At 37.6% G+C, this 62,741-nt stretch overlaps 1 protein-coding gene across 1 annotated transcript; it reads left to right on the top strand.

The window, feature by feature from the left end:
* Positions 1-3,854: 3,854 nt before the first annotated feature.
* Positions 3,855-56,086, top strand: LOC140145829 (telomerase protein component 1-like). Its single transcript, XM_072167510.1, has 25 exons — positions 3,855-4,049; positions 8,201-8,520; positions 9,471-9,539; positions 16,003-16,109; positions 18,090-18,223; positions 18,682-18,812; positions 19,954-20,049; positions 21,590-21,682; positions 26,154-26,347; positions 27,325-27,436; positions 28,790-28,897; positions 29,550-29,723; positions 34,406-34,593; positions 34,851-35,015; positions 35,649-35,825; positions 36,478-36,589; positions 37,553-37,681; positions 41,619-41,749; positions 42,407-42,539; positions 45,283-45,399; positions 48,832-48,975; positions 52,226-52,306; positions 53,409-53,567; positions 55,437-55,612; positions 55,997-56,086. Exons 2-24 carry the CDS (start codon positions 8,299-8,301, stop codon positions 55,602-55,604), a joined length of 3,144 nt encoding a protein of 1,047 aa, XP_072023611.1. The 5' UTR covers positions 3,855-4,049; positions 8,201-8,298; the 3' UTR covers positions 55,605-55,612; positions 55,997-56,086.
* Positions 56,087-62,741: the final 6,655 nt, after the last annotated feature.

The raw sequence follows: 62,741 nt of genomic DNA, 5'->3' as shown, positions 1-62,741 counted from the left end.
CATCATGGTCATGTAACATGTAACATGTAACAATGCCATGTAACAATGCCATCATGGTCATGGATAACATGACTGTCGCCCTCAATACGTCTGGGCACAAATTTAAATAACAATACGCTATTTACATATCAATGCGGCCTCATGCTAATTAAAGCTGCCCCATCCAGGAGTTCATCTATGGTAAATCCCTCCTGTGAATTAGGAGCACCAGATTTCAAAGTGTGTTCAAAAGTCAAAGTTGAGTGTAAAAGTCAATGTTGAGGATGATAAAAGTCATAAATGAGCAGAACTCCTCCTTAAATGGTCGTAAACTTGGTGATCTGAATGGTCACTTCACGTGTTATAATCATATTGGGAATCCAAGTGTGATTGATTACATACTTTGTCATGAATCTGTAATTGATAATGTTGATTATGTTATTGTTCATGAGCTGACACCCTACTCTATTCACTGTCTGTTATCATGTCACATTAAAGTAAATATGTGTTCTTATTCTCGCTCTGATACTTCTGATGCTCTTTTAAGAGAATTACCTCCCCAATTTGTCTGGACTTCTGAGTCATCTGATTTATGGCACGATGCTTTCAATCAACCTCAAGTTAAAACTGAGATTAATGACTTTTGTAATACAATCTCAGATTCAAATAACATTGATACAGTATTAGATAACTTTGATACATTGTTAAATGATATTGGGAGGACAGTTGGCATTAAAAAGAAAAAGCCCAAGAGAGTTAAGACAAAGAGTTCCTCTAAAACTCATAAATGGTATGATAATGATTGTAAATCTGTTTATAATCAACTCACATCCCTTGCACGTTGTATTAGGAAGAACCCACTGAATAACATTTTAATTTGTGAGTATCGCTCTCTTAAAAAAAAGTATCGTAAACTTCTAAAACGTAAGAAAATTGAATTTCGTAACAGTATTTTCAGTATGTTAGATAATTTGGAATCTCATGACCCAAAAGCATTTTGGAAATTATATGATGATTTATGTAGTAATAGTAAGAAGAAAGGTGATAATTCTATTACTGCTGAGGAGTGGTTAAGTCATTTTAGTTTATTAATGAATCGAAATCTTCAGCATAATGATGTTGACTTTGAACATTTTATTGATCAATATTGGTCAACCTACGATGTTAATACTTTTTCTGAACTTGATATTCCAATTTCTAACAAAGAAGTTTTTGAAGCAATTTCTTCCTTAAAGAATAAGAAAGCACCTGGTTTAGATGGTATCAGAAATGAAATGTTAAAAAAGGGTGCCTTAAATTTGACACCCATCTTGGTTAAAATTTTTAATAACATTCTTCTATCTGGTAAGTTTCCTGATTCTTGGAGACAGAGCACGCTCACTGTTATTCATAAAAAAGGGGATAAAAATAATCCAAAAAATTATCGTGGTATTGCTGTATCTAGTAACTTGTGTAAGTTATTTTGTTTAATTTTGCATAATAGACTATCGTCATTTACTGATCGTAATAACATTATACCAGATGAGCAGATAGGGTTTCGTAAAAATGCTCGTACTCAAGATCACATTTTAGTTCTAAAAACTATTATTGATCGATATATTTCAAAGTTAGATAAATTGTTTGTTTGTTTTGTTGATTTCGCCTCTGCATTTGACACTATTTGGCGTAAGGCATTAATTTATAAATTAACTCAAGTTGGTATAGAGGTATAGGTGGGAAGTTTGTTCAGATTGTGCAGGATATGTATTCCTCTGTTTCTTTTTCGATAAAATGTAATAATAAAATAACAGATTCATTTAATACATCAGTCGGGGTAAAGCAAGGTTGTGTATTAAGCCCGATGTTTTTCAACATTTATCTTAGTGATCTTCCTTCAATCTTTAATAACGACTGCGATCCTGTCATGTTAAATAATTCAAATCTCAATTGTCTTATGTATGCTGATGATTTGGTTCTCATGTCAAAGAGTGCACTTGGTTTACAAAATGCTCTCAATAATTTGAATGAATATTGTACAAAATGGAAGTTAAAAGTTAACATAGATAAAACCAAAATTATGATCTTTAATAAAGGTGGTCGTGTTTTATCAAATTATTCTTTTACTTATGGTAATAAAATGATTCAACTTTGTGCCGAGTATAGCTATTTGGGCATTATCTTTACTCCGTCAGGTAAATTCACGAAGGCTATTAACCTTCTTTATGACAAGGCAAACAAAGCATTCTATAAAATTCGTGAAAATTTATATAATAGCTCTAGTAAGTGTAGTTTTAAGTTATTTCTTTCTCTTTTGAGACCAATTATTTGTTATGGTTGCGAAGTTTGGTCTCCATTTTTATTGAAGAGTTTAAAGAATGATAACTTTATTAATATATGTGATAAAGTTTGTGGTGAATCTCTTCATATTAAACTTTGTAAGATGATATTGGGAGTCCATCGTAAAGCTTCTAATCATGCAGTTAGAGGCGAGTTAGGAAGTTATCCCTTATTATTATTTATGCTTAGTTTATCTGTAAAGTACTGGTGGAAATTGAATAATGATTGTATGTTAGGAAACTCATCTCTTGTTATTAAGGCACTTCTTAATGATAGAAAGTTAAATAGTAATAACTACTTTACTTGGTCTAATGGTATAAAAAGTATTTGTACTTTGATTGGTAAAAGTGAGATATGGGAAAAACCTAATATTTTAAAAAAGACAACGGTTTTTGATATTGTCAATTCTGGCTTAAAAGTTGTTTATGATTCTAATTGGTTTTCATATATATCTAACTCTAGTTCCAAGCTTAGAACTTACTGTAAATATAAAACATCTTTTGAGCATGAAAATTATTTGCTCTTTTTTAATCGTGCTTCATGTTCAGCTTTTACCAAAATTCGTATCAGTGCCCATTGTCTCATGATTGAAAAGGGTAGATATTCAGTTCCTAAAACTCCTCCTGAAAATAGGATCTGTCAAGCATGTAATCTCTTGGAAGTTGAGGATGAATTTCACTTTCTTATGCGGTGTAAGCTTTATGATGAACTTCGGGAAGAACTTATCCAGAATGTATCTGAGACTCTTGTTATTGACAATATTTCTGATAATGAACTTTTCATAACTTTAATGAGTGCTAATGAATATGATATTGTTAAAGATGTTGTAAGTTTCATGTCTAAAGCTTATACTATTCGTAGTAATGATATGTAAATTCATAACACACATTTGTGGTCTCGGGGCCCACTCAGGTCAAACTATTTGTTTGAAAGTAAAACATCTTTAGGACCGACGAACGTTAGATTGTCTCAAACTGGATGTGTTGGAGACTATCCATATCAATGGTGTTGTACGCATGTGTATTGGGTCAATTTCTTGCTCTCGTACTGGCTCATATATATCGTGCATTTTTATATATAATTTTTCGTATTTCATGACTTGATAGACCTTTAAAAAAAAAAATTTAGTGTACACAGTTAATCTTGATATGTATTGTATATGTTTTTGTTCTGTGTAATTGACTACACCTTTATATTTGGTATTTGTCAATAAAATCTGAATCTGAATCCTCCTGTGAAAAAATTTGAAGAATAGAAGGCTGACGTTGCGCCAAGTGTATAATTAGGCCTATTTAATGATAAAATGAACTACCACTAAATGTTCTTGTCAGTGCTGCAGTGCAAAACTTATATAGTTACATTGTAAATTGGAACCGACACCAATTTTTTTCAGGAATACTTGTTTATACGGTTTCAGAGATTGCCGGGTTTTTACTCAACCGTACCCCCTCATTAGTGCATCTGTTGCCATGCAGGGTATCTTAATACTTTGCTGATACCCAAAATGTTTCACACGATGACTCATGCGTTATGGAGCAATTACAACAACGTGAACATCGTTAATTGATTGCAGGGCAATCAGCGTTCAACAGGTGCATTAGTGCGCCGCTCGTACAAATACACTTCAGGCCTGTACAAATACGATGTACAGTGTAAAGTACATGTGTGTTGTTGGCATAATTTATGTTGCTATTGGAAACGAATGACAACGATTTGTTAAATTATGGCGACTCTAAATATGCATTGATCAAGGGGTATGTATTATTTTAACCGTGATATTTTATCTTGTTAAAGTTCTGTGGTGTAAAAACTGGGTGAGTTGAATTGAACAAGTCGAAAATCAGAAAAAATAGGTAAGCTTACGACTTTGTGCCAATGCAATGTCATGAATGCCATCATGGTCATGTAATAAATAATAATAATATTTATTTCAATTGTCATAAATTATAAAAATGAAAAAACACTAAAAGCAATTTAAATGACAATCCTGGAAAGAAGAAACAGACTATAAAACAGTCCAATTCCAAACACAAATGTGTTCTTCTTCTCTCCTGAATGACCTGATTAATATTGCTCCCAAAGTATTAAAAAAGGCTATAGTTAATTTTTTATTACTTCCATGGTCGGAGCTGTGCATATCGCGTACACGAGCGTAAACACACAGCGTAAACACAACAAGATGGTTTACCCATTTGTCGTCGGCTCGTATAAAGGGGAGGAGACCTTGCCACTTCTACGCTACGCGATCGCCGATCACAGTGCGTACGTAGTTGTAGTAACTACAAATTTCGAACGTTTGTGGACTTGTTCTCAAGTTGTAGATACTCCCGAAGGGTGCCTCCAGCAGTGGCGTGCGCAAAGGGGGGGGGGGGCAGGGGGGCACATTCCCCCCACTTTTGTTGGTCATTCGGGGAAAATGCTAAAACCGCACCTTACACACCTAAATCAGACTCCATTTGGGGGAAATGAACAACCTGGCCACCCCCCACTTTAAATGTGCTGCGCACGCCACTGGCCTACAGAGTTTTATTTTGGCAAGTTTGCATTAGTATGTCTAGAAAAATACAAACTTTAGAAACCACTGATGTATGTCATATATTGCTCAACTTATTCTATGCATCAGCTTTTGTCCAAAGAAATATTTAAAAGATGATTTTTGAGTGATTTTTATGAGCAGCGAAAAAGACCACTCCATGACTATGTGCGTGTGAATATGGTGATGAATGCATGCTAACTCAGCGGGGACACAGACACGTAGAGTTCCAATTATTGGAACTAGTGCGACGCCAACCACGGAAGAAAATTAACTGGAACTTAGAATGTGTGTAGCTTCAAGATTGGTCTGAAGCCTTTACATTCGAGGCTGGAGTCCAGCAAAGGCTAAAGCTATCAAAATTTACTTGGAAATCAATTAAGCATGACACCTGTCATGTAAAGCAATGGAGTTCGGAAGTAAACACTGCTGATCACAAAGGGTGATCGCATCAAAAATTTTGTTAAAATTGCACTTTAACTCAATTTTAGACCAGGCCGCGACAAATTTTATTTTTTAGCTTGCCCGATCGGGCAGGCAATATCCAAAAATGGTTGCCCGAAATTGCCCGAAATTAACCCATATTCCCAGCAACAATTGTCGACAAAGTCACATACCGTACTCATCAATCATGCAGTGCAGTGCATAGTACCATGGTACCGTAAGTGTGCCGAATTTGGCAGTTTCATTCTTACGGAAATCCAATACTTTTCTCAGTTAAGTTGATAAATAAATGAGTATTCATGAAATGCATAAAAAATGAACATTTCATTCAATTATTTCACTGTTTGTCTCTTACATGTGGAAAATAATGTGTATTTTATGTGAAATTTTGTCAGTAAAGTCACGGCGATTTACGTATTTCGCCAACCACTAGTACATCTCAATCATATGCAAATACATGGCCAGCTGATTTCATTGACGTCATGATATTTGCACGAAACAGGTTCTACAATTGGCCAAACTTCCAATTGATACGTCACGTAACGGCATGATGTTCATTAGCATATATACATGTATATGTCTGCAAGTCTGGTGTGGGATACGAGTGCCTAGCGAAATTTGAGTTCCATTTCAAGAAGTTTTCTACTTTGTTTTGATGTTTTTTTACTTCTGTGAACACGCCAAGTTGGACAGAAATACTCCCATTTTAAATCATCAAGCTTTAATTGGTTTAAATTTAGACTTGCCCGATCGGGCACAGCTCTTCAGAGTTTTAATTGCCCGACATAAAATGTGATTGCCCCGGGCTATCGGACAGGCGATTTGTCGCAGCCTGTTTTAGACGTTTCAAAATAGGTATGGTAACCTTTGTTTATCATCCAAATTTAAACATCAACAAATATGTGTTGCAAAACATAATAATAATAATAATAACACTTTTATTAAGCGCACTTCACAGTGCGCTTTACAATACAATTATGACAATGATGATCTACCAAAACATGATAGCTTTGGACTAGCCTCGAATGGATATGATCTATCGTGTACAAATTTGAAGCTAGAGTTCTCGAATAAGATTAAGCAAATTATGATGCAAAATACAGTATGGCCTTATAGTCTCACTCGAGAACTCCAGCTTCAAATTTGCAATTGATAGTTCATGAGTTATTCATTCGAGGCTAGAATCCTAAGCGAAAAATGTATCATTTTTCGGTTTCGCATTGACATTTTTTGAAACGCATGTTAAATATTTAAATTTCTATTTTAAATTTGGATGAATCATGATCATGTAGAGCAAGCGGCAATTTGAGCAACATATTTGATGCGATCCCCAATCTGATCAGCTGTGTTTACTTCTGAACTACCATTGCAAATACATACAGAACTATATCTGATGTGCTTCATCAATTATAGTTCTACTAGATTTCAATAGCTTTGGACTCTACCTTGAATGTGAAGCTATCAGTGAGCAAATTCGAAAGCTAGACTTCTTGTCTTGTATACAAGTGTAATAAATAAAAGTGTAATAAATAAAATAAATAAATATAAGCTCAGTCATGTCAGTTGTAATTTTGTGTCATGTTATTTGCATATTTTGAATATAATAAGCTTATTTTCCAGCTTATTTGCATATTTTGCCTGAAATTCCAATGAATGCAAAAACAAATATTTGTATCATGTTCTTTGTACATTATGAATCTGCAATAATTATGAGCTCTTGGGGGGTAAAATTTTCAAATGGCTTGCCAAAAATTGCTTACCCCCCTTTCGGGATGCCAAAAAATTGAACAAAACTTTGCCCCTCCCTTGCACATTCCAAATTTTTGGGTTCCCAATTTACAAACTTAAAATGGTCTAGATAAATATGATGTGAGCATAGCGTTTGTAGTGTTTTTCCTTTTTAGAGTGTGTTATTACTCTACTTGAAATGCACAACAATGTTTAATTGTGGGATTCTATGCAACAAATTCTGCTTAACCTATTCAATACATCAAAAATAATTTAAACAAAATTAAATCGAAATCATTCTTGTTAACAATCGCCCAAGCCTACTCGCATCCAGGATTCCCTAACCTAAAATAAACCAGAAAATCCCAGCCTTATAAATTGAAATATTGTAATTGACCCAACCCTGATGAAGACACCTAATTGACCCAACCCTGATTGACCTCAACCCTGATTGATCCCAACCCTAATTTACCCCAACCCTGATTGACCCCAACCATTATTGACCCAACCCTAATTGACCCAATCCTGATTGACCCCAAACCTAATTGACCATAACCCATCATGATTGACCCAACCCTGATTGACCCCAACCATTATTGACCCCAATCCTGATTGACCCCAACCCTGATTGACCCAACCTTAATTGACCCAACCCTGATTTACCCCAATCCTGATTAACTCCAACCCACCCTGACTGATCCCAGCCCACCCTGACTGACCCCAACCCTGACTGACCCCAACCCTGATTGATCCCAACCCTGATTGACCCCAACCCTGATTGACCCAACCCTAATTGACCCAACCCTGATTTACCCCAATCCTGATTAACTCCAACCCACCCTGACTGACCCCAACCCACCCTGACTGACCCCAACCCTGATTGACCCCAACCCTAATTGACCCCAACCCTAATTGACCCCAACCCTGATTGACCCCAACACTAATTGACCCCAACCCTGATTGACCCCAACCCTGATTGACCCCAACCCTGATTGACCCCAAACTTGATTAACCCCAACCCTGATTGACCCCAACCCTGATTAACCCCAACCCTGATTGACCCCAACCCTGATTGACCCAACCCAGATTGACCCCAAACCTAATTGACCCAAACCCACCCATATTGACCCCAAACTTGATGAAAATATGAGAATCAACAATTTATTAAAAATGTTCTATTATTTTGTGCTTGCTTAACAGAAAACAACACACATAGAACCAGCATATAGCAGGTCATTTTAACTTCAAGTGGACTATCAACCAAATTAATCAAAGTATTCAATCAATCAATAAAGACAATGGGTTGTGGAGGGTCTCGTTCCCTGGCTGTCCCCAGCGGTCCATCAGACTACAAGTACATGGTACAACAAACCTGGGATGAAGTGTCAAAGACTATTGATGGCAAAGGCAAAAACAATAAGAAATTGATCATCAAGAGATCAGGATGGAAGACCGTCAGGGTTTTTGTGTCATCAACTTTTAAAGACTTCCATGCAGAGAGGGAGATTCTTGTCAAGGAGGTAAGATTGAATGTAACATTTGTACTGTAAAAACTCGACAGCATATGTGCTTACTATCGAGTGGGCTTGATAACATGAAATTGTACCGAAGTCCGGCGCTTTACCAACTGAGCTACTGGGGTTGAGACACAAATTTGCAGGTTAACTTGTTCGTATATAACAATGTGTATCGATGATTTGCTCAAAACCCTTTACACTTTTGTGGATGGGGCACTTCATGTTTGCATGTTTTGAAAGCGCTATAGTAAGCACATATGTGACCATCCAGCACAACTGAGCCCTGAAGTCGCCAATCATCATTTTTGAGATATTCAACCAAAATATTCTGCTTGAAATTAGCTTTAAAATAAAACAGTCAATAAATCCTTTGTTTCCTATTGTTTATTGTTAAGTTCAATGGAGCATATCTCAATAGTGGCACTGGCGACATCCGGGCTCAGTTGTGGTGGATGGTCACATATATATGCTAACTATCAAGATTTTATGGTAGTAGAAATTTTCTTTTGAATGAACACAGCTGCCAACAGCATGACGGTTGTCTACATGCACTGTGTGATGAACGCCCACGTGTGCGTAACGCTGAAGTGAATCCACAATCATGCCAACTCATGTGTGATTGGTTAGTATTTACATTATTGTATCCAAGGAAGTGTGCTTGTGTTGTATTTTGAAATATATGCAACATACAATCATGATCTAATCGCGTACATCTGTTAGCAGCTGTGTTCATTCAAATGAGGTGGGGGACTTGCATCATAGAACCATTTAGGCCAAAAAATTGTTTACTTGTCCGCCTCGTCTGTCTGTCTGTTTGTCCCAAACGTTCTGACCAAAAAACTTTGTTTGATAACAAAATTGTTTAAATTTTCCCCATCCCCCCATATCAAAAAGAAATCTACGCCAATTAACTCAAACCACAATTTGACATGTTTTGTACGTTTTAATGGCAGGTGTTTCCTGATTTACGACAGTGGTGTGAAAACAGACGTCTGTATTTGGTGGACTGTGATCTCAGATGGGTAAGCAATAGGCTATTCCAGTTAAAATCCATACACCCCCTATGCAAGACATGATCTTAATCTCCCACACAGGGAGTGTAGATTTCAAATGGAGTCATCCATTCAGTGTCATCTGCTCCAAAATGGGTTATTCCAGTTGAAATCCGTACACCCCCTGTGGAAGACATGATATTAAATCTCCCACACAGAGGGTGTAGACTTCAAATGGATTCACCCATTCAGGTAATAGCAAGCCTCAAAATACTTTTTAATTTTTGGGGCTAGCCCCTGTAATTTAACTTTCGGGAGCTACTTTCATGATTTCGGGAGCTAAATAACCTAAATTCCCATTAACTTTGAGGGGGCACCTCACATGTAAATGTGGTATGGGTATGTGCGGCGGTCAAGGGTCCCCTTTTCAGGCTCTCCGGCAGTTCCTTAAGACCCGCATTTGGATCATGTTCCAGTTCTTTGAGCCTCAAATTCTGACAATTGTAGCTCATTAGCCGAAATTTGGAAAATTTTCGAAATTTGTAGCTCCAAAGCCTATAATTTGGCTCAATTTTAGTTCACAAGACCCATCAAAATGTTGAAATCAGTGGCGAACTCCTATGGGCTCTGGGGCGCCTCGGGCACTGGGCTAAGGGGGCACCCATCAGACCTGGATACCCTTTCGACATGATAATACTTTGTTATAGGAAAGAAGTGGAAACCTTTACCCACCATGCATAGAATTATACTCTTCATTTGGGTGCCCCCTTCAACACAAAATTTTTGCACGCTTCGCGCGCATTGCACATAAATTGTCGTTTGAAAGACCAAAACTCAACTTGATTATACCAAGTTTGTAAGCACATTTTTGCGCGTCCTCACCACTGGTATTGTGTATTCTTTCCTCTGGGCGCCACAACCCCTAGCTACGTCACTACAGCTAGTGACGAATCTTCAAAAGTAAAGACATTGGAGAAGATGAAAACATTTTTTTTATTAAAGGTGAACCTCATTGAAAATAAAGTTATATATCAATGGAAAGCTTATGATGTCAGGAAGCAGAAAAGAATATTTTTTATTTGCCTAACGTACCAGGCTAGACAAAATCTCCATGCAAAGATTGGATATTGGCACCCCTAAATTACAAAACGAAATCGTTCAAATTGGGCGCTTTCGTTGATGACGTCAGCACGAGAAAACTCAGTTCCTTCCGGGTTTGATTGTAAACACAATGTCCATGCATTAATGTGGCATGCATCGGGCCAATGTACGAATTAAGTCATTGTCAACTTACTTTACATGAAAAATATCTTCAATAAAATAAGTATAACATGAAGGAAACATCATGATCAAATCAAGAATGAAGTTCCTGAATAAAGTGTGTGATAAAAATGGAAAAAGTGCTGGCCGGGGTGATTTGGGATAGGCCAAGCCATCCACGATATGCATAGGGAATATTACAGTAAAGCACGAAGAGCTAAGATTCGGCCAAGAACCGAATGAAAACAGATTGCAAAAAATAACTGCTAGTGCTACCAGTTCAGATTGTCACACCAAGTTGAGATAAACTTATCACAATGAGAAAATGAAGGAATAGAATAAGGTACATGTACAGGATTTTTTAATTATAGCTTTACAACCGGTCATGTATGATAGGCGAACTCGTAGATACATCCCGGGAGATACATACGGGATGAACTCAGTGGCCGTCGCCGAGTGTTCAGTATCCGCGACTGTACTGTACTTGCAGACAAAATGACCGACTTGATATTCACATTCTGATATTTCCAACTTATTGCTACTTCATCAGCAAAATTTATTCCTGTAAATGTTCCAAATATCAAGGAACGATTGATCAAATCAGCTAATATACAGAGAAGTGCTCCCGGAAGACGAAGGCTAGCGCTGTTTGGGCATATCCGCCTCGCAAACATCAGCTCCTGCAATTTCTTCAGTATTTCGCTACTACCATCATCCATACAACAATTACATGGATGTTTTTAGGGCTACACCGATTGTGCTATCATCAAGAACTGTGACAGAAATGACAATATTATAATTTAGATTTCAGAATTCCATCAAATAACGGTCTACCAAGCCTAAATTGTATTTATAAAGTATTTGTTTCTTTCAATTGTCAATTCATGGAAAGAATATTTTCAATAATGAATGATATCCGACCGGGAATGATCACGGCGCTAGATATGAAAAACCTTTTTATGAGCTGGATTTAATGAAATCTTTTTTGATTACTGCAAGACAATATTTTTTGAAATCAGATATTTTAAAATGAATCAAGAACAGGGAATGTCACTTGATAAGCAAGTATTTAATTTGATGCTTATTATTATGCCATGACCTGTCACCGGTCTCAGCAAGCATTTGCGCATGGAATTGATCACAGCGCGAAATTCGAACTCAATAACCCAATTATACCCAGCCAGTTTCGACTGATTTTGTCCAAAATTTACGGGAAATTTATGTGTTGACAATAATTCTATTATTTGCAACTTGAATATTCCTCTAATTTCAAGCTTAATTGCGAAAATGCATACAAAAGCAGACTTGATCACACCTGCTGCAACACACACCGCACCGCAAGTGCTATACCGGAGGACGAACTTGGCGACTCGCTGTGTTTGCGCATATCCACCTTGGTCGGGTAAATGCTATTTCTTCAGCAGTAATTTACGCATCGTGTTCGGTATAAATCCATGAAACATTCTGTTTCACTTTTTCAGTACCGTACACTGATTGTACTATCATTAAAGAATCGTGACACAAGTGACAATATTTCAATTTTATTCAGATTTCAGAATTCCATCTACTAAGCCTCAATTGTACTTATTTTATAATAAAGTATGTTTCTTTCAATCGTATGATTGCGTGGAAAGAATGTATTTACCGCAATGCGCTAAATACATGTATGAAAACCTTTATGGGCTGGATTTGATGAAATCGGCGGGTTTTTTTATTAATTTTTTGATTACTGCAAGATGATATTTTTAAATATCAGATATTTTCAAATGAATCAAGAATAGAAATGTCACAAACAAGTATGTAATTTGTTTTTCGATCATGTTTATTCAGTCCATGACATGAGCGGTAGCAGCAAGATTGCGCATGGAATTGATCCCAGCGCGAAATTCAAACTCAATTACCCAATTATACCCAGCGAGTTATGACTGATTTTGTCAAAAATTTACGGAAAATTTATGTGCTGACAATAATTCTATTATTTCTAATATATATAGAAGGAACCAGCAACTTGAAGATTCCTCTAATTTCAAGCTTTATTGTGAAAATCAGACTTGCCGGGCAGCTTGCAAAGTACAGGAAGGAAGTCTTGTTTACATGTTTCCGAGTAGGATCACGTGATCACGAACCCTGAGCTCACGCCACGAGCATTCTCAAGGTCATAGACGATTGATTTGGGTGCTTTTGGGCGCCTTTAAAAAGACCAAAAATTCATTCATTTTTTAATTTTTCAGCTTTATTGGCCATCAAAAAAATCGGAAAAAATAATTGTTAGTATCCTGACATCATAAGCTTTCCATTGATATATAACTTTATTTTCAATGAGGTTCACCTTTAACATGAAGTTCATTGAAACATGAAATAAATTTGATCTGAGACACTATTTGTAAGTTAATATTCGGTAGGTCTATGGCTTTCAATACCAAAATTGATTAGCTCTACATCATGCACACATAGTCCGTCGAGTAGGACCTGTTTTTTCTTAGTTGGCAACTATATACTCAAGACTCTGATCGCTCAAGAAAGATTAACTGCGAAAGTCCACTAACTGCCCCACCCGGAAAAAAAATCGGGCGGCGCTGTACGGTCACTGGACTTTCGCGATTCGTCTTTCTTGCGCCATGTGAGATAGTGATCATAGTCTGAGCTGAGCATAGTCTGGTAACTAAGCAAATAGGTCCTACACCAGTGGCATAACGACCGGGGCAAAGAGGGCGCGTGCCCTGGGCGCCCCTACCCAATTACCCAATTCTGCGCCCCCTCCAACGAATGAAAGTCACATTTTTTACGCGCATTTCACCACAAAATCATTTAAAAGATCAATTAAAGACCGATATTCAACTTCATTATGACCAAAATTAATGCGTGATTGGCCATATTTGTGCACATTTTCAAGAATTAGTGAGGGGCGCCATTATATATGTATCCTTAGCCCTGGGCGCCACAACCCCTAGCTACGCCACTCTCCTACAGGTCGGAGTATGCACATCCTTGGTCAGGGGCACCCGATCTACTTTCGCCCGGGCACCCTGGCCCAAAGTTACGCCACTGGTTGAAATTTCAGTTCATCAAGCCCCAATTTTGCTCCAAATCAGTTCTTAGTTCTCAAAGTTCCCCTACCAAAATTTCAGTTGAGTAATTTTTAATTTAGGTATAGGTCAACATGATTTTTAAATTTTTCTCCTAAAGTAGCCCAATTATGCTAATAAATTGGGTTTGATAACCCTGAGCAATGAGTACAACCCATGCAGCACAAATGACACTATTTAGGCATAGTTTCTTGTTACAATGGCAACAGTATGTACACATTATCATGTGTGCAGAGAATTATGTACTATTATAATTTTTACTTCGATGATCATGTTGAATACTGGCACAAGTTCTTGTTTGGGAATTTGTAATGAATGTTAAATTTTTGACCACCAAAAATGTTGGGTTACTAATAGAAAGGTTGTAATTTATTGATTATTGGCTTGAATCACCTGCAACCTTATGCAATTTTAATTGATTTGTTGTGGTAAACAAATTATACAAATAAACTGACCTGGTATTAAAGGTGGCTACATGCAGGGTTGATAAACCCGCGATTTGGTAGCCCAATTAGGCGTAATTTTGAAAAAAATTCTACGACTTGTGACAATTTCCTGTCCCATAGACACCGATGGTTAAGAAAAAAATTGGGTGACTTTTCAACATTGGCTGTCGCGACTTCCGATAGTTTCCTGCCCCATAGAAACCAATGGTATAGAGAAAAGTCGCCCAATTTCGATTATTTGACCCGCGATTTGGGCTGAAATTTTTTGGCAACCCTGGCTGCATGAATGGTCCAATTATTGTAACACACAATGTTTTCCAAATGCAGTCCAATATCTTTAAGAGAAATCCTCGTTCTGGCCAAAAGCAGACCTTTAATTTACCCTCTCTACAATTTCTGAATTTTGGAGACTGTAGACATATTTTACAGAAAGTTCATGATTTGGGGTACATTTATCTAAAGTTTGAAATTTTTAGCCTAATTTTGCTATTTTTATAGACAAATCAGACCTTTTGCCAATTTATAGGGGGGGGGGTTGCATTACACAACCTCGTTACGGGCCTGGTCATACACCTTGAATTAATAAATAAGAATTACTAGTTAATAATAAGCAATAATAGAGAATAATGCTGAACATCAAGGGCACTGACCATGTCAGTAATGAAAGGATCTATAAAATCACCAACATGCACTGAGCCTCTATTACCAACTCTGTCAAGTCACAAGAACTGTGATTCCTGGGACATATCCTGAGGATGCAGGAAGATGAACTATGCTGAAGATAAGCTCTTTACACCCCATTGCATGATAAAAGAAGACCTAAAAGGCAAAGAACATCCTACTTGTCTTATGTGCAAAAAGTGTTAGGGGAGTTTGACAACTTTTTACTGCCAGATGCCATTACCTTCAAATTGTAGTATATAGAGAAACTTTGTAGTCACCTGCTTAAGGGTAGACGAGATATTGTTGGTCGAAGCAACCTAAAATTCGATTTTCGTTATCTAGATCAATATATTATTGAAAAATAACACCTTGATGTTTTGCAAAAGTTCATTCTACAAATCGTATACTTTGCAAACTTGCTTAATTTATTGTTGTTAATGAGTTATGTACGTTTTACAAAAGTGTTGTTGTTTCAGCCCTCTTTACAACGTAACTCAAGAACCGCAGCAGCACATATAAAAGTATATCTGTGATATTTTAATTCTTCTAAACACTCACTATGAATTGAGCAATGCAGTTTTTGCCAAAGCTCACAACCATTCGTAAGATGCTGTGAACTACCAAATCACAACAGTTTAAACTAATTAATAACCTTAATGAAATGAATGAATAAGCAAACATTTGATTATAATGTAATCTGAGTGCTGAAATATGCACTTTATAACATAAAGTACTAACTGATGACTGAAAAAAATGCATGTAACTTAATTACTTAATTAAAATTATGTTTTGCTCCAGTACCTACTCTACTCATTTGTAAAAGGAGCTTTTTCTATTAGCGTTTCATGGAAAATGAATTCTAGCAAATAAGCTGTAATGCATGTCCAAGTTTGTGAAAATACTATACCCACTGGCAATGAGCTCAAAAGGAATTTGTGTAAAAAAATATGATCCCCCACATTTATTTGGGATCGCCTTCCATAGTAAATGGCATTCCGTAATAATTGTATTCATATTGTGCTTGTTTATTTCATTCAGGGTGTTCCTAAGGACACAACATCAGAAGAGACATTGCGGATGTGTCTGGGGGAAATAGATCGCTGTTATCAGGATAATGTTATGCCATTCTTCCTCAATCTAACAAGGTATGTATAGCAATCTAACAAGGTAATATAGCTGATATACTTTTCAGTGAAATTGAGATTTTGTACTGATTTTTGTAGCTAGCAAGCCAGGCTTTATGCTGGCAAAACCCTTGTTTGCCTATCTGCAACAATAAACCCACAGTAACTTGATTTTCAAAAGTGAAATGACCAAACCTGGTATCTAATATAAATTTAACCCAAGTTTCTCAAATCTTTCAGATTACAATAAATTCATTTTTGTAATGTCAGATGGCAACCATTGTTGCAGGGTAGCAAAATTTGCAAATGAAATTCTCACACTTCGTCAATCTATTGTGTACACTAAGGGATAAATAAATTGTTATTATTTAGCTGTCTCCTCATGTACACGTCAACATCATGCTTGCTTCTACCATGTTGCGCATTTGCGGCTTCTTGCATTTATTTTGTTCTTCTGGTCTAGGCCTAAAAGCATGATGGGCGTTCGATGAGGCTTCAGCTAACATTTCCTTGTGTTTGTTTATTTTTTTAAATGTATATGCATGTTATTGTTTTAAAAAAACCTTGACTATATTTAAATGTATTATTATTTTCTATTTATATGTATTATTTATGTGCTATATTTTTATATTGTATATTATTGTTTTGTCACTCATAAGCCAGAATTGGCTGGTCTCTATGTGAGAGTGTGACGTTAATAAAGATTAAACTAACTAACTAACTAACTATAAAGGATAAGATAAGATATAGTACGAAGTTACGAGAATTTGTCATTACACATTTCAACCAATGTCGAAAGGAATGTTATTTTACATATTGTGCAAAAACCTTGTATCTCCAAACATCAAAATTTGAAACTCCATTTTTGTGTCTTTCTTTGTGTTTGGAGTTATTGTAGTCATGACTGTAGCAAAGCGCATACAAAACATCGTTTCTTGACAGGAAGGAAGTCTGCTATAGTGTTAACATTTTAAGACAGCAATGTTTTTTGCCCTCCTGAACATTTCACTTTTTTGAGATACGAGGTCTTGTCATAATACAGCGACAATATGTCTGGAAGAAATCAATGTAAGTTAATGTTAGCAAATATCAATTTTTTACTCATTGGTACCCCTGTGAATGTCAAGTCCACAACTTGGGTACTTAGCCCACATTTGATGCATTCCAGAGCAAGTTGTTTATGTGACATAATGCGCAACACAAGGTTCATTACCACAGCGCACAGTGTAATTTACCCATTACCAACTTCAAAGTAACGCGCCATATTGCCTTAGCTCCAAAGCTGCAGCACCCATATGTATCCAACAGTCAAATATGTTGAAAAATCCCTCATGAACTTTCATGTTCATTTGTTCAAATTATTGTTAAATTATTCAAATGCTTATATTTACCCCATAACGTATTTGAGATTAAACATTGACTTTGTTTTATATTTTACACCCTGCTACGATTGGCAGCAGTACTGGTGTTTATGCATGCAGGTTGTTATTAACAGAATCCATGCGTGCATAGCTGACCCCGTTCCTACACACCCCCACACAGCGGCCATGCGAAAGATGGATTTTTAATGTCACAAAAAACAAGAGATCCGCCAAATTTGCAACGGATCCGCCTCACAAGCTTCAGCGCATTCAATGCTACGATAATACACGATGTTAATTTGAGATAGACATTGCCATTCATACACACAAAAATTTAATATTTGCAATTAAAGACTGGTGTTTTTGAACGATTTTGAATTTTATCAATGAAAATGCAGCGATGACGTCATGGGGTTAACGATTTTCCAACTACTGATTGGTTGATTGAGTCACTGTCAGTGATCTTTGCATGCACGGTACGGTCCGTATGGAATGATGTAAAATACACCGTGCGGCACATTTGCCAGGACATTTGAGTAGGCCCAGCCATATCATTGCAGATGCAGTATTATATTTAGGAAATTTTACACAGGGCAAATTACCGTATTGTAATTTCTTAACTTTATTTCTTGTTTCATAGTGAGCGTTGTGGTTGGATCCCCACTCACCAAGATGTACCTCAGTCTTTAGCAAGGGAATACCGCTGGGTACAAGGTCTGTCTGTTACAGAGATGGAAATATTACATGGGGCTTACCGCATTGAAAATCCAAACTGTAAGTACCGGTACACATTATGTGGCACAATCTGATCCAAACAGTCCAAAGATGCAGCCAGGTGGAGGGGGTAGGGTAACTTTCAATTTGACAAGAATATTAAAAAAAAGATTGAAAATCTGAAATATTTGGACTTCTGGATGGAAATCATCAACCACAAAGTTTATTATGCGTAACATTTCAATGTTATATTATGATTCCTGAAGTGTATGATTTAAAGTTTATTGTACATGCACAGACATGTTCCTTCTCTATGTTCTTGAATGTATTGACTAAAATTTCTCACACAGAACATTTAACAACAATTTACAACCAAACACCATATGCTTTTGGACACATGGGCCTGGCGCTAACCTGCATTTTGGGGTGTAGGACCTCTGATAATAAACCCTTGCAACAAGAATTTTGATGACAGGCGTGTAATATATATATGGTTTTTTTTCTTTCCTTTCATACAGCTCTCTTCATGATCAGGAATTCATCCTTCTTAAGCTCACTACCTGCTGAGAATAAGGATGATTTTGTGGATCCTAACCCTATTGCAGCACATAAACTGGAACATCTGAAAAACATGCTGAAATCTAAACTGGTAGGCTTATTAATAATTATAATTACTACATACATACATATAGGTGACACGATCTGGTCCATGGGGGGCAAAGGCGGCAAATTTGAAACTGAGATAAAGGTAAAATACAATAAAATACATAAGAAAATAGACATCAAAAATTTCATAACTTTAGAACCAAGTATGTTAGGCCTTTGGTGTTTTCAGTAAATGATAGCCTATTGTATGTGTAATGTAATAATTACAGTAACACAATTTTCAAAATGCCTCCTTTGGGCCCCATGGACCAGATCGTGTCACATATACATGTGTACAATATGGGTCTTATAAAGCACCTTTACAAACTACAGCCAAGATTGGAATAGAAACAAACAAAAATACAAAAAGAAAGGAAAAATTACATTACAAAATTTACATTACAAAATCGCTGGTCATATATATTTGTCATCCTAATCATTAACCTTTTTTAACCAGTCAGTAGCACAATAGGGCTACTCACATGCTATAATGGCAAATTTTCTGCATTTAGGTCACTTTTTCTTTGAAAAAAGATGGGTCTTTCAAAGAAGGGGAGCGTAAGAGTAAATATGGTATGGCACTCATAATTCAGTTTTGAGTGGTTTTGTACATGTATAAAGAACATGACTTTAATAAAGATTTAAACTGTACACAAGAGAGATCTTTACAGCAGCAATATGTTTGAGATCTTTAGGTTTTAGATGGTATTTATGTGTAATGGGGGGGGGGGGGTCTCTAGGATGCTGTGAAAATCTTTGTTGATCTCAAACTCAATATCAGTGACAAACAATTAATTTACCTTGATCACATCACTTATGATCAAAGATAAACACTTAGGTCAGTATTCACAAAACAACTTAGACCAGGTCGAACCTAATTATGGTATATTTTCCCCATTTATTCCTAGCAAAGTCCAAAAATTAAAGTGTATCTAATATTAAGTTACATGTATTTGCCCTTAACATGATCTATACAATAATATTGAATAAGGTATGTACATGTAAATGCTGAAAAGTTCTTTCTCCATAGTCCTAGTCTATATAGTTCTAATCTCCATAGTTAGACCAGGTCTAATTAAGTAAGACCTAGTTTTGTGCAAATAGACCTTTGATATTAAATATCTTGGTGTGTTTTCTCGTTGTAGGGTAAGCGTGTCGTCTGGTATGATTGTGAATTTGCTGGTATAGATGATGATGGAAAGGTTGAATTCAATGGATTACAGGAAGTCTTCAGTAAAAAGGTAAGATATCTTATCACAAAGATTGGTTTGTCACATAGTGTGAATTCAGCACTGGCTGCATCAGGGGGCATGAAGGGAAATGCTTCCCAGTCAGTACTCTTGCCCTCCCCATGTCCCCTAGTAAAAACCCAAAATTAGGGAAAATTTACACTTTTGGCAGCAATTAAAAATTGGTTGCTTTTTTGCTCCCCTGAAATTTACTTCCCTCCCATCAATTCCCCCCTCCCTCATCCCACTTTTCTTTTTTTTTGGTGCTGCCACTGGAATTTAAAAGTTTTCTGCAATATTTAGTAGTACGGTAGTGATGATTCAGAACAGATAGAGTATAGTTGGATTTTGCTACAAAAGGATATAAAATCAAGTCATATTGCTGGTAATTTACCCCCTATGGCCAATTTCATTCCCAGCTGGTCAGACGATCACCCCAATGATAAACCACAGTGGATAAACCAACTGATGGAAAAATGTTATGGGCTAATGTTATTTATTATAGAACCTGTTGGCACACTTTTCACACCCTGATAACAGCTCTATCAATTGGGGATCAGCAGGGGATAATTGGAGTGATTAGGCCAAAAAAAGGTTTGTCTCAAAGCTCAGCAAGACATTTGTAAAATCGCATAATTTGAAGAAAAGAAATGCAGAAATTTTTTTTATTTCAAAAAAAATTAATTTTTAGTATTTTCCGAAAAAAATTCGGCAAAAATCAGATCGCATTTGTTTTCAAACCGCTTGTGAGCTTTGAGACAAATCTTCCTTTTTTTTGGCCTTAGTGGTTTTAGATTTATTCCTTTTCATAGAGCAACTAAACTTAAAGTATAGATTTAAGAGCCTGTTGATCTCTCACCCTAATATGTTAACCTGTCAAATAAGTCAAATGAGATGGTATACCACCAATTGAATCACAGAAACAATTCCAGTCCCTCTTCCCATAAGTTCTCTGTGACAATGCTGTAACTGAAAGGAAAAAAATCAAAGAAATTCCTGACGAGCCACAATTAAAGATATCTTACACTTCCCACAATACATTTCTGCCCTGTTCAGTGCACCATGGGTCAATAGAGACTAGAAATAACTCAGTTGAAAGACCTTTGTTAATTGAAATATTGTTTGTTTGTCACTATTGACCCATGTTGTACTAAATAGTATACCACTACAGGGAAGAAATGCATCGTAGGAAGTGTAAGATCTTCCTTTGTCACAGTACATTCACAGCTGAAATAGACGTTTGTTCGGTTTGTAATTGGCAAAAAAAATGAGACTCATAACATTGTGAATTGATATAGAATAGTGTGCATGCAGCTGGGCGCAACACTTACGCTAGTTGCGCATTGCATAATGTGTACTGGTGTGTGCATGTGTGAATTTAATGCGAGCGTAAGTTGGGACTTAATTGACAAGTGCAGTAACAAAACCAAATAATTTTCACCAATTATAAAAAAAAAAAATTCTAATATTTGTAGCTAAATATTGTCAGTTTTGAGCTAGGAATGGACTTAAAGTCTAAATAATATTTTCATGTTGTGGTTTGTATTTGCAGATCTTTGATTTTTTCAAGGAGAGAATTGAGGAGCAATACCCAATGCCCGATTACAATCTAGATCCATATCAACAAGCCAGAGAAGCACATGAGGTAGGTCAACGTCACATGATTATTTGTTTTGGACAGGACAGTGCATTTGTGTACATCAAAATGATGCACTTGTCGGCTGCTACATTTGTCTCATTTCACATAATAGCCAAGAATAAATACCAGACTTATCTCAAGTGGATGTTACTGAAAATCATCCCCAGGTCACATGGTTTAGGAATACGTTCTCTGTATTCCTAAATGATGTGAATTTAGTATGATTTGAGGTGATCTCCACTTGAGATGAGTCTGGTATTTATTACTAGCTACTATGTAAAATGAGACACATATAGCAACCAACAAATGCGTTGTTTTGATATGGATGTACACATCTATGGTTCAAGGGTGTATCTTATTACTTCGACACATATAGCAACCAACAAATGCGTCGTTTTGATATGGATGTACACATTTATGGTTCAAGGGTGTATCTTATTACTTCAACATATTACCATGATTACTTCCATAATTTGCCATTTGCTGTAGAAGTGAAGATGTGACAGGATTAACTATAAAGCAATAGGTTTAATATATAATTAGTCAAGCAGCAAACTAAATTCTGTGGCCTTTTTTTGAAGCCAATGTGCCACCTATCCTAACATGTTGTTTGGGTCCCAAGTAACATATTTATACATGTTTACAAAAATCCAGATGCAGCAGATGGCGACCATCTTGTTTTTTTTTTTTTTTTCCATTTTTTCAATAATTTTCCAATATATTTCAAACTGACCCTTCCCATTGTGAATTTATTGATACAATAGCAATTGTTTTAGGCCTAGGATATTATTTATGACACGTATGCACTAATATTGACGATTTTGATATTCAAAATGGCCACAAAAAATTCAAAATGGCCGCCAAATTCAACTTATTTCCTCTATACATACAATGAGCATTATAAAATATAAGTTTAAGCAAGTAACATGTTAATTAATATACCAACAGATACACAAACTCCATGCTGCACTGCAAATACACACCACACCACCCCACACACCCACCCCCACATTCCAATGCTTACCTATAATTTAATATGAAGTCACTCTCTATCAGATAACATTTTATTTTAAAGTAATTCCTGAATTTAAAATCTGTAACTTCCACCTTAAATGTCTTCATGCCTCCTCATCTGGATATGATAATAATAATTATGTTCCCGCTAAGTTTGATGTACCATACTCATACCCGAACCTGTAATCCTAATCTTTACCCCGATCACCCCTAACTTGGTACCTAACTCATAACCCTGTAGGCCTACCCTGCTAAACGTACATCGTACTCTGATATCTATACCCAATAACATGTATCCCGTACTAGTACCGAATGTCCTACCCTTATACCCTCCTCGGTTCACATAACCCTGTATTCTTGGTACCCCTAACCCCATCCCTGGCCAGTAGCACTACCCATCCCTGGGGCCCCTAGACCCATCCAAGGGACCCCTTAACACAACACTGGAACCCATAATCCACTGCCCAGTGGCCCATAACCTGATATGTTCTGGCTAAATTTGATGTACTCGGACCAGCCCATAACCACACCCTAACCATATCCTTAGTACCCAAAGTCTCTTACTCCAGTACCCTTACACAGTCCTCGGTACCCCTAACGCCATCCCTGGAACTCCTAACGCCAAACCTGGAAACCCGGAATTCCATCCCTATTCCCGGGACACCTAACACCAACTATGGGACCTTTAACTCCATTCCTAGAACCTCTAGTCTAATCCCATCTTTGGTACGGTAACCCCACACCCGTACCCTTACCTAATGCCCGGTACCCTTAACCCTTTCCTGGCCCCATTACGCAACGCTGGGACCCCTAACTCCATCTCCATTACCCCTTACCTTATTCCCTGGGACCTCTAACACCAACTTTGGGACTTTTAAATTCCATTCCTGGAACCTGGAACTCTCGCAAGACCCATACAGACCTACCAACTGTCCCTCATTTTGAGGGACTGTCCCTCATTTGGGGTTTTCCAAAGTGAAAAAGAGGGACAGTCCTACTTTCTGAAAATTTCAGTGATGGCAAATTTAAATGTAAGAACAGCAGAAAATGATGCAAATTTCACTTTAAAATTTTGCTATAGCATTCTCTTTAGTCTATTGTGATAAATTTAGACCTGCAAAACCTTCCCTGAATTCTGAAAGTATTGCACACCTGAATTTGTCGGTACCTGGTTTGTGTACCTGTACAAAGTTTTGGCCTCAATGTCTCTCTTTCTTACTGCACTAGGTTGGCAGGTCTGCCCATAACCCGTCCCTGGGATCTTAATCCCACCTTTGGTACATGCAACCCCACAACCTGTTTACCCTTAACCAATGCCCGGCACCCCTTACTCTGTTCTTGGTACCCATTTAATGGGCTACCCCAAACCTGGGACCCCTAATTATATCACCATTACCCCTTACCCTATTCCCTGGAACCTCTAACACCAACTATGGGACTTTTAACTCTATTCCTGGAACCCATAACTCCGTCCCTGAGACCCATGACCCATCCCTGGGACCCTAATCCCATCTTTGGCTCCTGTAACCCCACATCTGGTTCCCCATATTCAATGCCTTACACCCCTTACCCTGTTCCTGGTACTCATATCCCTAACCCTTGGCCTCCATCCCCATTACCCTATTCCCGGGGACCTCTACTCAATCCCCAGTCACCCATATCCTATCCCTTGGACCTCAAACACGCGTCACGATCATGCAACCTCTAACCCCATTCCTGGACCATGACCAGTCATCTCTGAAACCCCTAGCCCCTTCACCGGGACCCATAACCCGTTACCCTGGCCTCAGTACCCCTAGCCCTTCCTCAGTGCACCTAACGCTGTCTCCGGTACCCATTATCCAAACCCTGGGACCCTTTACTCCATCCCAGGACCCCTCACCCTATCCAATATTTTTCAAATTGACCCTTCCCATTGTGAATTTATTGGTACAGTAGGCATTGTTTTAGGTGCCCTAACACTGACCATGGGACTCTCCCCATTCCTGGAACCCCTAACCTCATCCCCGAACCCCTAACCCTGTCCTTGGTACCCCAAACCCCATTGCTGTCACCACTGGAACCTAGCACCTTCACCTGGATCCATAAACTGTTGTCCCTGGGACCTTCGGTACCCTTTACTAGTACTCTTTTATACCCCATCCCTGGTATCCCTAACTTCATCCCTAGAAACCATTAAAAATTCCATCCCCCGGGACCCATAAACCATTTCTGGGACCACTCGGTACCTTTTACCCTGTTCTCGACAATACCTCTCAATATCTGGTCAATGCCATGTCCTGGGGGGTCTTCCTGTTTGAAGGTGTACAGGAAGGTGCCACGGTTTTGGGGTTCCTTTTTCAGCGATTTTGGTATATCGATGGGTGGGTTTTCAGTGGAGACCAGTGCAACCAACTGGGCACATTTGGGCAAATTGTACTTAAATGGTTCAAATATTTTTGAAGAACCACGTACCCCCTGCTGCCATGTGCTTATGGATGTAGTAATACAGCCTGTAGCCCAAACTAGCACCACCAACTGTTCTTGTATGAAGGATACCCCGTGTATGAGCCAAGAAAACGTTTTTGATACATTTTCTGTGGCACTTTAAAATAATATCTGAAATATATCAGGGGGGAGGTAATGGTGTGGGGTTGGATGTGCATTAAGTATGGGATTTGTATTTGTTATTATTTTAATATTCATGTCACGTGTCCAATCTCATATGTTACCAGATTGATGTAGGCTTATTGTATGTTTGAAGGAAATAAATTGATTTCAGTGGCCATTTTGAATTTTTGGCAGCCATTTTGAATGTGTAAATCATTAATATTGGTGCTACTGCATGCCAAAATGACAAAACTACTATAACAAGCCTAAAACAATCACTACTGTGCCAATAAAATCACATTGGGAAGGGGCAGTTTGACAAATATTGGAAATATTTTGCCAAAAATGGGCGGCATTTTGAAAAACAAGATGGCCGCCTTCTGCTGCATCTGGATTTTTGTAAACATGTATAAATATGTTACTTGGGACCCAAACAACATGCTAGGATAGGTGGCACATTGTCTTCATCAAAAGGCCACGGGCCTTAAAAACTGGGTAGTTTGCTGCCCGATTAAATATATCGCCCTACAATACAAGCAGGTTGCACTCATCACCTGGACACCTGTCTATGTTTGCAATCATACATGTAGATTGAATACAATACCGCTCTTTTCAAAGATACTAATCTAATACAGGTGCGAGTGCAGCAGGATATTCTATAGAATTCCACTTTGCAAGCCTCAAATGGCCTGGATAAATGTAATACAATTTGCATATTTCAACATTTCTGTATTCTGTATTCCTAAGCCTTTTAAAATGTATTATTTAAAAGGTTGCCGTAAATATGTGCCAAAAATTCTTGCTCCCCCCATATTAATTACCCTCCCCCAGGGTTCATAATTATTACACAGCCCCTTATTGTTGTTGTTTGCAGGCATTTATGAAGAGCCGTGGTGCAACAGTTCTGGGACGCAACAATATGCTTGAGACAATCAAAGAATATGTAGAAGAAATCGGCAACGATAGGGCATTGATAATCACAGGGGGCGCTGGTACAGGCAAGTCGTCCATAACGGCTAGGACTGCTGATGTAGCACAGCTGATGGCCGCAAATAACCAGATACCAGGGTAAGCATTGGTTTGTCTACATTACAGCACGGCTCTGACTGTGAAACGTGGACCAACCAACCTGCACATCTCATCTCATCTCATCTGTATAGTCAGCAAGACATCATTTCTCAACTGTGTAAAAACCTCTGAATGATGCTTGCATTAAATTTAAATTTTTACTTTTGGTTTGGTAGTGGTCTTTAACTGCTGACTTGAAACTCCCAAGGCTATTACAATTCACCGCCGATGGAGGGAGCTCATTCCATTCTTTTACAGTCGTTGGGAAGGAGTCTCTCCAAGCCGCCACCTTCCATCCTATAGTCTGGTATTTTTGGTTATGTCCTCTCGTCTGTCTGTTTGTCTTCACAACATAGTTTTGTAGGTCAATGTCAACTAACCCGTTGACCATTTTATAAAACATAGTAACTCTGGCAATCTTCCTTCTGGTCTGCAGAGGCTGCCAGTTGAGGTCTGCCATTAACTGGGTGACAGTTCCAGGCATACGGCTGTACATGCTACGGAGCCTAAGAAAGAAGCCGCACACAAAATTTGATGCAGGTATGGGAGCTGCCATTGGGGTGCTCGTGTGCTGATATTATGTACAAAATATGCAGAAAGTCAGCAGCTAAGTATAGGAAATATGGTGCTAGATGTTTGACGATGCATTGATGTTTGTCGATGTGGGTTTGAGCCTCGATGCAGTCTTTGTTTTTCCATGTATAATTGAGCTTCCCTGGGCAAGGATCTAATTGCTTGTTTATCTCGGTTACCCGTACAAAAACTTGCATGGGGAGCTGATCCCGGCTGCAGTTGTTTATTGTGGTATGCATAAGGTGTGCACTTCATATATAGCTGCAACTCCTTGATTGTTGCTAAATACTTTATATTGGTGTGCCTTGTCCCACAGTGGTCAGTGAATTCCTGTAAAGTGTGCTGAGGCTTGTGGCTTTATGCCTGTGTGTAGCATATTATAAATTTTTTTTTTCTTGTTGCAGTGGTGGATCTCAGGGGTGGCATGTATTCTACCATTTTGTCGGTGCAGTACCAGGGTCTACAGATCTTGAGCAGTGCATCAAGAGGCTCCTCAAAGAACTCAATGCTGTCAATGTAAGAGTCGATTCCATTTGAAATCCACATTCCCCCTGTGGAAGATTTAGCTGAAGTGTTCCACAAAGGGAGTATGAGTTTCAAATAGAATAGACAATTAGGTAACTTCCATTTGAAAAAAAAAACCTAGTTGTGGAAGATATAGGTAAATCCATATACAGAGGTATTATAGGTTTCAAAATAATTAGCTCTAGCTAATTCCATTTGAAAAACATACTGCCTCTGTGGAAAACCAGAGGCTAAAATGAACTTAAAATATCACTGAAAGCTTGAAAATTTGGTTTTTTTTTCAATCAGTCAAAATCAATAAATTTTGGCCCCATAACAGCTTTCTTTTAGCAACAAGTAAAAAAACATCTCCCAAAACGCAAAATCTGGGTCGGTCAGGCCCGTAAAACAGGTGTGGGGTTTTTTTTTTCGTTGCCTAATATATGCGACCTTTCACCTTAAATTGGCTTTAATGTAGGGATTTTCACTTATTGAGATATTGGACCGGCAAGTTTTCCTCAAAATAAGCTTTACATTGATATATTACAGATCCTGTTGCTAAAAGCCAATAATAGAGCTGGGAAATCCTTGTGTTTTCTATTGTTTTTGAGGGGTGCAATGAAATAAGCTCTGCCAACATTACAGACCATTTGTGGTGGATGGTCCCATATCTGAAAATGACACACCTTTTTCTATTTAATGCTTGGTAGAACATGGGAAAACAACTATAAAATAATGGTGTCTCCCGTGTTTTATCAGCAGTGTTCGAAATTTTGGTTGTCCGTTCGCCTGGGACAACCAAAACATGCACCGGACAACCAAAAATAGTGCTCTAGTTGTCAGGTGGACAACCAAAGATCTACAGCCAAAAGTCACTTTTTCAGAATGTTTGTTTGCTCAAACCTGACACAACTGACGAATTGTTTTAACAATTTGTCAGTTTAATATTTAAAAATATTTAGGGGCCTTAGAGTAAATTGACTACACTCACTCCACTTTATTGGTCACATGTAGTTGTTTCAGATTGTGGCAGCTTACGGACAACCAAAAACTTTGGTGGACAACCAGAAATCACAACCTGGTTGTCCATGGGACAACCCCTTTTATTTTCTTAATTCGGACACTGTTTATCAGGTAATAAGATACACAGCTGTGTCTCAAAATAATACTTTAATTTTCTAAATATTAATGGGGGGAATATGTGACAAAACATGGGCAAATAAGCTTTTAAAAATCTTATATATCATGGCAGCCAGCACTTTTGTGGCTGGGTAGGGGTAGCAAGATGTCCTAGCTGCGCTCCTTGGCTACTCTGATATTTTGAAAATATTAATAGCTATGATTTTTGTATAATACCCATTTCAGGATGCCACCATGCCCAAGAATCTGGAGGTAGCTTGTCAAACAGCATGCAGTGTGTTATCCAACACTAACACCAGGCCATGTCTTATCATAGTAGATGCCTTGAACCAGGTAAGTTATCTGTTGGGCTATTCCGATTAAAATCCACGCACCCCTATGGAAGACATAACCTTATAACCTCCCTCCCACACCATTTTAAATTCACACTCCCTGTGTGGGAGATTAAGGTCATGTCTTCAATAGGAGGTGTATGATTTTCAACTGGAATTGCCCATTATTCATTTAAGGAAGTCCCAGTAGCTTAATCTGTAAACAGCACAACTCTGGTGTATGGCGGTATATGAGTCCGAACCAACGCAGAATCAATTTTCTCTTGCAAATTTGAGCTAGATGTAATTTCCCCTGGACAAGGAAATTACTGCTAATTGTCCTGATTTACCCATACAACACTTATTTGTTCAAACAAGGAACTCATTTAACCCCATGAGAACTACCAGCCGATTGGCCAAAATGAATATCATGTCAAATTTTGAACCATTCAAGGAGGGTATTAATAAGATCATCTGCAAATGCAAGTTTGACCATAAATAGCTTAAAGCCTAGTCATAATTGGCAATTGAAATGAGCATTTCAAGTTATCAACCAATCCGAAATGCTGTTAGATGACCAGTAGAGTACAGGGTTAAAAAGATTGTACATTATGGCTTCAAGTGAGATTAGAATAGCTATAAAGACCTCTTTATCAATTATATTTTATTCACAGTTTGATGACGATAAATCTACTACTCTATTGAGTTGGTTACCAAGGAAACTGGCCCCTCAGGTGCGAGTAATACTCTCTATGATTGACAACACACCTCCACATAAACTCCTTAAGGAGAGAGCCATACAACCCAAGGAGATCTTCGTCACACCACTTGACATGGAAGCAAGAAAGGTAAGATGTTTAACTCATTTAGCCTTAGCTTGGTACTTGGTAGTGTAATCCTTGCTATTATATATAAAATATATATATATGAAATATATATAAATCCCTCGCAAGCACTATCAAAATCCCTCGCCAGCACTATCAAAATCCCTCACAATCACTATCAAAACCCCTCGCAAGCACTATCAAAATCCCTCACAATCACTATCAAAATCCCTCATAAGCACTATCAAAATCCCTCATAAGCACTATCAAAATCCCTCGCAAGCACTATCAAAATCCCTCACAATCACTATCAAAATCCCTCATAAGCACTATCAAAATCCCTCGCAAGCACTATCAAAATCCCTCACAATCACTATCAAAATCCCTCATAAGCACTATCAAAATCCCTCGCAAGCACTATCAAAATCCCCCACAAGCACTATCAAAATCCCTCACAAGCACTATCAAAATCCCTCGCAAGATGCTATTATATATAAAATATATATATATATGAAATATATAAAAAAATCCCTCGCAAGCACCATCAAAATCCCTCACAAGCACTATCAAAATCCCTCGTAAGCACTATCAAAATCCCTCACAAGCACTATCAAAATCCCTCACAAGCACTATCAAAATCCCTCACAAGCACTATCAAAATCCCTCACAAGCACTATCAAAATCCCTCACAAGCACTATCAAAATCCCTCGTAAGCACTATCAAAATCCCTCACAAGCACTATCAAAATCCCTCACAAGCACTATCAAAATCCCTCGCAATCACCATCAAAATCCCTCGCAAGCACTATCAAAATCCCTCACAATCACTATCAAAATCCCTCACAATCACTATCAAAATCCCTCACAAGCACTATCAAAATCCCTCATAAGATGCTATTATATATAAAATATATATATATATGAAATATATAAAAATCCCTCGCAATCACCATCAAAATCCCTCACAAGCACTATCAAAATCCCTCATAAGATGCTATTATATATAAAATATATATATATATGAAATATATATAAATATATCACCATCAAAATCCCTCGCAAGCACTATCAAAATCCCTCGCAAGCACTATCAAAATCCCTCACAAGATGCTATTATATATAAAATATATATATGAAATATATAAAAATCCCTCGCAATCACCATCAAAATCCCTCACAAGCACTATCAAAATCCCTCACAAGCACTATCAAAATCACTCACAAGCACTATCAAAATCCCTCGTAAGCACTATCAAAATCCCTCATAAGATGCTATTATATATAAAATATATATATATATGAAATATATAAAAATCCCTCATAATCACCATCAAAATCCTCGTAAGCACTATCAAAATCCCTCATAAGCACTATCAAAATCCCTCGTAAGCACTATCAAAATCCCTCGTAAGCACTATCAAAATCCCGCTTAAAGATGCTATTATATATAAAATATATATATATGAAATATAAAGTCTGCACAAAAAGAAACTCAGCTGTTATAAACACGACTATAGCTTCAGAAGTAATAATTGTTTTCACAATATTTTAACATAGAGGGAAGGATGAATTATTTACACGAATTTTGATACCACATTTGTCAAATGTTGTTCAATATTAACAACACAGTAGTGTTTTGAAAGAAAAATACCTGATTTTAAAAGTTGCAGGTTACAGCGATCAATGGTTATTATGCCATTACGGTAGCACGTAACGCCCGCCATTATCTTCACGCTCACTTCAAAATCAATACAAATAGCTGCAACTTTTATATTCGGCTATTTTTCTTCCAAAACACTGCTGCATTGTTAATATTGAGCAAAATTGGACAAATTAGGTATCAAAGTGCGCGTAAATAAACCATCCTTCTTTTTATGTTGAAATAATGTGAAAACAATTATTAGTTCCGAAGCTATAGGCGTGTTTATAACAGCTGAGTTTCTTTTGTGCAGACTTTATATAAATCCTCATAAGCACTATCAAAATCCCTCATAAGATGCTATTATATATAAAATATATATATATATGAAATATATAAAAATCCTCACAATCACTATCAAAATCCCTCGCAAGCACTATCAAAATCCCTCACAAGCACTATCAAAATCCCTCGCAAGATGCTATTATATATAAAATATATATATATGAAATATATATAAATATAAATCACTATCAAAGCCCTACATCACTATCAAAATCCCTCGCAAGATGCTATTATATATAAAATATATATATATATATGAAATATATAAAATCCTCATAATCACCATCAAAATCCTCGTAAGCACTATCAAAATCCCTCTTAAGATGCTATTATATATAAAATATATATATATATATGAAATATATAAAAATCCCTCACAATCACCATCAAAAACCCTCGTAAGCACTATCAAAATCCCTCGCAAGATGCTATTATATATAAAATATATATAAATCCCTCGCAAGCACTATCAAAATCCCTCGCAAGCACTATCAAAATCCCTCATAAGATGCTATTATATATAAAATATATATATATGAAATATATAAAAATCCCTCGCAAGCACTATCAAAATCCCTCGCAAGCACTATCAAAATCCCTCACAAGCACTATCAAAATCCTCTTAAGATGCTATTATATATAAAATATATATATATGAAATATATATAAATCCTCATAAGCACTATCAAAATCCCGCATAAGCACTATCAAAATCCCTCTTAAGATGCTATTATATATAAAATATATATATGAAATATATAAAATCCCTCGTAATCACCATCAAAATCCCTTGTAAGCGCTATCAAAATCCCTCGTAAGCACTATCAATTCCCTCATAAGCACTATCAAAATCCTCACAAGCACTATCAAAATCCTCGTAAGCACTATCAAAATCCCTCACAAGGACTAGCAAAATCCCTCACAATCACTATCAAAATCCCTCGCAAGCACTATCAAAATCCCTCGCAAGCACTATCAAAATCACTCGCAAGATGCTATTATATATAAAATATATATATGAAATATATAAAATCCCTCACAATCACCATCAAAATCCTCGTAAGCACTATCAAAATCCCTCAAAAGATGCTATTATATATAAAATATATATATGAAATATATATAAATCCTCGTAAGCACTATCAAAATCCTCGCAAGATGCTATTATATATAAAATATATATATATATATGAAATATATAAAATCCTCACAATCACCATCAAAACCCCTAAGCACTATCAAAATCCCTCGCAAGATGCTATTATATATAAAATATATATAAATCCCACGCACGCCCTATCAAAATCCCTCGCAAGCACTATCAAAATCCCTCACAAGCACTATCAAAACCCTCGTAAGATGCTATTATATATAAAATATATATATATATGAAATATATAAAAATCCTCGTAATCACCATCAAAATCCTCGTAAGCACTATCAAAATCCCTCACAAGCACTATCAAAATCCTCGTAAGCACTATCAAAATCCCTCACAAGCACTATCAAAATCCCTCGTAAGCATCAAAATCCCCTCGCAAGCACTATCAAAATCCTCACAATCACCATCAAAATCCTCGTAAGCACTATCAAAATCCCTCACAAGCACTATCAAAATCCTCGTAAGCACTATCAAAATCCCTCACAAGCACTATCAAAATCCTCGTAAGCACTATCAAAATCCTCGCAAGCACTATCAAAATCCCTCGTAAGCACTATCAAAATCCCTCGCAAGATGCTATTATATATAAAATATATATATATGAAATATATAAAACTCTCGCAATCACCATCAAAATCCCTCGCAAGCACTATCAAAATCCCTCGCAAGCACTATCAAAATCCCTCGCAAGCTGCTATTATATATAAAATATATATATGAAATATATAAAAATCCCTCGCAATCACCATCAAAATCCCTCGTACAAGCACTATCAAAATCCCTCGCAAGCACTATCAAAATCCCTCACAAGCACTATCAAATCCCTCACAAGCACTATCAAAATCCCTCGCAAGCACTATCAAAATCCCTCACAAGATGCTATTATATATAAAATATATGAAATATATAAAAATCCCTCACAAACACTATCAAAATCCCTCGCAAGCACTATCAAAATCCCCCACAAGCACTATCAAAATCCCTCACAATCACTATCAAAACCCCTCACAATCACTATCAAAATCCCTCACAAACACTATCAAAATCCCTCGCAAGCACTATCAAAATCCCTCACAAGCACTATTAAAATCCCTCACAAGATGCTATTATATATAAAATATATATATATGAAATATATATAAATCCCTCACAAGCACTATCAAAATCCCTCACAAACACTATCAAAATCCCTCGTAAGCACTATCAAAATCCCTCACAAGCACTATTAAAATCCCTCACAAGATGCTATTATATATAAAATATATATATATATGAAATATATATAAATCCCTCACAAGCACTATCAAAATCCCTCACAAGCACTATCAAATCCCTCACAAGACACAAAACATTGTCATGACCTTGATAACCTGGCATTCTCTCTGTGTGTCATGTGGTACTCTATAGCACTGCTGTGGTCTTTACAAGGGTACGCCATCTGACTCAGTCTGATGCCATTATGTTATTGAAATGTTGTGATCAATTTTGAAAAATATTGAAAAAAATGTTTGGAATTAATTTGTATTAATTTGGTGGGTATGTTTTTTTGTTTCCCCTCAGGAAATTGTGACAGAGATGCTGGGGCGTTACAACAAGAAACTTGATGAGAAACAGATGACAAGTCTCCTGGCCAAGGAGTCCTCCCAGAATCCTCTGTGGCTAGCCATCGCTTGCGAAGAATTGCGAGTGTATGGGTTATTTGAACGAATCACCGATAAGATCAATAGCTTGGCGGATGGATTGCTGGAGTAAGTGTATAGATTACAAGATTGAAAGTAGGTGGTCCACTTGTAACACATAATGTTTTCTACTTCACATTGAAGCCCATCACCTAAACATAATTATTCCAAGTTCTGAGTTATTTATTTGGATTCTGGGAGAAAATATGTGTCCCACAGTTACTGCTAGAGCAGTAAACATGGTCTGGAGTGGTAACCAACCTTGTGCGCTGTCTGCTGGGTCTCTTTGATGTATTTTAAACCATTGCATTTTTTGATGATTTCAGTTTATTGGAGCAAGTATTCACACGTTTTGAAGCAGAGAATGGTGGTCGTCTGCTGGTAGGAACCTTGTGTTTGCTGGAGACATCTGCCACTGGATTATTGGAGACAGAATTACTGCAGATACTTGGAGATGAGGATAACCTTATGCCATCTGATAAGGATGCTGACACTGAGAAGGGGAAAAGGTATTAATCCCATGAGATCTACCTGCTGATTGGCCAAAATGAATATTGTGTCCAATTTAGAACCAATCAAGGAGGTATTAATAAGATCGTCTGCTAATGCAAGTTTGACCATAAATAAATTGGCAATTGAAATGAGCATTTCAAGTTATCAACCAATCAGGGGTTAATACATTATGCGCGGCCATAGATTTTATGGGAAGTAAGGTTTATCTCGAGAACCACTGGCCTAATACCAGGCATATTTGGATTCATTGTCGTTTCTTTTTCATGCTGATTCCATGTATAGTAATACAATTTTGGAATTTTACAACAATTTGGTAAAAATGTGCATGTTGTCAAATCCATTTGACATCCCTGTAGAGAGGATTATTGAGAGTAGTTTTGGCAAGGCATGGTGAATTGGCGTACAGGCCCACCTGAGAAACGACATTCACTTTTAAGAAGTGAAAAGTTCTCAACCCCAACTATTTGGTCTTTTTTTTTCTTTTTCTGAAACCAGGGGAAAAACTATTCTAAGTGGTTACTCAGATGATTATAGCATGTAGTTAACCAATCAGGGGCACTGTAAGAAAGGCAAAAGTACCCACAGGGTTAAATATATTGTTCGTGTTGTATTTCAGATAAAGACAAAGGAGAAAGAGAGAAGAAATCTAAGGACATAGGACCACTGATCCCTGCCAAGTGGGCTCCAGTTTACAGGGCTCTCAGGCCTTTCCTAAGGCCTTTTGGTGACAGTGGAGAGGGAAGGTTGGACTTCTATCACAGGGCTCTCAGTAAAGCTGTCAGGAAAAAGTAAGTTATTGATCAATTGATTGATATTGATCAATTGATCAAATCAATGAATATTTGATCTACCAATAAAAACAAACAAATAAAAAAGAATGAAGAAGCAAACCAAACTTTTGGTGACATTTGAGAGGTTGGACTTCTGTCACAGGGTTCCAGTAAAGCCGTCAGGAAGAAGCAAGTTATGAAAAAGTGGTGAAAGTGATGAAATCATCAATAGATTAATTGATTTATTATTTACCAAAGTATTAAAACGCTTTGAAAAATGAAAAAGCTGACAAACCTTTGGTGATAGCAGAGAGGGAAGGGAAGAGTTCCAGTAAAGCTGCCAGGAAGAAATAAGTTAGGCCTATTGATCAATTGATAAAATCAGTCAATAGATTTTTTGATTTATTATATACGAAAGTATAAAAAGAAACTTTAAAAAACAAAAACATTTAATTAACAAAAATCCTTTGTAACAGTGGAGAGGGAAAGTAAGAGTTCTATCACAGGGCTCTCAGTAAAGCTGGATAAAAGAAGTTATTGATCAATTAATAAATCAATCAATAGCCAATCAATCTTTGCGATCATAATTGGAAGTCTAAACACCTGTACCACTACACCCACCAGCTTTCAATAATTTTTCAGTCCTCATTCTTCATATTCTCTTTTTAAGGTACTTTCCCAAAACCGATGGAGCAGAAGAAATCTGTGATTATCAGTTATGGTGGCATAGGAAACTAGCAGACTACTTCTTTGATTCAGAGCATGTTCATCGCAAAGTGGAGGTAAGAGAACTACCCGCTGATTGGCCAAAATGAATATAATGTCAATTTTGAACCAATCAAGGAGGGTATTAATAAGATCATCTGCAAATGCAAGTTTGACCATAAATAGTCCAAACCCTAGTCATAATTGGCAATTGAAATGAGCATTTCAAGTTATCAACCAATCAGAAATGCTGTTAGGTGACGAGTAGTGTCCAGGAGGGTATTTATAAATCTTTTAAGGCTAAAAAAAAAGTTATATCTCAAAGCCCATGCGTGCGTTCGTTTTTCTTAGCACGTCCATGTCAGCTGAAATGGGAAATTAATTTGGAAGAAAAGTTACTTGATTTGATACTCGCATTGTTTAGGTATAAAACAATTGATGTTTGTACTTCAATTGTGTAAATCAACTACAATTTCATACTGTGTACTTTTGAACACTCGAAAATGACATCTTAATTCATAATTTTGTTTTAAAAAAATCTATAAAAAAAAATCTTAGAAAAAAAACCTCATTCCGCATTCGTTTTTGAAACTCCCATGGGCTTTGAGACATAGCATTAATTTTTTTTTAGCCTAATGATATCAAGTACTACTCCTTTAATTCAGAGCATGTTGCAAAGTAGAGGTAAGGGGTGAAAATGTGCTATTCCATTTAAATCCACACTTCCCCTGTGGAAGTTTTTGAAAATATTTTCCTCAGGGGGAGTATGCTATCATCATAATTTTCTTTCATGAGGGTTTTGCCCGCAACACTTTTTCAAATGGCCCGTGACCCACAGTTTCGGAACTGCAGACCTAAATGCTGAGAGGAGCTGCACTGCAATTGTACCCTTGTTGAAGCGTAATGAGTGTAATGTGTCCTAGTGGCAGAGGAATACATTTTTGTAATTGTGCTAGTGTACTGAGACAAATATGTGCACATTAAATCACAAGCATTTATTTTATTTTACTAATTTAATTTATTTAATTTTTGTGTTGTAGGAACTACCAACACATCTGCTTGCTCTAGGTTCTGTAGACAAGTTACAGGTCCTACTCACTGACTGGGAGGTCTTTGATATCCTCTACAATGAGGAGTACAGTACTCTGTTACTCAAGTATTGGAGACAGGTAAATATGTATACAGCTAATGTTTTAAATTGCTACTCCTAGCCTGGGAGTTATTACATGACTGGGAGGTCTTTGATATACTCTACAATGAAGAGTGCAGTACTATGTTACTCGAGTATTGGAGACAGGTAGTTATGCATTTTAGCTAGGGGAAATGTATTTCAATACAAGTAATAACTCTTAAGCTGGGAGTAGAAGTTTAAAAACTTCCACTCTCAGCCTGACAGTTATTACTTAACTGGGAGTCTTTGTTGTACTCTACAATGTGGAGTACAGTACTATGTTACTCAAGTATCGGAGACAGGTAGTTATGCATTTTAGCTAATGTATTAAATTGCTACTCCTAGCCTGGGAGTCATTACATAACTGGGAGGCCTTTGATGTATTCTACAATCAGGAATACAGTACTATGTTACTCAAGTATTGAACACAGTACAGGTAATTATGTATACAGCTAATGTATTAAATTGCTACTCCTAGCCTGGGAGTTATTACATGACTTGGAGGTCTTTGATACATGTATACTTACTTACGTATTCAGCTAATGAAAATGTATTAAACTTCTACTCCCAGCCTGGGAGTTATTTGACAACATTAATAGTACTCCTTTCAATTGAACAAGTACTAGAGATAGATATAGTGTTATAAGTAGCTTAGCAAATTATAAATTGTTTATACAATTCCTACTCGTATACCAGTTGGGAGACATTTGACAAAGAACTATAAATGAAGAGTGTAGCTACATGCAGTACAGAGTAATTATATATGCTTAGCTAAGGAAATTGTGTACAATTCCTACTGCCAATTTGCAAGTCAGTTGACAAGCAATATTACAAAGTTTACCAAATGAGTTTTGTTGTGTAAAGATTTGCTTGCTTTTTATTAACTTTTCAAATGTTATATAGTTTGCAGCATGCTCCAATGAGATGGTGAGATATGGTTGATTTTTGATATCACCATTTCATTGTTCGGAATCATTATAAAACATTGAATTTCACAGATTTATCATCAGCATTTAGGAAAACAATACAAACCATCCTCTCATTATTTGAACCCCACAAGTACTACCTGCTAATTGGTTACAAGATGACTATTATGATTTATTCAGCCAATCAGCAACATGGTAAGAATGGTAGTAAGGCTAAAGAGGATCAAGCTCAACTAGAGCTGTATTTTAATTGGTCTCTCAGATGACGATATTGCGTAGTTTACCAATCAGAAACAATCAAAAGGCAGTAGTTCTCAAGGGGTTATATTGATACACAGATTAATAACAGAAAGTTTAGAAACAGCAATCAAAGTTTCAAAGTCACACTTACATGCTTTGTTTCACCTTGATTGAAGAAAAGGACTAGTTTTTCTTCAGTCCTGATGAAGTCAGAGACACATCTAATGAAAACTCGACCACTCACAAAGTGGACAGGCTGCACCGGTACTGTGATAACTAAACGGGGTACTCGTATATGATAGAAATACTGTTACATATTAAAGTTTTGAAATAAATCTAATAGCGGAACTTACTTTTACAACTTGGTACGTTACGTCTGATACCATCAGACTTCATCAGGCAACTGACCTTCTGGGCTGGTCATGTGACACTTGAAGACCACTAGGGATCAGGAAAGGGGACTGAGATCCAACTTATCTCATGCATGGGACCAGGCCATCAAGACGATCCCTAGTTGTCTTCAAGTGTCACATGACCAGCCTAGCAAATAAGTTGCTGATTAAGTTCGATGGTATCAGACGCCACATAACAAGTTGTAAAAGTAAGTTCCAGTATTAGATTTATGTCAAAACTTTGGGACTATAACTTATTATGAATTCCTGTCAAGAAAGTGCATCTACTTGTTTGGTTATTGATTGATATCGGTGCCTTTATGCGGTTGCTCCACAAACATGCAGACAAACCAACCTTGTACGTGTGTGTATATTATGTGTTATGGCATTAGCTTTGCAATGTAGTTCAATTTTGCATCAAGCAGAATAGGCACCTACGTCACTACTAGGGGTGTGATTTTTGGGTAATTTTGTGCCCGGGTACCCGGCACATTTTACGGGCGGGTAACCGAGTACCGGTAATGTAATCTCGGGCGGGTACCCGCGAGCCCGCCCGAAAATCCCTGGCTTAGTCACTACCAAACTTAAGGTGAAAGTACAATCATTTCATGAAGCGTGGAAGATGTATTTCAATGGGCTATTCTATTTGAAATACAATCTACCCCTGTGGAAGATTTAGCTTAAGTCTTCCTAGAGGGAGTATGGGTTTCAAATAGAATAGACAATTAGGTAACTTCTATTTGAAATACTTGCTCATGTAGTGTAAGATATAGGTAAAGTCAAATATAGTGGGAGTATGGGTTTCAAAATAATTAACTGTAACCAATTCCATTTGAAAAACATACTCCCCCTGTAATAAAGTTTTCTTAAATCTTCCACAGAGGCACATATTTCAGATGGAACAGCCAATGTTCATTCTCTGTTTGTCATCACATATAAGACTTTTTTAAGAGGACTTTTACCAAATTATACAATCATGTGCAACCATCAAAACATATTCAACCAATTACCTTCTGGTAATTCTCCAGTAAGGAGTAGGCTTCCATGTGTCGACCACTCTGCATACTGCAAATAATGAAAAATAAACAAAGCGCAATGGTGTTTAAAAAAACGTGCTACGCACAGACATATGGCCACAAACCTCTGTACACTTTTATTCAACCACGCAGTGGACACACTTTAGGTGTGCAAAATCACATTTGGTGTGCAATATGTGACTTGGATCAATTTCATATACTCTAAAAAATCATCCTACATCCATACAATTACATGTGCTTTTATTTGCACCCACTCCATCCAAACCACATAGCTGTTGTTAGAGGCTTTTAGAATCAGTTCACATCCTCCATGATGGCTGCCTTTGTGCATGTCTGATTGTACTTGCATTTTGAATATTCAAACAACTTAAGGGTGGATTGAATAGGTACATCAGGTTTAAACCTACTATATGTGTTAAAACCTGACTACAATCTACATGCATGTACTAACTGTTATGGATGACACAGGTGGCATAATGGGATATCCCAGTTGAAATGCATATACCCTCTATATGATCTCCTACATGAAGGTGTAGATTTTAAAGGGAGTCACTCATTCAGGTAACCACATGTCCCCTCTGAAGTATGTTTCAAATCTAAATGAACTATGGGGAGAGCAGATCTCGGAATATAATCCACAGATGTTGTCAGTGAAGACTTTTTTCCCAATCCAATACCTCAACAAATTGCCACTTCAGGGAATTGAACCTAGGGCCTCATGCACCAGAAGCGAGTATCCTAATTCTGCTACTCCATGCTCACCCTCAATTTACTCTCCATCTAAAAAAAAGCACAGTAATTTATAGTGCGCTATGCACAGGTACAACGCCTACCTGACGTTGATCCACAAGCCTCAGCACACTTTACAGGTTGTCGCTGACCACTACCGCCCCATATCTTCCATAAACCATTTAATAACAAAACAGGGACATTGCAGCTTCAAGAGCCCACACCCTAGACATTCCACAAATGACCTTCGCAACCAGGATTAGCTCCCTGAGTTTTGTACGGGTTACAATGAAACAATTAGCTGTAAGTTCCTTGTCCAGGGGAATTTCAAGCTAACTCAATTTTCCACAAAGCGTACTAAACTGCCACCAGGGTTCGAACTTGCAACCTCACCTACACAGCACATTGCAGATTCAGACCCCTTTTCCTGCCCCTGGCCCATAACTGAATCATATACCTCAAAGCAGCTATTCGTTATCATAATAGAAATGATTTTTCATCCATAGCAAAAAAAAAATCTCGAAAATGCAAATTATGGTTCGATCGGCCTCCTAGAACATGGTGTTTTTGTCGCATAATGCTCATATACAATCCTGTTTTGTTGGTTTCAGGTGTTGAATAATGATAACTGGCAGGAGACCATGGAGATGAAATACCGGGAATGTCTGAAGAAGTTAGAGCAAAATGAGTCGACTACCAAGGAGCAGATGGCATTGAGATATGAACAGGTGGCCAGAGTGGTGTAAGTACTATCTACAGTGTGTGTAACAAACATTTCTTAAACAAGGCTTGCATTTTCACTTTAAAGAAGTTAGGTTGGCACTGAGATATGAACAGATGGCCATAGTGGTGTAGTATAACTTTACCTCATAAATATTAATTAGCTAATGAAGAGAGAGCAGCATGGTCCAGCAGTTAAGTTCTTGACTCTGGAGCAAGTGGTCCCTGGTTCAATCCCAGGGGGAAGCAAATTTCATATATATTTATCCATTCTCTCCATCACTGCATTTGAATTGTGGGACAGATGCATTAAATGACGAAGACCTCACAGTCAGTTCTGATCAGAGTAATGTTTGACTGTTCTTAAGCAGTAAAGTATTTTCATTAGACTCTGGTGCATTGTTTGATCTTGTGAAATAATTGAACTAACTTGAAATTCCCCTGAAATTCCCCTGGAAAACTGTTTATGGTCTCAGGTTCCCTTTCGAGAACTCGGGAAACTGATTCTGGCTGCAAAGGTTAATTGTGGTTTGTATAGGGTACTCATGCACTGTTCACTTCTTAACTTTGTGTTCCTTGTGTCAGTGAATTCCTGTAAAAGTTTACTGAGGTTTGTGGGCCTATGCCTGTGCATAGCACTCTTTAAATCAATGCACTTTTTATTTTTCATTGTTTGCAGTATGCAGAGTGGTCGACACATGGAAGCCTACTCCTTACTGGAGAACTCTATGAATATTGAGATGTCTGAGTTAGGAGGAAGACCTGTAAGGATGGTGGAACTCTACAACCTGGCTGGCACTATCTATGATGAGGTAAGTATGCAGAGTGGTCGACACATGGAAGCCTACTCCTTACTGGAGAACTCTATGAATATTGAGATGTCTGAGTTAGGAGGAAGACCAGTAAGGATGGTGGAACTCTACAACCTGGCTGACCGGCACTATCTATGATGAGGTAAGTATGCAGAGTGGTCGACACATGGAAGCCTACTCCTTACTGGAGAACTCTATGAATATTGAGATGTCTGAGTTAGGAGGAAGACCTGTAAGGATGGTGGAACTCTACAATCTGGCTGGCACTATCTATGATGAGGTAAGTATGCAGAGTGGTCGACACATGGAAGCCTACTCCTTACTGGAGAACTCTATGAATATTGAGATGTCTGAGTTAGGAGGAAGACCAGTAAGGATGGTGGAACTCTACAATCTGGCTGGCACTATCTATGATGAGGTAAGTATGCAGAGTGGTCGACACATGGAAGCCTACTCCTTACTGGAGAACTCTATGAATATTGAGATGTCTGAGTTAGGAGGAAGACCAGTAAGGATGGTGGAACTCTACAACCTGGCTGGCACTATCTATGATGAGGTAAGTATGCAGAGTGGTCGACACATGGAAGCCTACTCCTTACTGGAGAACTCTATGAATATTGAGATGTCTGAGTTAGGAGGAAGACCTGTAAGGATGGTGGAACTCTACAATCTGGCTGGCACTATCTATGATGAGGTAAGTATGCAGAGTGGTCGACACATGGAAGCCTACTCCTTACTGGAGAACTCTATGAATATTGAGATGTCTGAGTTAGGAGGAAGACCAGTAAGGATGGTGGAACTCTACAATCTGGCTGGCACTATCTATGATGAGGTAAGTATGCAGAGTGGTCGACACATGGAAGCCTACTCCTTACTGGAGAACTCTATGAATATTGAGATGTCTGAGTTAGGAGGAAGACCTGTAAGGATGGTGGAACTCTACAATCTGGCTGGCACTATCTATGATGAGGTAAGTATGCAGAGTGGTCGACACATGGAAGCCTACTCCTTACTGGAGAACTCTATGAATATTGAGATGTCTGAGTTAGGAGGAAGACCTGTAAGGATGGTAGAACTCTACAATCTGGCTGGCACTATCTATGATGAGGTAAGTATGCAGAGTGGTCGACACATGGAAGCCTACTCCTTACTGGAGAACTCTATGAATATTGAGATGTCTGAGTTAGGAGGAAGACCAGTAAGGATGGTGGAACTCTACAATCTGGCTGGCACTATCTATGATGAGGTAAGTATGCAGAGTGGTCGACACATGGAAGCCTACTCCTTACTGGAGAACTCTATGAATATTGAGATGTCTGAGTTAGGAGGAAGACCTGTAAGGATGGTAGAACTCTACAACCTGGCTGGCACTATCTATGATGAGGTAAGTATGCAGAGTGGTCGACACATGGAAGCCTACTCCTTACTGGAAAACTCTATGAATATTGAGATGTCTGAGTTAGGAGGAAGACCTGTTAGGATGGTGGAACTCTACAACCTGGCTGGCACTATCTATGATGAGGTAAGTATGCAGAGTGGTCGACACATGGAAGCCTACTCCTTACTGGAAAACTCTATGAATATTGAGATGTCCGAGTTAGGAGGAAGACCTGTAAGGATGGTGGAACTCTACAATCTGGCTGGCACCATCTATGATGAGGTAATGGTCGTCTGTTTGCTTGTTGAGTTAGATTGGCTATTCCAGTTGAAATCCATACACCCCCTATGAAAGACATATCTTTAATCTCTCACACACAGGGTGTAGATTTCAAATCAAGTCAATGCAGGTGAAAATCACACAACACTACCTGTGTGGAAGACTAAGGTCATATCTTCCATAGGGGTGAATTTTGATTTCAACTGGAATAGCCAATTGTTGTGTTGCCTTCATAAAGGTCCATTCATACTAGGCCACAATTGCTTTGAGGTACGGTGCGTTGCCAAACTGCAAAATACTGCATTGCATTGCAGTTTTGCAATAAAGGTAAATACATTTTAACTTGGAAATGCGACAAATTGCATTGAGTTGTGGCAAAAAGTAATGGATATATATCAGCAACGCACCACACCACCGAGCAATTGCGGCGTAGTATGAACGGACCTTATGGGTGAAATGAGGTAGGGTATTTTTTTAAATAGATTATTGCCTAACATCTATCCCATTCACAGGCTGGAGTGCCCATCTCTCTTCTGAAGTGACTTGGGCCAGACTCCATCATGTATATGAAGCAAAGGGGATTAATATAAGTGCCTTGCCCAAAGATGTAACATGTTGACCACAATGTGACTTACAGCTGTGACTCTATGATTAGGCTATTCCAGTTGAAATCCATACACCCCCTATAGAAGACATTACCTTAATCTACCAGACAGGGAGTGTGAATCTCAAATGGGGTTACCTGAATGGATGACTCGTTTGAAATCTACACCCACTGTTTGGGAGATTAAGATCATGTTTAGCATGAGGGTGTATGGATTTCAACTGGAATAGCCCAAATATCCAGATTTCTATTTAATGATGTGGAATCTACACACCATGAATACTACTTGCTGATTGGTTAGATACAAAATGATGGTAGGGTTAAAGAGGGTTAAGCTTAAGCTGTACTTTAACTCAGATGAATATATCGCTTAATCAACCAATTGGAAACCCTGTAACAAAAAGACAGCAGTTCTCATTGGGTTTTATTTTATTTTTTATGTTACTTGTTACTAACCAAGGACGCATTCTGTATTTTAACAGAAATTGAAATTATATGAGTATGTTGATCCGAGTCAGCTGCGTGAGCTACGACCAGCTATTGATTTCTCACGTAAATCAATTGCTATCAGGGAAACATTGGTTGGAGAAACCAATCAGGTATTTTCTAGTGTAATGAGTGTTTAAATTGTGCTTTTTATGTTGCTGAAGCTATTTGTTGCCTGGGGCCGATTGTATTTCAAGTTGTATATCACCCATGTTCAAGGATTTTCAAAAAGTACATGAAGCAAGTATTGTGTCTTTGTGTAAAAGTGACCCAAAAAGGCAAGTATTCCACATTGTTCTCGACCCTAAGCAAGTATTGTCCATACTTTTATACCCAAAACAATTAGAATAAAAATTTCTTTAAAAAAGGAATGGGTGCCCAATGTGAGCTTTGATGTGATGTGCTGAAATGTAGCCATTTGGGTAAAATTATCTTCTTTATAACAAGCGGATTAGATAGACGGAATAAAGATCACTGTACCATTTCGGTTACTATTGGGGGATTGTTAGGCAATGTCATATCATGGGGGGGGGGGGTGTTCAGTGGCAGATCATAAAAAATAGGCGGAAAAGCAAAATTTTTGAGTAGAATGTTACCTTATTTCAACTGATTTCTTTTTTGGCATGTTGGTGTGGTCGAAGTATCCTTTTCCAGTACCATCTGTGTGATTATGTTACTATTTTCCCCATATTTGCTGCTATTGATACCCTTTTGGAGATACGCACATTTCACACATGTCCATGAAAATATACCCTCTTTCCTAGTTTGTTTTTTAATGCTGGTGATATATAACTTGAAATACAAGTGGGCCTTGGGGTTTTATGTGTAATGAGTGTTAAACCTTGCTTTTTATGTTGCTGCTTTCCTTGTTTTGTGTCTGTAGAAACTCAAGCTCTATGAGTACGTAGATCCCGGCCAAATTCGTGAGCTGAAACCCGCCATAGATTACTGCCGTAAATCTATCGCTATTAGAGAACACTTAGATGGCGAGATTCAGAAGGTAAGGGCAATGCACTTTTGAGTTTGTTGCTATGTTGTCTGATGTCTTGTGTTGATTTTGATATGTTCATCAAGCCTTGTTATTGAACATAATGTTAGATTACAGAGAAGATAGCTTACACTTACCACAATACATTTCTTCCGTTTTAATTTTCTGTACTAATTTGCTATGTAGTACAACATGGGTCGATATAGTAACAAAATGTACTCGTATGAACACAGCACATTCAGATCTTGCAAAATATGTTTATTTCTTAACTATCGACCCATGTCTATTCTTAACATGAAAATAAAGGGAACCTGCACAAAGTAATAGTAGTGTAAAAGTGGGTAATGGTGAATCCAACGGACGAGGACACAAAACACATCAAGGATCAATAAATGATACAAGAGGATACCTTGAATATAAACAACAGAAAGGAAAACGAGCAAGGTACACCAACTTGATGTGGGGAAACAAGTAAAATACAGACTAGACAATATGCAGGGGGGGGGGCAAAACCAGCAAATGTAGGCATAGGAAGTAAGCAAAGTTCGATAGCCAAAATTACCAGTTCCAAGGCTCACAAAAGTGCTAAACCTGCAAAAACAACAAGGATCAATGGTAATACAAAACTGCACTTTTATATTTTGTTGTCTGTCCCTGAAGAAGAGCAGTTTATCTGCTCGAAACGTCGGTTGTTTTTTGTCTGTTTAGTGTTTGACTGCTATGTACACAGTGATTTTCATCACTTCCAGTGTACTGTTTTCCTGACACTTTTGTGGGCTCTGGAATTGGCAATTTTTGGCCATCGAACTTTGCTTATTTTGTGCCTACTCTGGATGTTTGGGTTAGCGTGTCTGTTTATATGCACAGTGATTTTCATCACTTGTTCTAGTGCAGTTTTGTATTACCATTGATCCTTGTTGTTTTTGCAGGTTTAGCACTTTTGTGAGCCTTGGAACTGGTAATTTTGGCTATCGAACTTTGCTTACTTCCTATGCCTACATTTGCTGGTTTTGCCCCCTCTGCATATTGTCTAGTCTGTATTTTACTTGTTTCCCCACATCAAGTTGGTGTACCTTGCTCGTTTTCCTTTCTTTAATAGTAGTGTCTTTTGATGTAATGAGGTGATGTGTAATGTTGCAAAGGATTCTGGGAAGGGTACGATATCTTCTCTGGGTAGATTATTTCTATTTCTATAGTGAAAGAATTTCAAAGTACAACGTAAACACATGACCGTGGATACAATAATGAAAATACACACCAGTGGCGTGCATCGTGGCGCGCCCCAACCCGGGGCTGAAGAAGAAACAATTTTGCCGCCTTCTTTAACAGCCCGAAAAGGTTGACCCAATTTTTTTCTCGGTCGTTTGAAAAAGTGAAGAGCAAAAAAAAAAAGAAGGATTTTAGGCGCTAGCGCCCTAAAAGCAACCATTTTTTCAAAATTTGTATGCTTTTTCAATTTTTGGCGCCCTTTTTCATTGCTTATTCGTTCTGCCATCCCCTTCGTTTTTGCCGCCCTGTTTTTGTCGCTCTTCTTCTTCCGCCGCCCTTCGCTTTTTTGCCGCCCCTAATTTGACCCGGGGCTGGCGCTAAAGCCCCCCAAAATATGCGCATGCACACCAATCATGAGTGAGTTGGTATGGTTGGATTCACTTAATTCAAAGCAATAATTATGGACAACAATGGATGTGCTAAAAATGTATATGAAGAGTTTTGCTGCAAAAGCCCTTTCATCCGCTTTTTTAACAGCTTTTGTTAATTGTGCAATTATTACTTGTTCGATTTGATTAATTTTGGTTTTGAATAAAGTATTGATGAATAGAAACTAAAAGAATAGGTGTGGTACAATTTTTAAGCCTTCCTATTTATTTTATATCGTGCCTTTTGTGGGTGTAAGGGCTTTTGCAACCAAATAAATTTACACCTTTTCTAGACACCACCTTTGCAATCAAATTTGAGACCATTTTTTTGCACTACTATATGAAACTTGACTAATGTTTTCAAAATCAAAAAGAAAAATTGAAATATCTCATTTACTTTTTTAATTATGAATTTTTAATTTAATTAGGCAAATGGCATTTTTTGAGTATTTCCGAAGCTACAAATTTTGTTAATTAAAATGATTTTTTTCAAACACAGTGACTCACAAAACAGTTCCACTTGGTTTTAATAGGTAAAGAACATCCAAGGCTACTATTATACATCAAATAAATTAAAACAAAACTATTCTATATTCATTTTAAGTTCAGATTTCGAAATTCCCTAAGATTTCCCAAACGGAAATATACAATATCTCCAGAAGGGAAACTGGTATGAAGGTCAAACAATCACCAAAATGTGTATTTTTACCCACAATATAATGTCATGAGACATGACAATAACTCAATTTCACCCAGAGGTGGATGTAAGAGCTTTTGCAACTAAGCTCTTCATATGTGGCATTAAAATTTTTATGAATGCAAAAGCGATGCAGCACAAAATTTGTTGATTGCTCATCACTTTCCAAAAGTGTTGCACTTTTAAAAATATTAAACCATGATATCATTAATTTTTGTTTCAGTACAAACTTGGAAAGACTCTGATACAGCTTGCATTTAACCTTCAAGCCTGGATGGAATGTGGTGGTGATAATAGTCTAAATGGGGAAGAGGCTATTGAAGAGGCTAAAAAACATATTGACAGGGCTATCAATATCTTCAAAGAGGTAGGAAACTGTTTTTATCTAACTAACCAATATGGGCATTATATTTTCCAAAAGATGGCGTTAATTAGAGGTCTTTTTTACAGTGAAAATTACCAAAAAACACAATTTTTTTTAACCCAAATTTTTGGGGCAATAGCCAAAAAAATTCTTCAGTAATTTTTTTTTTTATTAATTTTCAAAAACTGAATATAAATATCTGGGATACTTTTTTTTTTACTTCACTTTGAAAAATATCCACCAAACAGCTATAACGCTGGACTACCGATTCTTTAGAAATGCATAGTCGCGCTTAAAAGTCGATCGATACATGTTAAAATCAGCACAATTCAGATATACACCTTTTTGCTACGTAATTAATTTTCTCAGTCAAATATAAAGCAATATTTTTTTTTTTTTTTAATGTCAGTTAAAAACATTGTGCTTGGATATACATTTTTTTTAAAATTTTGGTGTTAAAATTAGGTATGAAATTGTGTCGTTTAGTGTAAGATTTATGAATTTTATAGGCCTTACATCCGTCCACGAGCTTTTTTCGGAATTCATTTTTTAGCGTTTCAAACTAATATAATTCGCTACAGAAAGATATTTCCCACCTCTGTAAAGCACATCGTGTGGGTCTATCTATTATTGTTTTGTCAGAATTTCCGTTTTAATTTCACCTTTTTTCATGTCATGCTCCTAAAATCTCAAATTCAGTACTTTATCTCGAAAGCAAGCAGCATAAATAGTCGATAATTCCATTGATCTAATCCAGGTCTCTTCTGCATTGAAAGCAGGATTACTCGACGGGCGACTTTGTAGCCCAAATCTCCCATTTGGGTGCTTTGGTAAATTAAAGTGAATTTTGGATATTTGCTTCCTTGATCATGGTGATAGCCTGCAATGGCAAATATGGTTTCTATGATTATGTCGACCATAATGTTGTCTGTTTGTTTGTTTACCTAGGTTAGTCCGTATTAAGAGACGCACGTTGTACTGTCCAAACCTAGAAAAATGAGTGTGTTGCGGGTTGGCATTTTCATTACACCCTTCAGGCTTGTGTTCGGGTTTGTTTTTAATTTGACATGTAGGCCTATTTGTCATAATAGGGCTATACTTTTTAAATGTATAGCTATAACGTGCTATATAAATATTATTATACCGGTATGTAATATTATGTAGGCCCTATAGGCCTATCGGGCGTGGGGTGGGTGAAGAGGTGTGTGAGGTGGGTAGTAGGGGGTGTATATAGGGAAACTTTGGGGTGGTACTCAACACATTTTAAATATGACTTTCAATGCAAGGCTCATTGTTGCCACAAATGTGGTTTTTTTTTTTTCCTTTAGGTTATTTAATAGGTTTTTTTTTATAAACTTCCATGTTTAAGGGCTGGGGTATGAGCGTTTGGACAGTATTTATTGTGGGACATTAGAGCACATCAGACATATCGAATTGCATTCTGAATACGAAGAATGTCATTCTGATATCAAATAATTTTGATTTTTGAAATTCGCAATTTAATACACATTTTATGGCAAATCATTAAAATTGATATTTTTGATATTTAACAGTACTTGAAGTAAACTTTATAAATCTGATGATTTATACTTAAAGTGTATGTAGGTGGGATGAAAAACCGACGATCAATTGAAAATTTTGACCTTTCATTATTGAAGATATGGATTTTTTTTCCAAAACACCAAAAAAATTAGGTCTTTTTGGGAAAAAAATCCATATCTTCAATATGAAAGGTCAAAATTTTCAATTGACCGTCGGCTTTTCCTTCCTGCTACATACACTTTAAGAATATGTCATTAAATTTATATAATTTACTTCGAGTACTGTTATATATCAAAAATTTGAAAAATATCAAATTTTTATAATTTGTCATAAAATTTGTATTATATTGTGATTTTCAAAAATGAAAATTATTTGATATCAGAAAGACATGCTTCAGTATTCAGAATGCAATTCGATAGGTCTGAGGTGCTCTCATGTCCCACAAAAATACTGTCTAAACGCTAATAAACGATCATTTTAGATCCCTTAACCTTGTATTGTTATTCCAAAAGCAGTTTCAAACAAACACAAACAAAATGCACCATACCCAGTCACCTTCATGACAATTGAAACACCAGGTCAAGTATTAACATCCAAGTTATTCTGTTTTTAGGCAAGCACTTTTAATTAATTGCTTGAACAGGTTTAAGTTAACAATGATAATGAATGGTTCTTATAAGGCACAATATCTTCCGATGAGGAACTCAAAGCACGTAAAGCACGAAATTGACAAACAAACATAAAAACCATCAATTTACAAAAATTGGTTTTCAGCTGGCGTTTAAATCCGGTAACGAAAGTCTGGGGATGTTAATACTGAAGGTTATTTGGACCCGGTATTTGGAAGTGTGTTCCAAACAGTTTATAAAATATACAGCGTAGTAGGGCCTATTTATGTTTTGTAAATGAAAGTTTTGTTTAAAATATTGCGCAATTGCATGTAAGATTGTTGATTTTTTTTACCGAATGCTGGGCAAAGTTGTTTTGAGGAGAAGCAAATTTCAACACATTGGTCCGCTAGGCCTGGGAATTTCTTTGCTATATTGAAGTTCTAGCAACACTGTAGCCAGGCCGATCTTCATATCACTGCATATGTCACCCGGGGATATCGATTTACAATGCCTTGGATTTCACGCGTTGATTTTGAAAAATTTCCAGCCGGCAGTGAAAAAAGGTGGAATCAAAACGGAAATTCTGACAAAACTATGATATATCGCTCACCGTGATGTGCGTTAGAAAGTTGGGAAAAATCCTTCGTTAGGCAACTATATTACTTTGAAAAGCTAAAAGGTTGATCCAAAAAAAGGCTCGCGGGCAGAGTTGAAGCCTATCAAAATCGAAAATCTTAGACTAAATGATTGAATTTCACGCCTAAGTTTAACACTAAGATTTGAAAAAAAATACAGTATCAAGCATTACAGTTTTTCCTGACATTTACTGAAAAAATGAAAATTATTGCTTTTCATTTGGCGAGAAAAAAATTTTACACTGAAAAGGTGTAACTCAAAATTTTGTTCATTTGAATACCAAATTCGATCGTTTGTATTGCCTCATTAAATGACTGAGTGAGCCTTGCAGAACAATAAGAATCGGTAGTCCTGCGTTGAGACTGCAAAATGGTTGAAAAAGTTGGTTTCAGTTTGCTGAAGCATGATACATTTATTATAGCATCTAATATTATTTTTATATTATTTCATTATCTTGAATTCAGGTTGGATCCGATGGTCATTTAGCTGATGCAATCATGACAAAAGCTGTGTTGGAAGAGAGAGGCTCGGAACAGCAAGAAAAGGTAAATTCATATAGCATGGGTGTGATGGGAGGGTAGGGGAGTAGCAGTGAGGTTGTTGATGGATGGGATAAAGATAAAGTCATATCAAAGCCAGGGGCGTGATGGGAGGGTAGGGTGGGGTAGCGGTGAGGTTGTTGATGGATGGGATACAGGTAAAGTCATATCAAAGCCAGGGGCGTGATGGGAGGGTAGGGGTGGGGTAGCGGTGAGGTTGTTGATGGGTAGGATAAAGGGAAAGTCATATCAAAGCCAGGGGTGTGATGGGAGGGTAGGGGGGTAGTGGTGAGGTTGTTGATGGATGGGATACAGGTAAAGTCATATCAAAGCCAGGGGCGTGAGGGGAGGGTAGGGGTGGGGTAGCGGTGAGGTTGTTGATGGGTAGGATAAAAGTAAAGTCATATCAAAGCCAGGGGTGTGATGGGAGGGTAGGGGTGGGGTGGCGGTGAGGTTGTTGATGGATGGGATACAGGTAAAGTCATATCAAAGCCAGGGGCGTGATGGGAGGGTAGGGGTGGGGTAGCGGTGAGGTTGTTGATGGGTAGGATAAAGGTAAAGTCATATCAAAGCCAGGGGTGTGATGGGAGGGTAGGGGTGGGGTAGCGGTGAGGTTGTTGATGGGTAGGATAAAGGTAAAGTCATATCAAAGCCAGGGGTGTGATGGGAGGGTAGGGGTGGGGTAGTGGTGAGGTTGTTGATGGATGGGATAAAGATAAAGACATATCAAAGCCAGGGGTGTGATGGGAGGGTACGGGTGGGGTGGCGGTGAGGTTGTTGATGGGTGGGATAAAAGTAAAGTCATATCAGGGGTGTGGTGGGAGGGAGGGTAGGGATGGGATAGCAGTGAGGTTGTTGATGAGTGGGATAAAGGTAAAGTCATATCAGAGCCAGGGGTGTGGTGAGAGGGAGGATAGGGGTGGGATAGCGGTGAGGTTGTTGGTGGGTGACAAATATAGTTCGACAACTGTAAAAATAGGGCTGAAAGATTGGCTGGAACCACCACCATGAATACAGCACTGATTTAAAGCCTAAAATTACAGGGCTTCAACCTCTAATAAGGTTGGACTGCCAACTTTTCATATTATTTTGTTTGTTGTTTACACAGTTTTACAGTGAAGCAGAGGAAATGTGTCTTCAAGCCTATGGAGATTACAGTGTGTTGACTAGTCGTATCCTACTCAATAAGGGCATCATGTATGAGGATAAACGCAATTATGTCAAAGCTTATGAATACTTCATTAAATGGCAAGATGTCTGTGTGGAGGTAGGTGTGATCCAGGGGGTGGGGTTGGTTTTTTTTTAGTCAAAGCTTTCGAATACTTCATTAAATGGCAAGATGCTTGTATGGAGGTATGTGTCACCCAGCAGATGGAGATGGGGGTTTTTTTTGGTCAAAGCTTATGAATACTTCATTTAGTGGCAAGATGTCTGTGTGGAGGCGTAGGTGTCACCCCCGAGGTGGGGTGTGGGTTTTTGAATACTTCATTAAATGGCAAGATGTCTGTGTGGAGGTGTGTGTCACCCACAGGGTGGGTGGATTTTTAGTCAAAGCTTATGAATACTTCATTAAATGGTAGCATGTCTGTGTGGAGGTATGTATCACCCACGGGGTGGGGTGTGGGTTTTCGAATACTTCATTAAATGGCAAGATGTCTGTGTGGAGGTATGTGTCACCCATGGGATAGGGATGGGGGTTTTAGTCAAAGCTTATGAATACTTCATTAAATGAAGCTCCAGGTATGAAAGATCATTCATACCAATATATACTGTTGAATACCCTTTCTATCGTTTTCAAGAATTAAGGCTAATTCATTACAACATATCGAATGATTAGGCCTACATTGAAAGTGCTGAAACTTGAATGCAAATTGGGTGCATAATCATGGTGATTCGCAGCGAGCGATATTTAGTCTCTATGGCGAGTGGAAAATCGCTCACTAGAAATTGAGTTTGGGAGAGTGGTGGCGAGCGAGAGCTATCGGATCAGCACAAAATTCATAATTTATCGTCTGCTTCACAATACTGTCATATCTCAAAAGGCTGCTTTGTGTGATTTTTTAAATTGTCATCTAATTGTGATGAGATGCACTGCAAATTTACTTTATTATTAATTTTGAGGTATTATCACAAGATTATTACAATCTCATGTCAATTCATAAAAAAGTTAGACTGGCCCCCAGTCTCGGTTCGGTTCCATCTCTGGATAATGTAACAATAAATAATTACGTAATGCCTTATGAAAAAAATGCCAACTCCCCCCTTATTTTCTTCAATGCCAAAACCCATTCCTCTTCATCCACAAATCGACGCCACTAATTACACCCACCACAGTCAACCATGCAGCAATATAGAAATATACTCGTATTATATTAAGTGAACGCGAAAGTCCATTGGCGCTGATTCGAGACTGGTCCAATCTGTTAGAGATCTCACTTCCAAATATTCATTCAACGAAGCACGGTGATTCCGATGTCAATTACGAAAGCCCCGCCCCAGTTTCAATTCAAATATGGTAGCACAAAGCTATGCCGCGGGATGTGGCCAAGATCGGATGGGACACTTGTCAACAACTGAGAGGTATTGAGCTCAAGTGGCACGCGTCTGATAGACCCATGGTGCAGCGCAATAATAAAAGGCAACCACTCGACTCGGACTTAGGCCTATTGTCCATATTGCGTACATTATCGCGTGCGGTTTGCAAATGTTTGCACATTATTTAGCTAGGAAGCCTTTTCAAATATCCCCGCTGCCAAGCTGCGTTGATTGGTCGGATACAATATCGTTGTTTAGTCGCTTACACAAGCGTTAATGTAGTGAAAACATGGACGTGGTATATAGAAAGATTGCGTGACTCCAAATCCGTAAAAGTGAACTTCCAGCAGTTTGTGGGAGCTGGAAGTCAAATTGCCTACAGACTGGGAGGGTCCGTGTATTGGGTTGATTTTTAATGCTATGTAATCTACATTACCAGTCGTTCTTCACGGACCCGAGGGAGGGTCTATAAAAAAGTATGATGAAATATTAAATAACAATATGATACAACAGTGAAAATAAAAATCACACAAGGCAGCCTTTTGAAATATGGTGTGATGCAGACGACAAATGAACTTGTTATCATGATTGTTATCTGCAGGTGTTTGGTTATCATCATCCCCTTTCTAACGATGTCAGTAACTGCCTGGCTGAGGCCAGATACGCACGGGTCAAACAACATCTGGAACAACGAGCAGCTCAACAGCAGGAACAAGACAATGCAGACTTCGACGACGATGATGATGATGAGAGTGATGAAGACTACTGATGAACAAGCAGGCCGTGCCGTCTAGATTTCAAAGGCGAGTGGTCACTCGCTCGCTACCTTGATGCTAGGCGAGTAATCGAATCACACGCTAGTGGTCGAATCACTCGCTAGTGGTCGAATCACTCTCTAGGTCTGAAAGATCAATCAGTATGACACACTTACGCACTGCTGACATCCTGTCTTTCAGAAATCAAGACTAATTTATTACGATAAATTGAATATACATTGGAAGTGCTAAAATTTGAATGTAATTTAGATTCAATTTGGGCGATTCACAGCGAGCGATATTTATTGTCTATGGTGAGTGGAAAATCGCTCGCTAGAAATTGAGTTTGGGCGAGCGGTGGCGAGCGAGAGCGATCGCTCGCCTCAAACGGCAAGGCCTGAACAAGGTGTTACCGTATAACATTTCTTAGCCCCCCCCCATGTTTGGTTGCCCTCTGTGACTGACCGAAAAAATTAGAAATCTTGGATCGTTTTTTTCTTCGTTTTTTTTTATCAATCACTTTTTTTAAAGAAACCTTAAATTTTGACAGTATCAAGGACATTTTATTTATTAAATGCATATTTGATTAAAAACAAGAAGTATTTCCATTTAAATTCATAAAAAATGCAAAAATGTTCAAGCATTGTCAAAATGTGGTTTCACTTTCTGTATGTCAAAATGGAGGAAGCGTCCATGAAAAAAAAAGAAAGAAAAGGATTGACCAACCGACCCTCCCAACTTTTTGTCTTAGAAAGGCAACCAAACATTTTTTTTTGGGGGGGGGGCCATATTGTGAAATCCTAGTATTTTACATGTTACATATCAGGGTTAGTTGTCATTGGGGGTTTACCCCCCCTGCAGATATGTGTACCATGATTATAAAATCTAAATCAAAGTGCAGAGCAAAATATTTCCATAGAGCAGTATAGACATTTTCAAATCAACATCAGAAACATTTGGAAAACCAGGTCACATGCACCAGATGTGTTATAAAGCATCATTACACTTGCGTAAAATTCTCTTAATAGCTCACCAGTGGCACGCATTATGCAAAGCACAACTATAATTTGGTTCACCTCAAGTTCGGTAGTGACGTCAATGCCTTTTCGCGGTTGCGCCGCAAGTGCATGTTGACAAGCCGCCTCTGTACGCGTGCGTGGAGACTCAATGCATTTAACTTTACGTGCACGATTTGATACTGCGGCGAGCTAAATACGCACCTACGTCACTGCCAAACTTGAGGTGAACCAAATTATAGCGTAAGTGCTGCGCCCAACAGCTGTGTGAAGACCCAGAATATTATTATAATCTGGGTCATCATAAATAAATGGTAGCTGTCATTGGAAAACTTTGATTTGAAAACGTCTACTGAAGTAGATTTTGTATACTGTATAACATGATGTTTTGGTGGTACAATTTTTCCAGATTTTAACTGGTTTGAGAAGTTTTGCGGCTTCTTGTATTCACAATGTCAAACAATAACAAAAGTTGTTGTGCAGTGGTTACAAAGATTAAGCTACACATAGGTTTCAGTTCTTTTGTCTACCTCAATAGGGATTTGTCAGGAATTATTTTTTACCCGATTGAGAAGTAGATTTATAATAAATGTCAAATTAAAAGCCCATATCTGTATCAAAATGGTTGGTACCCATGAGTTTCTAGTGTTGAAGAGATTGCCACTTAATATAGCATTGGATCCACTTGAAACAACTGGAATCTGTTGCTCAAATACTTTATTTAAGAAATAAAGGGTAATGCATTATCCTTTACACCCAAATAATGTGTCCGAGGCAGTAAAAACGTAAATATTATTAAAACGTTTTTACTGCCGAGGACACATTATTTGCATGTAAAGGATAATGCTGCATCCTTTATTTCTATTCTATTACCAGAAAATAGTGTGATTTAAAAAAAAGAGAAAATATCACTTTTTGACACAAATATTTTTAAGTTGTTTACTTCAAGGTGGAGCATGTACGCGTAAGTGACAGCGTGTATCGCAGAAATATTGCACATGTAACCAAGCGTAATGCTGTGCGTAGAATGCGTTATGGCGCTTGACCCATTATTGCAAAATAATGGGCTCTCACATGACGTGTTTTAACAAATCACAGTGCACGATTTTGAATAATGGGTCGTAAGAGTAATAGAATGTGTAATTAAGCTATTCTTTCCTTGTAATCTAATGTTGCTTCAGTTTATGATAATCTTATTTATTAGTTTGAAAGAGTTGGTACATAACCCAATCATTCAGATACAGGGCAGAGGATGATCTAACCCTCTCCGTGCGGGTGTTGACTGCAGACTACCGATTTCAAATTTTCTTTCAAAAATGAACGATTTCAGTATTATACAATTTCATGAACATATTTGAAATCGGAACGAAAAATGCATTAATATGAGTACAAACAAGCCTAGTATTGGTTCAGTGGTTCTTGAGACAGCTCTAGATATTTTGAGAACATATTTCAAAACCTGGACTTTTTCTGTTGAATGAAGTCTTTGGCTAGCACACAATGCATTAAGCAATTCTCAGTACCCACTGGATAAACTAAGTGGCCAGCTCAGTGTTTTGTAAATACTAATAGCCAGCTGAATGTCTTGAGCAAAGAAGACAAATACACTGCTCCATTTGAAATTGGCTATACCCTTGTAGAAGAGTTAAGAAACATCTCCAAAGAGGGAGTATGTTTTTTAAATGAACTTGGCCAGGGTTAATTATTTTGAAAACCTTATGTGACATAATCTGGTCCATGGGGTTGAAAGGCAGCAAATTTGAAATTGAGATAAAGGCAAAAATATAGAGTAAAAACCAATAAATACACATCACAAAACTTCAGAACTTTAGACCCAAGTATGCTAGACCTTCAGTGTTTTCAGTGTATAATAGCCTAATGTTTGTATAAGGTAATTTGGTAACTTGATTTTCAAAAATGCCTCCTTTGGCCCCATGGAACAGATCATGTCACATATGGCTCTACCTATAGACGAATCCGACCGCGCACTCTCGAAAGGGCGCCCTCTTACATCGCCGCCATTACCGGGGGCCATTTCGGGGGCCATTTGTGCAGCATAGCATAAGCAAACAACAACAATACCTTGGATAACTGATATGCTTCACTAAGTTCACTTCACTGTCACCATCATCAAATTGCCATGGCTGCTTAGGCAGATGATGTTCGAGACTGGCCAAAACTAGAATTTCAAGTTAATTTACTTGTCAAAAAAGTGAATTTATGCATCTTTTTTAAGCCGAAGCGTAGAGCCTAAATATTGTAAACATAAGCTTATTTCGTCCGTATGAAAAGTGTTAAAAAGCATCGGTCGTTCAGCTCTGGCTTAAAGAACCGGATAGGGGGCCTACAGGTGTATTGAAAATAGTTTTTTTAAGTAGTATAAAATATCGCAAAATTTTCATCAGAAGTAGAGTTTTAAACTTTAAAAAAAATGCAAATGATGAATGCTTTTAATTAAGAAGGTATACAAAAGAACAAGAAAATTATCGGTCTTCGACTGACGATTTTCTTCGGCGACGAATTGAAAGTCCAATGCGGTAGGCCTACTTCCCGATAAGGCCAATTAAAATAAATAACGTCCCCGCCCGATTTTTGAAGATTTTCAAATATTTTTATGATTTGTCTTCTTAGCTCCCTTACTTTGTTTCTAAAATTGTTGCAATGAAAAGACATGTTTAGAAGTTCTTGCTTACCATTAGCTACCATTTATAAACATATGTATTGCAAACACTCTCTTCAAGCTAGGGACCAGGCCTAGGCCTAAGGCTTTGGGGAAATAACAAAAAATATTAGGGGCTTCCCCGCTTTTATGATGTGTGTTGCCAAAGCCTTTGCAATTGCAATTTTACACAGAAATGAATGGTAAAAAACATCATAATAACAAATAATAAGGGCCTACCTCACTGATTTTTGAAAAAGTCCGGACGGGCCGGGGGCTTGGCGGCCTAGGCCTATAGAGCAAATCTTTGCAGAGTTCTTACATCCATGACTTCCCATGACTGTAATTGAAGAATTCCATGACTTTCTCTGGTATATAATGCACCAACCATTTTTATACAATTGTATTATTTGTGTACTTCAAAACCCTAAGCATGCTAAGGGGCACTCTACTTTCAAAACATGCTTTAGTTCACCATGTTCATTAACCACCTGGAGAGCTAGGTGTGTGTAAAAAATAGGAAAATACCGGAGGCCCAGGGGCAGCGGCCTGGTGGAACCCCCAGCTTTATATCAATCAGAACTGCCCAGAAAGCCACTGGTGATATAGGCCCTATGTATATTTTCACATTGAAAAAAATGACAAGAGCAAGTGACATTCATAGAAAAAAAAAATTTCAAAGAGGGTCCATTTAACAAGTTACAACACTTTAAAATGTCCACTTTCCTATATTCAACCATGTACGAAGCATTTTTAAAACTCTTGTATGCCCTACTGGCTTTATTACCGGGTACGGTACATGACCTATGCATCTGATTTACAAATATAATATGAAGCAAAATTGAAAACTAACAATTCATTTATTCAGGTGGACCACCCACCATAAGCCACCAAACTCCCACCCACCCCACCCACAGGATCACCTGTTTTTCTCACTCACACATCATAGAGTTAGATGTTTTTTTGGGTGTTGCAGATTTGCCAACCCGGGAAAGTTAAATAAGGGACACAGTAAACTGGTGGGGTCCAGTGCAGGGGGCGCCTTAGGATGAGCTATGTATACAGCCATATAGTGGCACTTCCCTGCCCGTACCTTCTCTAGTCTGTAGGCTTATAGCCAGTCTGCCTGCGAAAGGCGATCTGAAACTGTTTAGATCAGGTTTGATGAACCCTTGAATCTCAGACCAGCTCCATGATGGTCAGTTAGGGGGGGGGGGGGTAAAAAGATACCTGGAAAACACATAAAATCATGCATCAACCAGTTCAGAAAATCATTTATTAATACACCATTATCGTATCAGTCGGCTGCTGGCTGCTAGGCATGTTTTCAAACAAAAACAAAAACCAGGTTAGTGCTAATGTTAATTTATAGAAGACTCTGTACTGGGTATGTATAGCAGTTGTCTATGCATGGTTAATATTAATATCGGAAATCACCTTGTAGGCCTATACTTTGCAGCAATATAGAGCTAACTAATTACCTTTAGACGGCAAAGCAGGTGTAGCAGTTAGATAGTTAATCAAAAGTATTAATGTGCATGAAACATTTGAAAGTCACAAGTAAATTATTTCGGAAATCATCTTGTAGGTCTATTAAACATGTTAAATTAAAAAAAAAACGAAGTTCGTGCATGATCTGAAAGTCGGAACGAAAACGCGACGATGTCGGCCTATTATTTTGCACCAATAGAGCTAAATAGTTAACTAAATACCTTCAGACGACAGAGCATGTGTAGTAGTTAGATAGTTAATAAAATATTAATGTGCATGAACCATCTGAAAGTCGGAAGTAAACCATATCGGTGATCATCCTATAGGTCGATTAAATTTTTTTAAATAATAATGTGCATTCATGATCCGAAAGTCGGAACGAAAACGATGTCGGAATTCATCTTGTAGGCCTATTATTTTGCACCATGTACCAAAATAGCTAAATAGTTAACTAAATACCTTTAGACGACGGAAAAGTGGGCAAGTGGCATAATTTACCCTATCAGCAGCAGGTGCTGGCCGCTGAATGCGTGATTTCACTTTCCGATTTACATGATTTAGAAAGTAGGCCTAACAATCGGAACGGATTTTAAAAACACGGAAAAGGGTAATGAAAAAGCTAATTTAATTACCATTTTTGGTTTAAAATATAGGGGCCTAATCAGAGAAACCTGTTTGGGGACAAATTCCATGACTTTCCAGAGATTTTCTGAATTCCATGACTTTGCAGGCCTGGAAAATGAAAAAGCAAAATTCCATGACTTTCCTGGTTTTCCATGACCGGTACGAACCATGCTTTGCTCTCAAATAAATGACTAGCATGCTAGGCCTAAAGTCGAGCATCAATATAATTGTAGGTCTAAATGCTCAAAAATGTTCATGCCACAGCACCTCAAAATAAGGTAGACCTAAGCATGAAAATATTGTAGTACTAACCTGATTAAAATAGCTTAAAACAGATGAAAAGTGAACATACAGCGTGCACGTGAACTTGAATCAAGCGCGAAATGGCCCCCGGCAATGGCGGACGCAACAGCGGCACCCACGGTTGAGGAGTAGAAACAGCTCCCGTCGGATTCGTGTATATCTTCCACAACTGTAGTGAGTATTTCAATTGTCTATATTATGTCAGAGATGTACATGTAAGTTTTTTGGATATTTTCAGGAAATGCAATCTTGTTCCAGGAAATGTGTAGGTATGTGAAAGATGTGTAAATCATATTTTAAGGCCATTTTCAGGATCCCAATTGTTTGTAAATATCATCTCTGCTATGTAATACCCATACTCCCTCTGTTGAAGAGTTTAGCTTTAATAACCTTCCACAGGGGAGTATGGATTTCAACTGGAATAGCCCAATTCACCTCTACACCTCTAATTACCTCTGTTGAGGGATACTGTAAAAGTGGTTATTTTTGCATGTGTAAATTTTCACGTTTTGTTGATTTTGAACCATTTCACTTGTTTAAAATTCTGTGATTTTGAGTTCTTACAAAGACCTATACATAAAAAGAACACTCACATGTTTTTATTTTCACAGTAGCTGCATTGGGCATGAAAATTAATGCACTGCGAAAATTTCTACTTTGACAGTATAGCAATAGTGTTGTACATTTGGATTTATCATTTTGTACCATTTTATGTATATATTATGTCTAGAGAAAACACAAGTATTATAATTAAGTTACAGGGAAGCTTAGACAGATATTGTACTTGCAAATGCTACATACACCTTGCTAATAATACCACCTTGAAACTAATACCACCTTGATAAATAAAAACGTTAGTACCTTACTCGCACAAATTGAACGTATAGGGAAACATAATGATGTATTCAAGAATTCTATATTTACCTTGATATAAAACCACCTTGATATAAAACCACCTTGATAACGAAATCAACTTGATAAATGAAAAACATTTTTCAAATATTTTATTGAATTTTATTATTTATAGGGTAACCTTGCTAATAATACCACCTTGAAAA

This window comes from Amphiura filiformis, chromosome 2, assembly GCF_039555335.1.
Source record: "Amphiura filiformis chromosome 2, Afil_fr2py, whole genome shotgun sequence".
Classification (NCBI taxonomy): Eukaryota; Metazoa; Echinodermata; class Ophiuroidea; order Amphilepidida; family Amphiuridae; genus Amphiura; species Amphiura filiformis.
This window is presented reverse-complemented; position numbering and strand designations above follow the sequence as displayed.

Excerpts from the sequence above, each read along its gene's own strand:
- LOC140145829 (XM_072167510.1), top strand. The coding sequence starts at position 8,299 with ATGGGTTGTGGAGGGTCTCGTTCCCTGGCTGTCCCCAGCGGTCCATCA. Across the intron at positions 27,437-28,789 it reads AAGAACTCAATGCTGTCAAT|GATGCCACCATGCCCAAGAA; the intron begins GTAAGAGTCGAT and ends TACCCATTTCAG. Across the intron at positions 45,400-48,831 it reads TGGTTGGAGAAACCAATCAG|TACAAACTTGGAAAGACTCT; the intron begins GTATTTTCTAGT and ends TTTTTGTTTCAG.